Raw genomic sequence first — 51,398 nt, forward strand, 5'->3', positions numbered from 1 at the left:
CCACCCCACACGCGGTGGTCGACTCTGGCCCTGCACCTTCCTTTCACCTGGGGGTTTCTGGGAAGCCTGGCGCCCAGATCGGCCCCCTGACCAAGTGTGTCTCCACGGACTCACGTCTTCCCGGGACCTCAGAACGTGGCTGTACCGGGAAAAGGAATCTTTGCACGGAGTCAGTTAAGCTGACACCACACTGGTGCGTGTGAGGGCAAGGACAGGAGTGATGCAGCCACCAGCCAAGGGGCGCCAGTCACCGGCAAACTGCTGACGCAGGAAAAGGCCACAGACTCCCCCCACGTGGAGGCCTCTGGAGGCAGCGTGGCCCCACCAGCACCGACCCGAAAGAATACACTTCTGGTGCTCGAAGTCCCCCGTCTGGTGGTCCGCTACCCAGGAAATAAACAGGAGGGTGCCTCAGGCAGGAGCCCAGCCTGGCCCAGAGCCCTGGGGAAAACATGACTGCATGCCCGGGGAATGCGTGTTACTCAGCGATTGCGGCAGCTGATAACTGATACACGCATCCACCAAAAGAATGGGGCAGCATGTGCAGCAACGGGAGGGGAGGGGGGCGTTAGGAGGGGAGGCAGATGCAGGGGGTCATGGGAGGGAAAAGGGGGACTTGCAGATTTCTGGCTGCAGGCCAGGGGAGGTAACGGTCCCGTGGCCTCCTTACCAGGAGACCTTCAGAGGTGAGCCTGGGGGGAGGGCAGGCAGGGCCCACAGGGAAAATGGACAGTCGGGGGCTCAGAGACGGGCCCTCGGACTCAGGCAGGGCCCAGGCCTGCAGCGGGCTCGCCGTGCCTGCAGCCGCAGGTTCTGTCCCCTCCCCACACTGGTGCTGCGCGCCTCGACAACGGGCCCTGGAGTAGGGACGCCGCCCGCTCTGTGGGGCCCGCGGTGCGCCAGAGGGGGGCGTGCGCAGGCCTGGGGCTCCCGTTTCCAACCCCACGAGCCCAGGTCATCTGAGCAGAGGCCAACTTTGGGGTCCCGTACTCTGCTCTGGGGGTGATGTCCCTGCACGTCTGAGGTTTCTCAGCCCATTTCCCAGGGGGAGTTCTGAGGCCCACGGACAGGGCAGCACATGGATGTCACCTCCTCACAAGGAGCCCAGCCTCCCTCTGGCCTCTCCCTTACCCGCAGCACGTGCTCTGACCGGCCCCANGGGGGGTAGGGGAGGAGGGGGTGAGCACCCCCAGCTGTGGTCAGACCAGACTTGCTACAGGGCCAGGACGGACATTTTCTCTTTAGGTAACACATCATCAAACTCCAGACAATCGGGAAAACGTGAGGGGGAAACGCCAGGCGTCGCCCAATCTTCCGGGGGCAGCCAGGGCCGCACTCTGTTTTTCCCAGCACTTATTTTATTGCAAAAACGAGTCTGTCACAAACACCACTTTGTAGGCAACTCATCTCACCTACACAGCAGCGGGCTCTGTGCTGAGAACAAGAGCGCACCCTCCGTCCCAGAGGGCCGGGCGGTCCCGGGGAGGTGGCAGTGCTGACCTCTGGCTAGGGGACTCGGACTCCCGCGTGCAGCCCCTGTGGTCTCATCTGTCCCTTTCTGTGTCCCGTCCCTGCAATGTGTCCACACCGTGTGCTCCCATGCAGAGAAGGGCCCAGGATCCCATTCCATTCAGCCACCCATTCCTGGGCAGACTTGCTGGACGCCGCTCAGGCATCTGTGAATCGTGAGGCCGGGGACATATCTGGGGTTCATGCTGGCTCAGCCTCAAAGCCCAGAATGCCTGGCGCCCAGACGCACTGAGGCGGCACCCCAAGGCTGCTGCCCACCCCCCATAGCACAGCCCGTGAGGGGCACGGGTATCCAGGCCCTGCCCTGGGCGCAGAGCTGCCTCCGCGGGTGTCCAGCACCGCTGAGCCCGCAGGCCGTGGCCACGAAGGCCCCGCACAGCCCACTCCCCGGACGAGCTCAGGGCCTCTGGCTGGGAAAAGCGCTCCTTCCACATCCTCCCATCCGGGGTTTACGTCCAAGTTCCCACAGTCTGGCCTCCAAAGCCTGGGCTTCTAGCAATAAACACCCATCGTGCTCCCGGGTCAGCCATGCGGACGGCAGTGGCCCTGTGCCCCGTACCGCACGAGCAGGTGGAGGGGACCAACCTGGGCTCAGGGCCAAAGGGGGACACGGTGGGGACAGGGCCAGGAGAGCGGCAGGCAGGAGAGGTTCCAGCTGAGCCCTGGCAACCAGGAGGAGTGACGTGGCCACGTCTCGGGCTGTAGAGCCGCTCGGGGTCCTCGCGCCTGCGGCTCGGGGTCCTCACGCCTGCTGGGTGCTCGGTCGAGCTGAGGGCCCGCAGGCCCGCTGCCAGAGAGCATGCCACGATCGTCCGCACGGTGGGGCCCGCCTGCCAGGCCCAGGGCGGCGACGCAGGGGCGGACCCTCGGGGCTCATGGCACGCCTCCGGGCCGGGTCACAGCTGGCCGCCGCCATCCGGCCCCATCTGCCGGGCCAGCTGCTGTCCGATGACCAGCAGGGGGCTGGCCCTATAGGACGGATTGGCCAGCAGCTCCCGAAACCGGGCCTCTTCTTCCTCCCTGGAAGAATGGAGATCAGAGCAGGTCAGCAAACTGCCCCCCACGCCTCAGGTGTCAGCACCGCCTCCCCTCAGCCACCCCACACCCAGGCGCCTCGGGGAGCGGGAAGGGCTGGACACTGGGGTGGGTAGGCCAGGCCCGGGGTGACGGGACAGAGCACCTGGGGCCTACGGGTCACCACGGGGAGGTGGGCAGGGGAGCGGCAGTATGAGGGGTGGCACGCACCCACGGGCTTGGGACACCGGCCCCTCCCCCAGGAGAGGCCTCTGGGCCCCCATCCCAGCCACAGATGTGGGGAGCGGAGCCGCCTCACAGAAGAGGGGCCCTGCCCCTCCCTCCAGCCCTGCACAACCAGACCTCCGAGTCCCGCCGCCCGAGACCGGCCCTTCTCTCACGGGCGCTGTGGCGGGAGGCAGGATGGGAGACAGGAAGGCTTCCTCCAGGGGGAGGTCCTAAGCCCCCAGAGTCCACAGTGCTGGCCAGTCCTGAGCCCAGCCAGCCCCTCTCAGACGCGCCAGGGCCAGCTCGAGTCTGCTGGGCGCCCCTGGGGATGACACCTCTGCACGGAAACTCGGGACCAGGTCTGCAGCCTCAGGATGGCAGTTCCAGAGGCAGCCTGGGCAGGGCGGAGGCAGGGCGGGCAAGGCCCCACCTCGAGGTGCCCGCCTGGCTGTCCACAGGGAGACCCAACCCACTGGGCCCACTGCCCGAGCAGGTACCTGCTCCCAAGATGCCTGGGATGGCCGGGGGCTTTGGACCCCAAGGGGGACCCCTGACAGCGGGTAGCGCTGGTCTGGAAACTTCCACTCCCCCTGCTGCCCGCAGAGGGGGGCTCTCCCACCCAGCTAGGAACAGGCTGCCGCACGCCCATGAGAGGAGCTGCGGCCAAGCTGCCCACGACACCCGAGGGGACCAGGCTTGGGGTCACATGGCGGGACGCTGGATAGCACCGGGGGCGTGACGAGAGGAGATGGGGTGGAGGCGGGGGAGCCCCATTCTGGAGGTGGGCCCTACTCACAGCAGCTGCAGCCTCTGCGTGGCGCTCATGCGGCTCAACTCGGCGGGCCGGGGCCTGCTGCTCACCCTCACCCTGCTGGGGACACAGAGAGGTCAGCACGGGGCCCCGCACCCCCCCACCGTGGGAGTCCCCGCAGGACCCAGCACAGCCCACCTCCCTGGGGAGCCGGCACCGAGAGCCAGGTCTACACGGCCAGCAGCAGGAAGGGCGAGAAAACCAGAGCTCTGAGCCAACACCTAAATTTAGTCTCCAGACCAGGAGGCCTCATCCTTTATTCATGTTTTCAGATAAAATATGAATGAAAGACCCGTCTCCTGGGCCCAAGTCAGCACCTGCGCCCGCCTCTCCTCACCTGCTTGCTGACTTGGGTGCCCACCCTCAGGCAAGCCTGCCAAGGTGGCCACGTGCGTCCTGACTCCGAGTCCCCCTCAGCCCCAGGCCACCGCGGCTCTGCTCCTCTCGCTGCTCACCGTGTCCACCCGGGCGCCTGCAGGCATCCCAGGCGGTGGGCGCCACCCCCCAGCAACCCCCTCCCCTACCGTCCAGAAAATGGTGAAATCCACTGAGGTCTGCACACCCTCCCCCTGTCAGTGTAGACACATCTGGGAGGCCCCCACCTGTCAGGGTGGGAGGCCAGGATGGTCGCCAGGCCTCCGGGCATGGCGGGANGGGGGGGGCAGCGGGTGCCGTGGCCAAGGCCAGCAGGACCACACAGCGGTTGGTCTCACCCCTATGTCCGCTGGCCTGGTGGCTCAACTGCATGGGGCCCCCCATCCCGGTTCCTCACAAAGGAAAACACGGCCTCTGTTTGCCTAACAGTCGTGCCCAGAGGACCGACTTCTAGAGAAGCTAACTGTCCCCCAATGAGCAGCACGACTGTCGGCGTGCCGGCTCATGTCCGGAGCCCTGTGCCGTGCCCAGGCGGACAGAGGCGGGGGACACAGCACGTGCAGCTGTGCGCCAACAGCCCAGGGCCCTGGGCTCCCTGCCGCCATCACCATGAAGCTACGTCACGGATGTGGAACAAGCTCCCAGTGGCCCAGGGCCGTGGTCAGGGTGTCCCGGTGGGTGCCTGGGGAGCCCTGCATTCAGGTCTGGGTGCCCAGGGCCCCAAGGCCATCCCACACACAACAGCAGTCCCGGACCATCTGCGCCGTCCACTCGCTCTGGGGTGGGGGGTGGGGGTTGGGTCCTATCCCCAGCAGCTCAGCCTCCTCCCTGGCTCCGAGGAAGCCGGCCCCGGGGAAGGCGGGGAAGCTCAACGCTGAAGGGCTGGCCCGCCCTTGGAGGGATGGGGCTGGGGGCTCCTGGGCGGGCACAGCGGGTGGGAAGCGGGTACAGGGACCCAAGGCGATGCTCACAGCCACCGGGGGTGGGGCGCACACTGTGGTGAGTGTCGTCACCTGCACCCTGGGTGGTGCCCTCCTCCCGCCCCCTCGGGAGAGGCGCATAGAACCCTCCTGAGCCCTGACCCCCGCGTCTCCCTTGGCTGATCTCAGCCTTTCGCCATGACAAGCCAGGAACAGGGACCCAACAGCCTTCGGGGAGCTCTGAGCCCCAGGGAATTACTGAGCCTAAGAGTGGTCCCGGGCCCCCCCACCGACTTGGAGCCAGAGTTAGGAGTGAGGATGGCCTCAGGGTGCCTGGCTGGCTCAGGCGTGGAGTGTACAACCCTTGATCTTGGGGGTATGGGTTCAAGCCCCAAGATGCACGTGGAGATTAAGAAACAAAAAGAAAGTCTATCAACTGTCCCCATAACTTCACAGGAACACACTGAGGCGTGCACAGCAAGACGGACTGAGGTCCCTGTAGAAAGGTGATTATAGGGCAGGGCAAGAAACGCCTGGGTGAGCCTGAAGCACGTGGGGACCCAGACGGGAAGGACGGGCTCCCAGGGGCACCCAGTTCCTCAGTCGGTTCAGTACCTGACTTCAGCTTGGATCATGGTCTCATGGTTCGTAGGTTCATGAGTTCAAGCCCCGCATGAGGCTCTCTGCTGTCTGTGCAGAGCCTGCTTTGGATCCTCTGTCTCCCTCTCTCTCTGCCCCCCGCCCCCCCCGCTCATTCTCTCCTTCTTTTTCTCTCTCTCAAAATTAAACATTAAAAAAAGAACATAAAAAATAAAGAGGAAGGGCTCCTTTCTAGACTCGGGCAGGAAACGCCCAGGTGAGCATGGAGCACGCGGGGACCCAGACGGGAAGGACTGGCTCACACACAGCACAACGCCTCCCTGATGGGCACATCAGAGGGACCCAGGGGCCACCTGAGGGCACGCCCAGTGGCCAGAGCTGGATCAGCCCCGGCAAGGGGAAGTCGTATTGGATTCTAGCCGGTGTAAAATAAAGACGCGCGCGTCCAGACTGACATCCGTAAATGATCCGGGGGCACCGACACGTAAGCTGTATTTACTCTCCTCCGAAGGAGAAGCCCACATTGTCTACACGGCTGCTCCGTCCTTGGGGGGCCGAGCCCACCTCTCCACTCCTCAGGTGTGGGCTCTGCACGGCGACCCCCTTCCACAGGGGACGGTGCGGGGAGGGGAAGGGGTCACGTAGGGGGGGCACCTGGCAGACACACCTCCACCAGGTGACCAGGGCCAGCACCAGCGGTGACAGGCCACGCTGACGGCACCCACCCGGGCCGCATGGGAGAGACGGGCATGTCCCCCACCCACCGAGCCGGGACCCCAGTCCAGCCATGAGAAGCCATCAGGCTACTCCCACCGGGGGACACCCCCAGGTACCCGACTCGCCCTCCTCAACGCTGCCAGGGCCATGGGGGAAACTCACAGCCCAGAGGAGACGCAGAGGGATGGGATCAAGGTCACATGGTGTCCTGGACGGGGGCCAGGGCGGAAGAAGGACATCAGGGGAAACTGAGGAAACCTGAACGTAAAGTATGGGGTTTATTCCATGACTACTTTAAATGCATCATTTATGTATCAATATTGGCTCCGAGGCACCGGGGAAGAAGCTATAAAGCAGAACGCTGGGTGTGAGGGGCGTGGGAAGTCTCTGCATCTCCTCTTACCGCTATTCGGCAATTCCAAACTGTTTCAAAATAACATCTATTCAAACAAACACACAATTCCCTGGGGCCAAGACCCACGTGAGGAGGGACAGTGACCCCAGGCCAGCTGGGGACCTTCCCACACCCAGAGAGCGGGAACGGTCGGCCACAGCGGCCCAGGCGGCTCCCGCCCGGGGCGAGCACACGCTTCAGGTGAGACAAGTGCACGCAGGGGAAGGGCACGTGCCGGGGAAGAACCGGGGTGGAGTCTGCGGCCCAGGCCGTGGCTGTGACGACCACTCCCGGCTCCGTGCCAGACCAGATGTTCGAGGTGCTTCCCCCAGGGGCTGGCCGGGGGTCTTCCAGCTCCACAGCCGAGTGGCCCTGAGCACCGGCCTGACGCCCCCACCCCCAAGCCCCCGAGGGGGAGGGGATGGCAGAGGGACTGGCTTCTCCAAAGTGCGCGCAGCAGGCACAGAGCAGGATGCGTGTCCGGGACGGGGTGCCAGGCTGCGTCCCAGGGAGCGCAGCAGTGGGCACACAGGAACGGAGCCCGGCGGCGCCACCGTAAGGACCTCCACGCAGCAGCCCTCCTGGCGACATGGCGCCCGAGGGAGGCCCCACCGCCTGCCGACCCCGCGGCTCGGTCCCGGGAAGCGAGTCTGCTGCACCGACAGCGGGGCCAGGCACCTCTGCGGCCCTGCCTGCCTGCGCCTCCTCCGCCGTCTCTTCTCCCGCTCTGGCCCCGGCCTGACTCCCAGCCCCGAGGTCCCGAGGCCGCCACACACGACACTCACCCAGCGGATCGCGGCGGCCGTCCGCAGGCCTCCAGCTCCAGCAGCTCGGGGAGGGCGTCCTTCAGGGGCTGCAGGTCCCCCACCACCACCGTGGCCCTCCGCCTCCGCTCTGCCTTGCGCTTCTGCTCCGCCAGCTTTATGGCCTCGATCTCTGCGGAAGGGGGGACAGGGTGAGCGAGACCAGCAGGGCACGAAGCGCCCTGGGCGCTGGGGCAGGCGGCACCCCGCCACGGAGGCGCACTTCCTAAAGGCAGAGCGACGAGACCGAGCCACAGGCACGGAGGTGTTCAAAAGGGACCCTAGCGCGGTGGCCGCTGCGCACGGGGGGCAGGGGCAGGGCGCACAGTGAGAAGTGGGCAAACGGACGAGGATTTAAACAGCGAGTCACCTAGGTCTCCCGCGCTCCCCAAGTGCCTCCTGGGACCAGGAGGGAGGGTCCCCATGTAGCGGAGTTGGTAGCGTGAGGTCGGAGAAGGCCCCGCGGGAGGAGTTGGCAGAAGCTGCGAGCCCTCGGCTACCTGGGAGAAGCCCCGAGGGAGGCCCCAGAGACAGGAGCCCGGCGCTAGGGCAGCACGCCCACCCAGGCCCCTCGGCTGCCCAGGGCCGGCTCTGAAGAGCCCAACCCGCCTCCTCCAACGTCAGAGACACACAAGCTGCCCCAACCAGGTCCCGGAGGCCCCAGGGGACAAGGACGGCTCCACCTGCAGACCCCGTCGTGCACCGAGCCGCCCTCAATGCCCCGGACCGTAGGGGTTCACAGGAGGCCACGTCAGGGCTCCTCATGCTGCCCAGGAGAGGGTACCAGGCGCCTCTTCCCCGAGAGGGGAGCGTCCCAGGACAGCGGGCGGGGACCGAGGGCTCCAGGGGGACCCCTGCACACAGCCTCACACGTGTTGGCCAATCCAAGCTGGAAGCGCTCTAAGTGAGTAACACGTGCTATGTAGCTGGAGTGTGTCCGAGGCACCCAAGGACAGTGCATCACAGGGACATCTGTCAGGGCTGCAGGGGTCTGGGTCCACAGAAAGGCCACCATCACAAGAAACTCCACAAGGAGGTGAGAGAATTTACTACGCGGAGCCTCCTGGGGGCTCAGTTTGTTAAGCGTCCGACTTCAGCTCAGGTCATGATCTCATGGTTCGTGGGTTCAAGCCCCGCGTCAGGCTCTGTGCTGACAGCTCAGAGCCTAAAGCTGCTTCCAATTCTGTGAATGAGGTCTTCAGCTTTCTCCCTGTTCCCTGAACAGTTCTGGAACTTTTCTAAGTGGGACTGAAACATTACCTATCCTCAGATCTGAGCGCCCGTTCATTACAGCCTGGGGGCACAGGGGGTAAGAAAGGTGAATTTAAGGGGGTGTCAGTTCTGTGCCAACGGGCTCGGCACAGGCACCCCAGGGAGACAGCTCTCGGCGGGGTGACTTCACCACCATCGCCACGGTCCCCACCCAGCCGGCTCTCCCCCGATTCTGCACTGAGCCCCAGAGCCGCTCATGCCTCAGAGCTGGAGATGGGCGCAGAGGGAGGGGGGCAGAGGTGCCTGCTTGGAGTGTCCCCCGAGGTCCGGACCCTGCCACACCCTCTTCTGGCACTGAAGGCCCCCTCTTCCCTGCAGGCCAGGTAGGTAGGGGCCTCCCCTCCACTCACAGGCTCCCCCACCATCTTTGTTCCAAGTAAACCCTGTGCTGGGACCTCACAGACCACACACAGCGCTTGTCCCCAGGGGCGATCTCACGGCCAGCCCGCTTGTAAGCAAAGACGGACAAGGAAAGGTCCATTCTACCAACTGTGTGGTCTAGAGCAGCAAGTTCTGAGTGCTTCTGGGGGGAGGGGGGAGCTCCTCCTGCCCCTCCCCCTCCCCCTTGGCTGGGGGCTCTGGAAGGTTCCCGGAGACTAACATGCCTTCATCCTAAATGGTTTAATTTAAAACTAGCCTGATGAGGCGCCTGGGCGGCTCAGTCAGTTGAGCATCTGACTCTTGATTTTGGCTCGGGTCACGACCCCAGGGTCGTGGGACTGAGCTTCGCACTGAGTGTGGGGCCTGCTTGAGATTCTCTCTCTCTGCCCCTCGTGTATATGCTATCTCTCTAAAATAAATTTTTTTTTTTACTTGGGGCGCCTGGGTGGCTCAGTCAGTTAAGTATCTGACTCGGGTCTCACGGTTCGTGGGTTTGAGCAATGTGGAGCCTGTCTGGGATTCATTCTCTCTCTCTCCCTGCCCCTTCCCAACTTGTGCTGTCTCTCTCTCTCTCTCTCTCTCTCTCGAAATAAATCAACAAACTTAAATTGTTAAGAAAATGAATAGGAAAGTCACAGTCTGGAAGAAAATCTGCGACACGTGCACTTGACCCAGGGCTGGAGCTCAGGAACAGAAGGCACAGGGCCTCACGAAACCACACGACTGGAGACGCTGTGGAAGCCGGGGGTGGCCTGTGGTAATGAGAGCCCGGAGACGCAGGCCACTGTGCGCCGGCAGGGGTGTGGTGTGGCCAGTGAGGGTGTAATGGCCCAGCCACTCGGGAGAAACGTCTGGCAGTTGCTTATAAGGCTAAGCATACACCCGCCCCGTGACCCTGCGTCCCATTCCCAACTACTCATCCCAGAGAAGTGCAAACACACTCCACAAAGAGGCCTGTGGAGAATGTTCACAGCCTTTTTCACAGCAGCTAAAAAGAGAAAAAAAGACCAGCTGCTCATCAGCAGGGAAGTGGGTAGCAAACGGCACGTCCAGATAAAGAAATCCTTCTCCGCGACAGAAGGGCGCGGCCACAGCTACGCGCGGCAGGGAGGACGTGCAACACCACGTGAAGCAGAGAAACCCAGACGCGAAGAGTTCATCGAACAAGATTCCACTTGTGCGACGGCCCGAGCGGTACAATCTAGGGAGGTTCGAGAGAGACAGTGGTCACCTGCGGGCAGTCGACAGTGGGGGACGAGGGGACTGCGTGGGAAGGCGCGTGGGTCTTAAAGGGACCCCGGTTACACACGTGTGTGCACCGGTCACAAATCCCCGACTGGCGCTTCGTGCCCAACGTCACCTCAAAACAAAAATGAAAAACAACCGTCAACAGATGCTGCGCCGCAGCGGAACCGTCCGGGAGAAAACGTCAGACAAAGGCGGCGGACAGACAGACAGTGTGCATGTCAGGTCCAGGTGGGTGGCATCAGATCTCCCGGGACACCCCCGGCTCATGAGAGAACACTAACCCCGGCCAGCACGGCCCCCGTTCCTACACACGACTGTAACACACACGAGCTCAGTAACCCAAACCCTGAGAAAGCAAAAACAGTGTGTTCAAACAACAGAAACAAAGAAGTTCGGACACGGAAAAGCAGAAGCAGCAGGTGGACACGGCCGGGACGGAGGCTGAAGGCGGGGGTGCAAGCGCAGAGGTGTGGCGAGGAGAGGCCGGCAGCCCTCTGCAGCGAGGGCAGAGAGCTGGTAAGAGCGGGCTTTACGGGAAAGTACGCGTGGCCAAGACAGACTCAAGCAGCGAGACAAAGAGAGCAGCCAGCACGGGAAGAACATCTTAAACGTCCTCTAAACGCTGTAGCCCAGACCCGTGCGGCGCCCCGGGGCACCGTCTGCCAGCTTTCCAAACCTAGCCCACAGAGTGTCCGTCTCCATGCCAGGGGCTGTGACAAACAGTATCAATGACTGAAACACTTCCTTAAGAACATCTGCAAAGTGACAAAAAATAATCAGAAACTGACAAGTTTCTCTAGAAAATTTAAAATGTACATTTTCTTTAAAGTCTTCAAGGAGGGCGCCTTAGTGGCTCAGTCTGTTGAGCGTCCAACTCTTGATTTTGGCCCAGGTCATGACCCCAGGGTCAGCGGTTCAAGGCCCACTTCAGGATCGCACTGACAGCACAGAGCCTGCTTGGGACTCTCTCTGCCCCTCCCCCGCACGTGTGCGCGCAGCTGTGCTCTCGTGCGCGCTCTCTCTCTCTCCCGCTCAAAATAAACAAAAAATACCTTCGAGGAAAAAAATAGTTTTAACCGTGAGAAAATATACAGAATGTTACAAGTTATTTTTAAAAGTCAACCAGAATCACACTAAAATGCGAATAAAAAAAATTACACAACAATCCTCACAAGAAACTCTTCAGAAAACCATCAGCGAGTTTCCAGCATCATAAGAACCCCGTTTTCCAAAGAAGACCGCAGGGAAGAGGGGCACCGGGCGTGGCGCGGCGGCCGGCGGGGGCCTCGGACAGAAGGACTGCGCCGTCCCGGCCCAGAGAAGGGTCCGGAGGGCACCGCCAGCAGGAAGGTGACCTCATGGACACGCTGAGCGGTTCTGCAGTGACACACTCATGACAAGCAGGGTCACGTGCGTGCTGACACGCCGACCCCNCACGCCTCAGCTTCAATTTCTCCTTCTTGGGCAAAATGGCCCGGGCGTCCGCACCTGGGAACAGAGCACAGGGGTGGGTGAGTGGAGCCCTGCACCCGTGCCCCTCAAGGCCCCTGGGCGGGCCTCCCCAGCAAGTCCTCCCGCCCCAACTCCAGGGCGGCCTCCGGGAGGGTCCCAGGGAGGCCACACAGCTCACGAGGAGACGTGCGCTTTCCGGCCGGGCAGAAGCACGGGCCCCGCCGGCCGCCATTTGCACAGGTGCTGCCCAAAGCCAAGGGGTCTCGGGGGAACTGGGTCTAAGCGAGAGGTGGTCCTGCATCTTATCACCAAATCCATCCGCCGTAGTGAGGAAAACCCGCTTCTCTTCACACAGCGCCTCCTCTGGGGGCTGGCTGTCCCCTCCTGTCCCCGCTGCTGTCCCCTCCCGTCCCCTCTCCTGCTCCCCCAGCAACGGGCCCGCCCGCTGTCCCACCACATGGTGACGCCTCCCGGCCTGGGCAGCGGGTGGCCTCGCCGTCGTGCCCCATGGGGCCTGCACCTCCCCGTTCTGCGGACTACGGTGGCCCCAAATGCACGGGCTCAACTCCTCACCCCAGGACCTCAGAGCACACCTGTATTTGAAGACACGTCTTTTAACGAGGTGACTGAGGTAGAAGTAGGGTGGCCCTCGCCCAACGTGACTGGTGTCCCCCTGAGAGATCAGGACACAGCCGGCGCAGGGACGAGAGGGCTCGGGGAAGGTGGCCGTCTGTGTGCCCAGGACCAGGGCCCCAGGGGGTGCCCCCCGCCATGATCCCAACCTCTGCACCACGAGGGAATAAACGCTCGGGATCCGGGCGGCCCGGGTGTGGTGTCTGCTCCGGCCCCCCAGCCACCTGCACGGCCTCCTTCCCGGGAGCAACGCAGAGCGCCGCGCTGCCGCCCCCAGCCAGGCGGGAAGCTCGCCTGCCCACGGCCCCGGAGCTGCAGAGCCAGCCGGAGTCACCGGGGCCCACGACGGAAGGGGACAGGGCCGTGACCCTATTCACTGACTACCTGGACAACCCTGCTGGTGTTCAGGGCACGTCCCTGGCGGGGACCCTACGAACCAGCCCTGTTTCACAGAGCAGAGAACCCGGGCTCAGAGGAACTGCTCACGGGAACTATGAGCGGAACCAGAAGGCAGCGGCACAGCTGAGCCCACCAGGCCAGCACCCCAGGGACCACCGTCCTGGAGGGTCCCGGAGACACAGGACCGGGACAGCGCTGAAGCCTCACAGAGCCCAGAAGTCACACGCGGCCCTGGCTGCAGGACCCGGGGCTTCCTGGGTCTGGCTTGCTGACCCCAGCGAGGCCCCCTCCTCCGTGCCAGGCGGACGGGACGGGGGCAAGACAGAGGAGCCCCTGCCCTCAAAGGTGCATGAGGGGAGGCCAAAGCTGCCGCCACCGGGGCCTGTGCCACACTGACCAGACACGGGCTCCCAGCTGGACAGAGGCAGCCGCCCGTGTCGGCAGAAGCCCCTGTGGCCCCGAGGATGGGCATGCTGGCATGTCAGGCGGTGCCGGGACCCCCTCTCCAGCCCTTCCTTCTCCAAGGGCAGGACGTGGGGACCGGGCCGGGGCACGCCCGGGCGGCAGGACGCCCACCAGAGGAGGCCCTCTCACCTTCCTCCAGTGGACGGGGTAGGTGGGGGGGGCAGGGTAACCGGCATGATCTGTACATTTACGACACAAAGCCCGAGAGATCATGGCCACCCTTCTGGAAGTCTCCTGACCAGGGGAAGGGCAGAGCTGCCGTGGGCGTATCGCACCGGAGCCCGGCCCGACCTGGGGGCTGTGGCGAGCACCGCTGCCAGGCTCCAGGGCAGAGCCGAGCCCGCCTCCGGCCCACGTCAGGGCTGCGGCGCGTGGGAACACGGGCCGGGAGGGCGCCGGGCCAGCAGACTCCGAGCGCTGCCGACAGGCTCCCTGCCTCCCCCTGCTCTGAAAAGAGAGCAGCCCCCGGGCCGGCTCCACCGCCTTGGCCTTAACTGGCCTCCCCAGGGCCCCGGCGGTGGGAGCCCAGGGCCTACTCCACTCAGGGCGCGTGTCCCGCTCTGTCTCCACCTCACACAGGCTCTGCTGCTGTTAGTACACATCCCGACACAGGCCCGTCTGAAGGAGGGGGCCTGTGAAACCAGACTGTCGTCTCAGGGACGGGCACCAAACCCGTTTTCAAGCCCAAGACTCCGGGGAGGTTCGATCCCTCCCCGAGACTAAGAGCCTGCCCGTGGCCTCGCGTCCCAGCTGCCGGACGTGCCGGCGCTGACCTACTTTTCCCTCCACCGCCCGGCCCCTCCCTCCGTCCCCAGGGAGCCGAGGCCTTGTGACTTCCCAGTCACCCTCAGCTCGGAATGGGGGGGGCGAGAGGGGGGACAGAAGGGGCCAACCACCCCAGCCACGCTGCCCCAGCGGAGGCCCCCCTGGAGGGCTTCTCTCGGGAGCGCCCAGGTGCTGGCAGGGGAGGGGGACCTGGCTCCGTGCAGACTTTGTGACGCATCCTCAAACACAGGGGAGGGACACCGTGAAGAAGTGGAGTGCCTCCAGCTGCCCCCCCTCCGACCCCGGTCACTTACAGCAAACCTCACCCTCTCCGGCAGCCGCCGTGACCCCTGCGCCCAGGCCTGGGGACTGCTGTCTGCCCACCAGAGTGCCCCCAGGTCCTGAGCCAACGGAAACACTGTGAAAGGGGACCCCCCTGAACACTAGCACCACAGTCCGTGGGGGACACACCCCAGGAGAACGGGCGGAGATGGGTCAGAGGATGCCCAGGGGGACAGAGGTGGCCGGTCCTGTCCACTACCCCGGAAGCCCTCACTCCTCTCCAGTCCGAGCACCAAGCCCCTATCACGGCCCCACATCGGGACCCCCTGGGCTCAACACAGGACAGGCCACCCGCTTCCCTCTGAGCGAGGACGCCTCTCCCAGGTGGACGGGAATCCCGGTCAGGCCGTGGCCCCATGGCACTGCCAGGCTGGTTCTACACAGGGACACACCCACAGGGTCCAGCGACCCGGGGCACCACTTCACGCCCCATCTAGGAGCGCCCGCTTCAGATACAGCCCCGGAGCGTCGCCAAGTTCTGCCCTGGCGCATGGTTACCCCCACCCCACCCGTCAGCCTCCTGTGCAGGCGGTGGTTAGACGTGAAGCCCTGCCGACGGCTGCGCCATTTCACTGAGGGACACGCTGAGGCCCAGAGGCGGAGCCTGCCTTGAACCCCGCGGAGAGCACGACGACACGTGCCGTGCCAAGGCCGACGGGCCCGAGAGTGCTGTGGGCGCGGGCGGCCCCCACTCTGATGCTCAGGACGAAGTAAGCGGATGGGATCTCCAGTCACCTCCGTGACCCACGATGGCAGAAACACCAGGCTCAGAACGCAGGGCTGGGCGCCACAGCGCCGGCCTCCCCGCCGTCCAGCAGGGGTTAAAGTACTGCGTGCAAATCTGGGCCCCAGTCTCTTTCAGGGCCATGGTTCTGGGCATGCCTGACCTTCACTCCCCCACCCCCCAGTCAGCCAGCTCCCAGGGGAGTGGGGGGAGGTGTCCAGCTGCCCTGGGGGGGTGGGGGAGGTGTCCAGCAGCATCTCTGACGTGTGACAAAGGGGCAGCACTGCTCACTGGAGCAGGTGCGGAACGCCAAGGCTTGGGAGGCCTGGCCAGCCCAGGGTGTCCGGGACCCAGCAAACAGCTCACGCTCATCCGAAGGATCGGGGCAACTCTCCAGAACCGAAACACAATACTTACGACCCCCAANACAGCTGCAGGCGTCCTGGGGAGGAGGTGCGGGCGCACACGCAGGGAGGGGCTGCTCCGATGGGAAGGGCTGCGGGCAAGACGCGGCTTCCCCGGGCCAGACGTGGGTGTGCGGCGGGAGGAACGCTGCTGCGGCGCACCGGCCTTTGGGGGGCCAAGCACAAAGCAAGCAGAGCTGGGCGAGGGCGCGTGTGGCCGGCCCAGCGGCCCGCCTCTGCCGCAGCCTGCTGTCCGTGTGTGACGTGGGCCCCCAGCGTGGAGTCCAGGGAGGACATGGTTACCGCATGTCACACACTGTCTGTTGTCGCGGAACGGGCAGAAGAGTCAATACAATTAGTTTTCTGTAAATCACGAAGCTGCTTTTGCGGCACCAACAAACGTGTACAAACACTAGGCACGCGGCCGCAGGTGTCAGAACTGCTCCCAAGGGGCCTGGGGACACGAAGCCCGCGGACAAGGCCTCTCAGGACACCGAGGCTCCCGCCACACCTAAGACACACATTTGGGGGAGATAAAGTGGGAATCGGTCCCGTCCCTCTGGACATCAAAATAAGATCCCAGTGAATTAAATATATAAATAAAATACAAAACCATAAAATACTGCAAAAAACACAAATGAGTCAAAAGACACAAAGAAAACAGCAGCTTAACTACATACAAGCTGAAACCTTCTAGAAGCGAGTTCTGTGAACTCAGAAGGCACGACTGACAGCGGCACCTACACACAACAGGCCGTTTCCTTCCTATGGAAAGAGCTTTTCTGAATCCATAAAAGAGACGAACAGCCTAAAGGAATAACAGTGCAGAAACGGGGTGCGTATGTGGAAGCGCGGCTGATGGAACTCAAGGAAGTGCAGTTTACAAACCGGCCCCCACGGCTCACCCTGCAGGTGAGCAGAGACTGAAGTCAGCGTCGGCTGGCTGGGGCGGGAGCTCCCCAAGGCGGCGTCTCTAGAAGCCCGTTAGGCGACATCTATTGACGTTCGCGGTTTTACAGGCTCCTGTGTCGGGTCCCCAGGCACCCCGGGCAGGGGCACCAATACCCAGGGCCACAGGCAGGGGCTGGGGATGCGGGCCGGGGGCCCAGGGGCCATTCGACTCCCAAAACCGTCTACTGGCTTTTAAACGTCTGTGCACCTGACTCGGCGACGCCACCACTACGTGTCCGTCTACAGACATTTACCAGCACAAGGATGGCGGACACGACGGCCCTCACACGGCAGGCCCGACGGCCTCACGGAGAAGCAAGGTGCCTGGTGCTGATGGGCAGCCACGCCCAGCACTCAGGGACACGAGGGGCCGGGGACGGCCACGCCAGAGTCCCAACACGGAGTCTCCCTGCTAGTGTGTGACACGCTCCCAACCCACACCCACTAGGGAGGGCAGCGGCATGACCCCTACCCCAGGAAGGGAGCCGTCAGTGGGCGAGCCGCGGGCCCTCCGGGAGAGGGGTGACTGGCCCGCACCAGGTGGCCGGAGACACAGCCACACACAGAAGGCGTGTGCTCCCCGCACAGCAGGGCTGGGACGGGAGGCCACCTACAGACGGTGCAGCTGGACTCCCTTCCCTTGGTCTCTCCGTTTTCCTCAGGACCCACTGCGCCCATAGGGAGACAGCCTCCAGAAACACGCGGCAAAGATATAAATAAGCTGGGGGACAACCTGCCCTAATCAGACACAAAGTCTGGGAAGAAGAGCATCAAGGTTATCAACCAGAGAGGCCACCTCAACATATCTCCAAACACACACCCAGCAAGGCTCACTGCCAAAGCCGCCTTTCTGTTGGTGAAGACCTGTCCCCAGACGACGCCCCGAACCGTGGCGCACGTCAGGAGGGAGGACTCAACACCCTGAGCACCCAGTGCTAACGTTAAAACGCAGGATAAGCCGGCCGGCCTGCTCTCAGGGCTGAAGACGGATGGGCAAGCGGTGGCTTCGGTTCTGCAGCCGCAGAGGGGCCCGCGCCAGACCCTCGGGCGGGCCCAGGACCGGCACCCGCGGGAAGTGCTCCCTCCGCCGTGCTCCCTCGGAGCAGACCGTCCTGCCGGCGCCAGGCCCCCCACCCCAGCGCGACCGGGCTCACCTCCTGTCTGCTCCTCCCAGACCCCTCCCCCCCGCCGAGCTGGCGCATCTCCGTCACCGTCTCCAGGCCGCCAGCAGGCGGCAGCGGGCGGGGGAGCCCTCCAGGTAATGGAGCCAGAGGGCCGGCGAGCAGCACCCGAGGCTAACGGCTCATCGCCACGGGCCCCTCCTCCCAGGGAAGGAGGCCCGCAGACAGCACCCCTGCAGCCCAACCTGCGTCAGGCGGCGCCTCCGCCCTGGGATGCTCGGGCCGAGGCCGGTCTCCCTCGGGCAGGGGCTGGAGGAAGGGGGCAGCGGGTGAGCCGCCCCGAGGGCGCCCCGAGCACTGTGCACACGGCACGCTCTGGCCTCCCCTGCCCGTGTACCGGGCACCGGCACGGTCCCGCAGCAGGGCAAGGACAGGCCCTGCTCGGGGCGCCTCGCCGAGACCACACGTGCCCTCCCCGAAGACGGCCGCTGCAGAGCCCGCACGGCGGGCGGGAAAGTCACGGGCAGACAGGCAAGCGCAGGCCCTGCTCAGGTCCAGCCGTCACCCGTTTGTGTGACGTGCCTCCCTCTGAGCGCAGGGACGTGAGGACCCACCAAGCGGGAAGAGGCCAGGAGCCCCCGCCTCAGGCTCCGCTGGGCACCCTGCTGGGGGCCGCGGAAAGCAGCCGACGGGAGCACAGGCGCCGGAAGGGAGGCAGCTGCCGGGCCCGCGGGCACTAAGTGCCGATGGTGCAGGATCCAGTGGAGGACCGACCGGCCGCCTCGCAGTCGCCCATGACACAAGCGACAGCAGACTAGACGGGGGCTCCCTGCGCAGCAGGAAGGTGCCGAGCACCTGAAACAGCTCCTCACCCCGCACCCAGAGGACCAGGTGTAGAAGCAGCAGCCCGCGTGTCCAGCAGCCCCCGACACCGCCGTGCCCTGGGGGGAGCAGCACCCGCTGCGACCGAATGACCCCCACGGCCGTATAACCCCACACGCCCAATCGGGCCCAAAGAGCACTGCTGGTAGACGGCACTGTAAAGACAGCGGCCCCCTTGGGAGGAAGGTTCTGGAGTGGGGGGAGAGGAGAGAAGGCTCTCAGGGGCACCCGCGGACCCGCCTGCGACCAGGCCCAACTCTGCCAACGGAAGAGCCCGGGACACAATTCCAGAAACCCCCGTGCCCACGGCAGACGGCCCTGAGGAGCACCGTCCCTCCTCACAGGCCGGCCACGTCTCGCCGCTGCCAGGAAGGCCACCGGCGTGGGCGTCCCACCAGCCTCCCAGGAGGCACCTGGGACGATCCCCAGGCACACGTCCCCCAGGAGGCCTGCCCCGCAAGGCGGGAACCCTGTCCCAACAAAGGGCAGCGACACAAGCTGGGCCGAGGGGCCCGCTGGCCATTCCTGAAAGGGACCAGGTGACATCAGCCTGACCAGGTGTGTCTGTGTGCACAGGGAGGTCACAGATACAGCACGCCACACAGGGACAGAGGGACAGCGGTCCCTGGTGGCAGAAGCAGGCTTTAGTCTTTCCTGTAACACACCATCTTCTCCAATCCTGAAGAGCCACCTTTCACAAAGGCAGTTTCGGGGGAGGCCAGCCGCACCTCCCAAGTCTCTGCCAGGGCTCAGCACGGAAGGCTCTGCACGGAGGGCACTCGGGGCGCCCGTTCATGCACCAGCCCCGCCACCACGGAGCCAGCAGCTCGGCCAGAACAGAAGAGCACCGTTCACAGCCCGGCCCCCCGTGCCCCCCAGACTCCAGAGCAGGCCCCCAGCTCTCGGTGCCCCTCCAGTGGGTGGAAACGTCAGCTGCAGCAAGACGCCGGCCCTCGAACAGCTGCCCCCACCCCGCCCACACCTGATCCTCACCACACGTGTCTAAGTCAGTCCTAAGGAGCTTCAATCCAGCCAGCTGCTTCAGTCTGATGAACACTCAGCCCGTTGTGCTGCCCACAGGGGTTGCCAGCACGTGCTCCAGGATAGAGCAGGAGAGGGGGCCAAAACGGGCCTCCCTGTCACCTGTGGGGGCCACGCTCTGCAATCTGAGGTCTCCAAGGATGAACTCACGGGCCCCCAGCAGCCCCTCCTGCAGATGAAGGAGCCAATCACAGACGGCCTCGGGCAGAAAAGGGGGCAGGACGAGAGGCAGCGGCTGGGTCCTGACCACCCGCCCAGAGCGCAGCGCGCGTTTCTGAAGCACATGCTGCCTGGGCCGGCGCTCCAGTCGGCTCACTCCTCACTCGATGAAGGAAACCACCCCCCCAGTGCCAGCGGGAGGCCTTGCGGAAACTCCAGGGCAGGCCCGCCCCGCAGCACATTGCCCGCAAGAATGCCAGGCTGAGAGGACGGAAAGTCATGGCTCCCTGAGTAGAAGAGCTCGACCCCCAGGCCCCCAGACCCCCAGGGACACAACGGAGCATCCAACACGGCGGGTCCTCCCCCAGCCCTGCTCGCTGCCACAGGAGCCGCTCGGGCGCAGGTCGGGATGGGACGGGTACAGAGCTACCAAGGGTCACAGGCAAGCGCAGGCACCGTGCGTGAGCAACCCCAGGGCTTGCACCTGACCCAGACCTAGACCTGGGCCCTCAGCCAACAGGCACCCCGAGGCCCTCCAGCGTGGCTCCCGTGGCCTGTGGTCCTGGTCCTCTTTCCCACGGACCTCAGTCCTGCGGGGTGCCGCCCGGCTCACCACAGCCATCCCCCTGCACTGTGCCGGGGGTGCACACAGGTGCACACAGACTCACCTGAGTCCACCCTGAGCCAAGCCAGAGACCCTTCATGGGAGGATGGAGGGGCTCCTGGCTCAGAGGGGCCATGAGCATCCCTGCGGCCCTGGACCAGGTGCGAGTCGTGACGGGTGGGGCCTACACCCTGCTGTGGCTCACACTGAGCCCAGGCCTTCCGGGTTTGTCCCCTGTGGGCTGGGCAGCACTGCTGGCGTTTGGGTCACCCGTGCTGGGCCACACCGGGAGGAGGGGCTCGGCTATGGCTCTGAGACGGGACCCAGAGAGAGAGAGCCTGGAGCCGGGCAGGAGGGACACCCAGGGTCTGGCCGGGGCCTGCCCGCTGCTCACTCTGAGCCCAGGCCAGGCGGGCCTCGATGTTCAGCAGGCGCTCACCACACTACGCCTACCTGGCTCTGGCCGGGCACAGACACCTCCTCAGGCACCAGACCCCCCACCAGCCACAGATTTCGGCCCCCTCGCTGCTCAGGAAGGACGGGCGCAGGAGCGGGATGGGCAGAGGGCGAGCCGCAGGCCCTCCGGGGCGCTGCCATGCCCCCAGCCTCCCGGGCTCCTCGTCCGTCAGCACGGACTGCACACACACGTCCTCATGCGGCCAGGCCGCCGCGCCCACGGGCACCACCAGGTCCTCCCACGGCTGGCCCCCCATGCAGAGCCGTCCAGACTCTGGCTGAAGGTGCGAGAGCAGAGAGGAAGGACACAGTACGTCCCCATGCCTCCTCCGAACCCCGACCACAGAGGGAGTGGGAACCAGGCCCGTGCCCCCCAGCCTCGCACCCAGGCAGTATCTGGACCATCGCCACAGGGCCCTCCCCGGCTCCCTGCTGTGAAAATAATGGGCTGGAGGCAGACCGAGGCGAGAGCGGCACCGGACCTTTCCTGCCACACCGCGGACACTGTGGGCCAGCCGCCCTCCAGCGGCCCCCAGGCCCAGACAGAAGAGCTTTCCTCCCAGGGCTGGGCCTGCGAGTCGGGGTGCCCCGGGATGGGACACAGCAGGTGCGCTCCCAGGGGCTGGGTGGGGGCGCTCCTGCCCAGGGCCCACACCCACAGCAAGGAGCCAAAGAGGGGCCCAGGTGTCAGCAGGGAGCTCACAGCCAGCAGCCTGCAGCCACCTACAAGGGGTGGGCAGCACGGCCCACTGAAGGCCTCCGGGGCACCCCTGCAGCGGGCACAAAGGCCCACGAGGAAACCCCCTCAGCCAAAGCTGTCCCCAGGCAGCCACCAGCAAGGCCCCTGTGTTCCTGGCCTGGGCCTGGGCCCAAAGAGCAAGAACCCCCTCTCCTGTGAGTTTCCCATTCGAGGTGGTGTGGGGAGGGCTAACGAAACCCTCTGGAGGGGACACCCCTCCTTCACGCTGGAGGAGGAAAAGGCCTTGAAGGGGGAGCTTTACAAATTCCCTGAAGACAACACCCAGAACTACGGGGAGAGGAGCTCCTCTCCCGGCGGCAGGGCCAGCCTCCCGAGCCCGGGGTTGGCCTAAGAGGAGACGCAGCTCTGCCGCCCTCTGCTGGACAGCCTCCACGCCTGCACCTGCTCCCAAGCGAAAGCCAAGGTCACAGCAACTGCAGCCACGGACCCAGGAGATCAAGAGAAGAGGCACACACTGCTCTGCTCCAGGGTCCCTGCAGCAAGGTCCCTCCCACTACAGCCTGGGGCTGCCCCAGTGCACTCACCAGCACCTCCCCCCTACCCTCTCCCACCACAGCCCTGTCAGCCCCCAGCACCTCCGGGCAGCCTCCACGCCCTCCAGCGTGCTCTGTGGGGGTGCTGACGTTCTTCCCTCCCAGCCTTCCGCTCCCACACCCCTAACCAGGCCGGTCCTCCTCCAGGCCTGCCCCGGCCTGCCTGCCTCTGTGCGCTTGAGTCCTGGGGCCAGCACTGCCCAGGCCGCAGGACGGAGTCCTGGCCCGAGTACGGGTGCCCGTGTGACAACGGACTGTGCTGTTTTCCTGCGACTCTGAGGCACAGAGGGCGACGCAGCCAGAAACAGGACAGGCTCAGGGTATCCCGGGCAAGGAAGGACACAGGAGCCGGCCACTCACCCCGGACCTGCCCTGGGCCTGCAAAGATGGACGCAGAGGAGCTTCGAAGCCACTTCACACCCAGACCCACAAGCCCACAGGCTCTGGCCCCCAGGGCAGAGCCGGGTTCTGCCGGGGGTGGGGAGCTGCCTGCAGCAGGAACTGGGGTGGCCTCTGCCTCTACACCACATCCTCCTGCCCCCACATGGTGCCCCAGGAGCCCACAGGCCACCACAGAGAGTCCAGTGGGTCCCCCACAAGGGAGCTCAGCACCCCTGCCTGGAATGGAAAGTGGGCCCAAGGAGGGACAGACTCGGCTCCCGGGCCAGCAGGGCTCCCAAGGCTCTATGTACAAACAGGAAAGAGGCCACCAACCAAGCGCCCAGGGTCAAACAGGCCCCCGTGCGCAAGCACAAGTCCACAGGAGGGGAGGGGGGGCACGTGTGCGCGTCGGGGTAGGGGCCCAGGCGTGCACATGCTGGGGACATACAGCCGGCACTTGTCCACGCCAGGGGATGGACCCCAGGCAGGCTTGGCCTCCTCCGGAACACACCCGTCGCACAGCGTGGCCCCCGGCTGGAGGCAGGCAGCAGTTCTATTTGTGGCTCGGCCCAGCGTGAGGGCTGTGGGAGAGACACGTCCGCGCTAAGCCAGGCCGACAGACGCCCTCGGCCTCGTGGCCCAGCAGGTGACCGAGCAGCAGCTGAGTCCTCAGATGCCACCTTCTCCAGGGCCTGCGCCTACCCCAGGCCACCAGCCCCTGCTCGCACCCAGGGAAACACATGGCCCATCGTCTCCGCGTGGGACCCAGGACCGCTGAGCAGAGACGCGGGAGCGCAGGGTCCCATGTCTGCGGGCAGGTCAGCTGACGCACCAAGGCGCCTCCGCTGCAGGCACTCCCACAGAGGCAGCCACGGGACTGCAGGGGCTGCTAGGACCCAGTCGGGAACCGCAGGGACCTGGCCGTGCAGAGCCAGGAGCTGGGAGGACCAGTCTGGGGTCCAGGATCTTCAAGAGGAGACCAGAAAAGACGGGAGGGGCTCCTGAGCTCCTGTGGCCCCAAGCAGGAGCCGCCAGGCTAGTGGCCAGTACCTTTNCAGAGGGCACAGGAGAGTGAAGAAAACCGGGCTCAGCAGGGCTGGGTGGGGTCCTGGCTGCGGATACCGCAAGGTGGGAGCTCGGTCTCAGCCACTTCCCCAACCGTGTGCAGGAAAGGCAGGGAGGAGAGGAGACAACTGTNAGGGACTGGACAGTGAGTGGGAACCCAGCCGGCAGTGCCAGAGAGAGCATGCGGCCATTCCCAGGTGGGGCCTGTGACTCTGAACCCAGCCAAGGGGAGTTCAGCCCCTACGCTGTCACCCCTGCCACCACACACCATCCATGAAGGGGACAAGGTGCGCCAGCCCCCCCCGGCCAGCGTGGTTCGCAGAGCCAGCCGACCGAGGCAGGCCACGGGGCACACCTGCCCGGCAGATGCCACGCTAAGCAGACGCTCCAGAGTCCAGCAGCCAACGACATGGATCAGCAGGGTCCAGTGCAGGTCTCCACCTGCACAAACGCCCTGTCCCCTGCACTCCCCCCAGACTGTCAGAGACGCCGGCACGCACAGGGCTTCTCCCACGCTCTGCCCGGGGTCTTCGCCCGGAGCCGGCCCCTCACAGAGACCCTGCCACGGAAGGCCAGAGGCCAGCGCAGGACTCGGGGCCCCAGCGCCCACGGATGGCCTGGCTGACCTCACCCCTGCAGTGCCCCCTCTCAGGAGCATGGGAATCTGGGTGCCCTGCACCTCAGTGGATGCGGCTCCCACTGAGATGTCTGCCAGCTGCCACAGGAACAAAAGCCACACACTCGAGGCTGCTCCCACTGCGACCCCAGCGGGGACGATGTCTAAGGGCCACAGCAAGTGGCAAGAGCCCAGGGCTCATCATCAGACAACAGGTCAGGCTGGGCTCGGTCACCCCAGGCTGAGCCCCTGCGACCTTGGGCTGTAGGCTTCCAGCTGTGCAGCCACAAACACGACACTCACCATGGGGACAAACAAGAAGGTGAGAGCGCGAGCCAAGCACCCTGTCTCCCGCCTGACCACTCCCCCGCCCCCACTCCACAGAGCGCTCGGCCTGCGCAGGGAGAGACAGGTGTCCCAAGAGGCAGGCGGCACGCTGGCCCAGACCAATTGGACCAACCAGGCAGAGCCCATCCTAAGGGACAGAAGACCAACAGCCTCACAACCACAGGGGGAGGTGGGACGGGGTGGCGGAGAGGCCACAGGTGGCACGCAGGGGGAGACACGTCTGCTCTGGGGGAGGAACTGCAATTTAAGAAACTCCTGAGGACGGGGCATGGGGCTGGCTCAGTCCGTCAGGCATGATCTCGGCTCAAATCAGGATCTCACAATGGTGAGTTAGAGCCCCGAGTAGGGCTCTGTGCTGACAGAGGAGCCTGCTTGAGATTCTCTCTCCCTCTCTCTCTGTGCCTCCCCTGCTCGCTTGCTCTCACTTGCTCTCTCTCAAATAAACAAACTTTGAAAAGAAAAAACGATTTTATAAGTGAAACACTGTTTGCTACAAAATAATCCAGTGTGTGTTGAAATAGGGCGATGGGTACATGAGTTCTTTTTACCGTTCTTTCTACTTTAGTACTTTACATTTTTCCATTAATAAAAAGCCTTCTTACAGTGTACAGGTTAACCTGAAGTTTGCCCCGGCCCACACGTGAGCGCTACAGACAGCCGGCCCAGGGCGCACACTCCTACCTCTCCTGACGGACGCGACGCTCCTCGTGTCTGGGTCCAGCTTCTGCACCAAGGCGCTGGGGTCTATTGTGGTTCCGGCAAAAACATCAGTGTTCACGAAAGCCCATTCCTAAGAAGGAAAGGAGAAGATGTCAGACTTCTCCGTGGCTCCGGAATGCAGACACAAGGCTGGACACAAAGCAGGGAGAGCCCTCGGGGCCTCTGGGTGAGCGAGGCTGGGCCAGCCCCTGCTCGGAGGGCCTGGGGGAGGCAACCTTCAACCCCCGGGGCTGAGCCCAGCCGGTGGGAGCCCAGACCCTGGGGCTCTCCGCGGCACTTCTTCCCACCTGCCTCCAACCACCAAGAGGGCTCTGCTCCCGGCGTGGGGACGTCTTAGACCAGACTCGGGGCTGGCAGGGACTGTGAAGTACGAGCTCCCCGTTCAGGAGCACTGTGACAGGAGCCGGGTTCCTTCCGAACCTGCACCATCTCACTCTTCCCTTCCCTGTTTCACAGCCACAGCTCCGCCTCAACCGTCTCTCCCCAGGTCAGTTTCCGGCCCACGTTCTCCCCGCGGGGAGACTTCAGAGCCCTCCCAGTCACGCTCTGCTGAGCCCACCCCAGGCCCACCCGGCTCGTTCCAGGTCCCAGCTCCAGGGCAGGGACCCCAGAGCGACCGACCGGAGCACTGACCCCCAGGGAGTCACAGACGAGACAGGAGCGGGGGTGGGGGGGAGGTAGCCCAGGGCGCGGGGCTGGCAGCCCCGAGCTCCCACAGGCAGCCCAGCAGGGCCCTCCTGCCACTGAGGAGCCACGGGAGAGGAGCGCAGGGTGCAGGCCCGGCCGCCCACGCGGGGGCGCGCACACCCATCCGCGCTCCTTCCGCACGGTCGGGCCCAGTCCACGGTGGCGCCGCACCTCTCACCGCTTCAGGGCTTGGGAACGGACTGGGACAGGTACCGACGCCGCGGCGTCCAAATGTCTGTGGAGGGTCACAAGGTCGCCGGGGCCCGCCCGCTCCCCGTCCGCGCTCTTCTTCTCTACAAGGGCCACCTGCTGCCTGTCCTTCTCGCCTGCTCAGTGTCCCCGAGGTTTCCTTCCCCCACTCCTCCTACTGCTACACCTGAAACAGGCTCCGCCTGATGAGTCCACTTTCTGCCCTCACAGCATCTCATTCCGATGCCGACCCACACTCACGGTGGGCGGTTCCTTCCACCTTTGGCTGGAGCCCTGAGTTCGGGAGGGTTCTGCCCACCATGGGAATCCCGGCCGGCACAGGAAACCTCCGGCAGGTGGGCAGGGAGAGGGGTGCGGCACACTGTCTCCCAGCAACCATTTAACTGAAGAAAATTAAAGACCTCATCAAGAACAGAAAGAATCTACTGGGGTGCCTGGGGGGGCTCAGTTAGGCACCCCACTCTTGGTTTCAGCTCAGGTCAGGAACTCAGGGTCGTGGGATCGAGCCCCATGTTGGGCTCCGTGTTGAGCGTGCAGCCTGCTTGAGATTCTCTCCCTCCCTCTCTCTACCCCTCCTCCCCCCAAATCCCCCATCCTGCTCGCTCTCTCTCAAAGTAAATAAACAAACATTAAAAGGAAAAAAACAAACCACAGAACAGAATCTACGGCTTAGGAGCTAAGCCCTGCTCTCCGCCCCCACCTTACAGGGAAACTCCCTGGGAGCTCTGCTCCGGTTCCCCAGCTCCCAGCTGCTGACCACCCCCCACCTTGTGTCACAGGCTCTCTGGTCCAAGAAGGTGAGCCAGGCGGTGGGGTCCCTTCTCCCGCCCCCGCCCCCACTGCTCGACCGAAGCACCACCTGAGGCCGGGAAGGCTGAGGACAGCAATTCTCACCCCCCACCCCAGCTTCTATGGGCCGTAACAAGCCGAGAAGACGACGAGGGGCCACCCCCCGCGCCCACTTGTAGAGGGGGTGTCAACAGGGAGAAGCTGAGGCTGTCCCTGCCCCCGTCCTCGTGTGGGCACAGAAGTCCTGCATGGAACGTGGGGACTCGAGCCTCAGGTGCTGTTGAAAACAGGGCATCCAGGCAGACAGTGGGGGTGCTTGTGGCTCAGTAACACCAGCAGCAACAAGGTAAGAACTGAGAGAGTGGAAGCTTCACAGAGACCACATCAGAAAGAGAGCCAAGCGCCCTGTAGGTAATGGTCAACCGTGGAGGTCTCGGCTGCCCCCGAGGGCAATCGGAGCTGGACGGGGCACACGAGAAAGCGCTCCCCGAACCAAACATAACATGGGGCAGAAGGCCGACGGCACAGGGGCCTAAGCACAGCCTCTGGGCAAACACTGGCTCAACAGTAAGCTGGTGTGGCCCAGGGCAACTCCCGGCAGCGGCATCTCTGTGAAGGTCAAGGCTGTGCAGGGCCAGGAATGGCAGAGGGAATCTCCAAGCTGCTAGTCCCTGGATGAAAGTGGATCAAAATGTAAAACGCCCTGAAACTGTGACAACAGGCTCTGAGCCACACACACATATCCAGTGTGAAAAGCAAAAACCTAATGGGACAAGTGGGCTCAAGCACAATCTTTGACCAAAAAGTGGCTCAGACCTACCCAGGCAGTCGGCTTGAAGGATAAAAACAAAAGAACATGAGCAGGGAGATGAGAGGCTGCATGCAGACTTCACATAGTTCAGAGCCAGGCCAACGAACAAGTACAGTGACCAGGCAGACACCCCCGCACCCCCACCCAATTGCCACAGTACATCACCATGAAGATTAATAAAGAGAGTCCAGGCGCCAGCAGGGGGAGCTGCAGCCCCACTACTCAAGGTCAACTACAGGTCCAAAGGGAAGAGACAGACTTGACCTTAGACCTTGCAGGTGGATAGACTTTCCAATCCCTTACCCCACCCCGCCCCCACCACAGCTCAGCCAACAAGAAGTTGAAGGAAAAAGAGAAAAAGAACAGAGCCCTACAAAAGAACATAAGAAAAAACAGGTCTTAGAGAAAAATGAACAGAAACAGCCTCACAGACAGCCCTTCAGGAAATGAACTCAGAGCACCAGACATGTGCCTGCGGGTGAGCCTAGGAAGTACCAGACAGACAGACAGACAGAGGCAGGAAAAGTATTCAAAGAAATAATCACTGAAAACTCACCAAATTTGAGGAAAACGCTAACCGACACACACGGAGCTCAAAGACTCCAGGTAGGATAAGAAGCTCCACGTGGAGTAAGTAGGAGAGCTACATGGAGACATAGCAGAGCCCCGTTTACTGGCAAAGAAAAAGAACACCCTAGAAGCAGTTCGATGCATGGCTGACCTCACATACGGGGAGCCCCAAACGACACACAGCTGGCCCCCCACGTATGGGGAACCCCGGAACCACGCATGGCTGACCTCACATATGGGGAGCCCCGGAACCATGCACAGCTGAGCTCACGTACGGGGGACCCTGGAACGGTCCACAGCTGACCTCACACACGATGGAGACCAGCAGGCAAAGGGACTACATTTCAGTGTGGAAAGACTAAAGCAGCCAAGAATCTTATACCCAGCAAAACTATCTTTCAAAAAATGAACATAAAATAAAGAGAATCCCTCATAAACCAAAGCAGAGATAACCTGCTGCTAGCCAACCTGCCTTCTAAAAATACTAAGGAAGTGTTTTTAAGCTGAAAGAGAACGTTACTAAACAATAATCCAAAACAAAACAAGAAGCCTGTTAAAAGTAAACACATAGCTAATTACAAAAGATAAGTGTAAGAATCTAAGGTTGGGCTGTAACACCAACAGACACAGCCTGCAGAAGAGTTAACAGCAGGACCAGGGGAGGGGCTCACGTAGCGCGAAGGTTCTACCTTCCTCTGAACCCAAGAGGGAAACACTGACCTGCATCATAAGCCCCACATCAACTGCTAAAGGACGTGAATTGACAACGATTCTCTTCACGACCAAACCCTGCTTAATCTCCCCCAGGGCCCATGCGATCTGGTCTGCGGTGCCCCTTGAGCCCCTCAGCTGACTTTTCACAATACCAAAAGCACAAGCAACCAAATAAAGTAACATAAACTGGACCTCATAAAAAATGAAAACTTGTGCTTCCAAGAATAATATCAAAAAAGAAAAAAGACAACAAAAAACTCACAGAACTGGGAAAAAATATATGCAAACCACATATATCTGGTAATGGTTTAGTATCCAGAATATATAAACAACTCTTACAACTCAACAACAACAAAACGCACAATTTCAAAATGGGCAAAGGACTTGAGGAGACATTCTCCAAAAAAGATCTATAAATAGCCAACAAGCCCATGAAAAGATAATTAACATTATTAGCCTTCAGGGAAATGCAAATCAAAACCACGAACTCCCTCCTCGAGTCCACTAGAATGGCCATAATCAAAAACATAGCCAGTAACAAGCTGGTAAGGACGCAGACGCTGGAACCCTCACGTATTAGCGCCGGGAACGCGAATCTGTGCAGCCGCTGTGGAAAGCACAGAGTCCACACAACCCAGCAGCCGCGTGCTCCCAGTGTCCACAGGGGTATCATTCACGGTGGCCCAAGGCAGAAACCACCTTCCCATCAGGGCGTGAACGGATGAAGAAAACGTTGGGCAGCACAGCGGCAGCCATTCGGGGGAGTGCCTTCACCCAGAAAATGAACGAAGACATAAACACCGCTGCTCTACAAGTTAGGACGAACCTCAGAAACATCTTGAAAGAGCCCAGACACACAGGCCACACTCAGCGCTACCCCATTTATACGGAGTCCACGTGGTCAGACATACGGACATCAGACCCCACCCACAAGGGCCTGCTCAGGAGCCCAGACTCGGCCAGGGTGGCAGCCACACTCTAGCATCCCCACACTGGCCCTGGGTGCCAGCACTCATGTGTCAACCCCGCCCAGGAGCCCAGGGAACACCACCTACACAAAATAGTGTTCTGGACACGAACAGCAAGCCACAGGCAGATAGAAAGTGGACCCGTGGTGGCCAGACTGACTGATAGTAAGTTTAGGGTTTCGAGGGGTGCCTGGTGGCTCCATCCGTCAAACCTGAGACTCTGGCTCAGGTCCATGATGTCACAGTTCTCGATTTGGAGCCCCATGCGCTCTCCTGGGCCGCTGTCCCGCTGAGAGAGGCCCTCCTGGCCCTGGGCCAGCGTTTGTTCCCGCCGTGACGTCAGAACCGGGTGTGGTGGCAGCAGCACAGAGGGTCTGTCCCTGATCGTCCCTGCGCCCGCCAGGCTTCCCATCGTGTCAGTGACCCGGAACCAGCTCCCAGGGTCCATGCACGTGGTTCACCCGTCTTTGCCTTTCCTTAAAGGAGTGAGCTTTTAACGGAGTAAATATCTGTTAAAAAAATGCAACTTCTGGGGCGCCTGGGGGCTCAGTCAGTTAGGCCTCCGACTTCGGCTCGGCTCAGATCATGATCTCACGGTTTGTGGGTTCCAGCCCCACATCAGGCTCTGTGCTGACAGCTCGGGCCGGGAGCCTGGAGCCTGCTTGGGATTCTGTGTCTCCCTCTCTCTGCCCGTCGCCCACTTGCCCTTTCTCTATCAGAAATAAATCAACATCTGGGACTCCTGGGTGGCTGGGTCGGTTAAGTGTCCCACTGCGGCTCAGGCCATGATCTCACAGCTCCGGAGTTCGGGCCCCACACTGGGTTCTGTGCTGACAGTGCGGAGCCCGCTTGAGATGCTCTCTCCACCCCTCACCCACCTGCACTTTTTCTCTCAAAAATAAATAAAATAATCAGGAAACAAACAAACAGTAAGAAAATATGTATAGGGTTTCTTTTTGGGGTGGTGAAAATGTTCTCAAGACTGCCCATTGAAATGGACACTTCACATGCGTGACTTCTAGGACACGTGAATTACACGGTGTTATTCCAACACGGGGGTTACAAGAGCCTGCCCGTGTGTTCGAACGGCTCCGAGCTCAGCAGCTGAGCGTCCCCGGTCCTGGACCGGCGCCGCCGGCTGGGGCAGGGCCGTGCGCAAGGGTACACGAGGCGGTCGGCGGTCGCAGTCCCGCCCGAGNGATGATGGGTACAGCCGGGCGGGGGAAGCTGTGTAAAGTGGCGGAACTGAGAGGGAATATGCTTGAATCTAAGGGAATCCCAACAACCCTTGATTGAGCTAGGCCATTTGTCTTAATTAACCTACTTAACTTTGATTAATTAACTTAATTAGGTTAATTAACTCTAATTGAACATTTATTTCGTGTCCACTTTTTTTTACAGTTTCATTTACTCGCGGACGAGTCCTTGAAACTGGAAGGACTCGACCGTTAAATGGTGAAGCGGCGCGAGACCGCGGGCTGGGAAGCTCTGGGAGCAGGACCCAGTGAGCCCTGCCCTCCGACAGGCGCCCTTCGCTCTCTGGGGTCAGGGGCTCCCGCGCGTCCAACCCGGACGGTGCGCTCAGGAAAACACACTCGGGGCGCGTGTGATTCCCATCCTCAAGGAGCCCATTGTGCTGTGGGAAACACAGACGAATCTGGAACAAACCAGGCTATGGTTTTGGCCACACAGGAGTCCAGACTCAGCCAGGGCGGTGGCCACACTCTATCCCCCTGACCCTGGGGAGGCCCTGGGCGCCAGCGCTCACTGCTCAACCCTGTCCGAGCCGGGGGGAAATCCACCCACACGAAATGGATTTTGAGAGGAATAGTTAGCTGTAGGCAAAGCTAGGTGCCATTTCTCAGGGAGGACACAGAGGTGCTCGCCCAGCGGGGACTGGACAGATGACACATCGGCCGCTGAAGGTCAAGGTGACGGGATCTGTGACTTACTCGAGGCCACATAACCAGCTGCAATTTGTGTCCGCTCATCTATTCCAGGCTTTACTGAGGATACGATATTCTAGAAAAGGCAAAACTGTGGCAAGTGGACACATCCTACTTGGGTTGATGGCGGGTCCGTTCAGGGTGGTCTCTGGCCGGCTGTGCAGGAGCCAACCTGTCCAGTTCCAGAATGTCCCCACAGCGAATGAGGCCATTCGTAGATGAAGAAGGCACCTCAGAGACGTCAGACCAGAACACACAGCGGTGACTTCACAGCATGGATCCAGACTGAAGCCACAGAGAAATGTGTCCCTGGAAGAAAGCCCAGAAGCCCTTGTCCGGCTCGGCATTCCCTGCTCCGTAAGAGCCGTCCTCTTACCTGCCCGGTGGGCGGCCTGCATGTCTGACCAGCATCTGCCAGTCCAGGCTGGTCAAAAGGAGAACCCAGCTTCCTTTGGCTAGAGCTCTTGCCCGGCCGTGAGCAGCACCCGTACTTCTGGATGCGGTGGGTGCCAGTCAGCTCGGCAGATGGCTTTCTGGAATGTGGAGAAGGCGGTGCCCCCCAGCCCAGTCTGCACCCGGCCAGCAGCACCTATGACTTCTTTCAGAAGGTGTCAGAGAGAAGCCTTGTTCTCTGGTTCTGTGCCACAGCGCAGGTCCACAGCTGTGCCGTGAGCTAACAGAATGAGACTGCGGAGGTGATTGCTGAGGTCCTGAGAATGCAGAGAGGAGCTCATTGATAAGGGTGCATGGCACAGATGAAACTCAGCCAGCCCTGAGGCTTGCGCCCCTGGGCGCTCCCCGCGGATTGGCCCCTGGGCGCTCTGTGCGGGGAGGGAGCTCTGCGGCAGCACCTCTGTTCTAAGGGTCCAGGCAGTTATGACCTAATCATTAACCTGCTCTATCCTCTGCATCACCCGCCTCCTCTCGCCTCCTCTGAGCCGTGGCGAGGCAGGGAGGCCCAGGTTTGGCTCCCGGCCCCAGGGACACAGGCCCTTGTCTAACTCAGTGGGGATGTCCGCACGCGGCCGGCTCAAGGCCTGCTGGACAGCTTCAATTTTAGGGTTTGCTCTTTGCCTCTTCTGTGCAATGCAAGCTTTCTCAATACAGGGAAAACCACGTCCAACAAAACGAATCCGTTGGGAGTTTTTGCAAGTCCTGGGGCCCCTTCTCTCTCCATCTGTCCCATGGTCCCTCTGGATGCCCCCGTATTCGTGCTTTCCAGACCCTATCCCGCTATCCTGACGCTTCCATCTGCACCTGAAAATTTAGCGAAAATCTCAAAACGGAATTCTTGGTTCTGATCCCAATCTGTCACTGCCCCAGCAGTATATCTGCCTGCCAACGAGGGCTACTCACGCAGCTGCCCCAGCCAAGAAGCGGGGCGTCCTCTGGGCTGGCTGCCCCCTCCCTGTCGCATTCAACCCAACAGCCCCCTTATCTCTCCCCCTTATCTCAAGTCCCCCACCCTGACGCGCCGCCGGGGCCGCTGGGGCTCCTGCCTCTGGCTCTGCACCCCTATCTCCCCAGAGAGGGCCCCCCAGGCCGTGACCGCCTGGAAAAGTCTAGCCTGGCCCCCTCTCCTGGCTCCGCCCCTCCCAGCTCTCACGCCCCCTCCCTGCCGACCCCGGAGTCTGCTTTTTCTCGGACTTTTGTCCCCTGAGGGCGCTCTCGGGGCGGCGGGGTTTCCGGGCAGAGCTGGGCTGGCAGCCGGGTGCACACGGGGCCCGGGAGACGTGCCGCCCCGGGACCCGGAGCCCCTTCGGCCGCCGCCCGCGCAGAGCCGTCTCAAGACCTCGGGGCACCAGGGTCTGGGGTCCCACTCCCCCACCCTCCGCTGTCCCCCGGGCCTCGCTGAGGGACTTCCTGTTGAAGCATCAGGTGTCCCTGACCCCACGAAGCTGCGCTGAGAGCGACCGGACACGGGCACAGTCACAGTCCTGGGACGTGGACCCCAACCCTGCCCTCGCCACGTGCCCAGGGTCAGCACGTCCTTTCCTGGGGTGGTCAAGGGGGTGGCTACCAGCCTCCCGGGGGCAGGGCCCGGCCGATCTCCCTGCACACTCGCTCCCTCCAGCCCCTGCCCGGCCGAGTCTGGGTCTTTGGATGCGGAGGCCTCACTTGGGGAAGGGGGTCCCTGTTCACACGCACCCAGGAGGTGGCCAGACTTTGAGTGATTTAGGCAAGGGAGGCACTGATGTGGAGAGCAACGGCTAAAGAAGAGAATTAAACTTGCTCGTAACTTACAGCCACGGCGGGTACTTGGGACGGCAGAGTGACCTTCCGCAGGGAGCTTCGATGCCTCTGTGCGTGTTCTTTGCTGGAGCCAAAACGGGACCTGAGTCTGACATTAGCCCGACCTCCAGGACCCTGTAAAAATCCCTTGGAAACTTCCTTTATCCTTCACACACACACACACACACACACACACACACACACACACACCCTCCGCCAAAGATCAGGTAGGCCACCATCCTCCAAGCACATGCCCCCCCCCGCCCCCATATACACGGGAGGGGTCTCCTGAGTGAGGTTTTACTAGACAGCAGTAAATGACCTTTTCCTAACAGCGGGGAGCCCCTCAAGGTCCTGAAACCTTGCTTCCAAATTCCTTAGAGACTGTCCCTTCCCTGACCCCCTCCCGACCCCAGTGCAGCTCTTCCTGCCCGCGGGCCTGTCCCCGCACTTTCATAAAAACACCTTTTCTGGGGCGCCTGGGTGGCTTAGTCGGTTAAGCATCCGACTTTCGCTTAGGTCATGATCTCGCGGTTCGTGGGTTCGAGCCCCGCATCGGGCTCTGTGCTGACTGCCAGCTCAGAGCCTGGAGCCTGTTTCAGTCTGTGACTCCCTCTCTCTCTGACCCTCCCCTGCTCACGCTGTCTCTCTCTCTCTCCTAGAAATAAATAAAACATAAAAAAAAATTTTAAAAAAACAAAAAAACAAACAAAAAAAAAACACCTTTTTTGCACCAAAGATACCTCAATTCTTCCTTGCCCATTTGCTCCTGAACCCCAACATTTTCTCTTTTTTTGTTTTATTTTTGAGAGGCAGAGAGCTTGGGCACATGAGTGGGGGAGGGGCAGAGAGAGGGGAACGAGGGTCCGAGGCGGGCTCTGCGCTGACAGCAGGGAGCCCGACGCGGGGCTCCAACTCACAAACCGTGAGCTCGCGACCTGGGCCGAAGTCAGACGCTTAACCAACTGAGCCCCGCAGGCGCCCCTCAACATTTTCTCATCAGGAACTTCCGAGCCTGTTTCCCCATCTCTACCGCGGGGCTGCCAGCCTGGGGTGCTTGAGGGGACAGGCAGGGCCCCAGGAAACACCTGCCGGCGGCGCACTCTGCGGATCCCAGTGGCCCATAAAAGATACCGCCATGCGTCCTGGTTCTCAGCTCAGGCTGGGGGCTGGGGACTCTGGTGTCAGGGGTGGGCTGGGCGGGGGCAAAATCCTGAGCCTGAGCCCAGCCCTTCCTGCCCCGGCCCGGTGCTCCGTGACAGGCTGGGAGGGCGGCTTCCTTCCCCCTCCTCCATCTTCGGGACCCTTCCTAGCAACAGGGACCAAGTGACCCCGGGAAGGGGACGCCCTGCTGCAGGGCGGGTGGCTGAGACGAGCCCCACTCTGCACGCAGTGGATTCCGTCCACCAGCCACAGACTGGGAGACTGAGGCAGGCTCCGAGTCCCGCCGTCCTCTGCCTGGCCTGGTCCTGGGAGGGCCCCTTCTCAGACACCCAGAGGGCAGAGGCCGGAGGGCAGCTGCGACCAGGCGAGGGGGTCGCGTGGGCACTTCTGTGCAGCTGCCCCCTCGGTCATACTGCCCCAGAGAGGTGACTGGGTCCTGGTGACCCGGCCCCAGGCAGGGGGGAGCCTGACACACAGAGCTGAGAGCAGGGAGCAGGTGCGTGCTCACCTCCACCCTCCCCCTCATGACCTTTGGCTTTGGTCCAGGGACTTCTGGGGTTAACAATGGCCTGTTTGAATCTCTGTTGGGGGGGGAGGTGGGGTGCATCTGTCGTCTGAGCATCTCCATAACCAGATGAATTTCCGGGAGCCTCCTCTTTGGCTCCTGGACCCTGCGATGCAAACGAGCTGGGGCCAGTGGAGTTCCCGAATTTGGAAACTCTTTGGGCAAAAATGTGTCCGACTCACTGCATGATGTCAGGGCGAGTGGAGGAAGTGGTGAGGGAGGGGGCGGGAGGAAGAGGCCCAGGGAAGTCGTTTAGAAGGCACAGGCAAGCTCTGCTCTGCCCCATGGAGGGCNTAGGTAGCCACTGGGTCCCTTTGCCTTTGTTTCATGGTCTGAGTAACTTAATTTATGGTTAATATTCTTTTCTGATTGTAAAATTAATATGTGGCTTATCATAAACTATTTGTGAAATTTAGAAAACTATCTTTTTTTAATATTGTTTACATTTACTTATTTTTGAGAGACAGAGTACAACTGGCTGAGGGGCAGAGAGAGAGGGAGACACAGAATCGGAAGCAGCTCCAGGCTCCGAGCTGTCAGCACAGAGCCCAACGCGGGGCTCGAACCCACGAACTGTGAGATCATGACTTGAGCTGAAGTTGGACGCTTAACCGACGGAGCCGCCCAGGCACCCCTCCTCACAAAACTATTTTAAACAGTTAAAATCATTTTGATTCCCCTGCCCAGAGGTGCCGGGCAATGAACAGCCAGTTCCTTCCAGCGCCTTCTGCCCTCTCTCTGGATCTCACAGCTTCTTTTGACTTGGAATTTTCATTGTTGCTCAAATGTGAAGGGGTTGGGTCTCCCTGGTGCCCGCTCAGCGCACAGGCCTGGGGCTCCACCCAACCCAGCCCTCAGCCCACGTGACCTTCCGCGGGGATCTCCCTCCTGGACGGGGTCACACCCGCGTTGGGGCCAATGTTCCCTCCTCCTGCTCAGCCTCGCTGTCACCCTGCCCAGCCAGCTCCTGGGCTCCTGGCCATCCCGTTCTGAGATCTTCCCTCTCTCCTACCCCTCTGTTACTCACCAGCCCTAGTGGGCTGGGTCCTGGGCACTTGGCCCTGACCGCCCCTGCCCCGCCCCATCTTTCCAGGCTCTTCGGAGAGCTTCAGATATTTCAACTCAGCGTCCTGAGAGGCGGACCCTTCACCCCCACTGTACAGATAGAAAAGACACCTTTCAGGAACTGGGTGGCGGCCATGCAGCCACCAGCCCAGCGGGTGCCGGGGACTGCGTCCAGGCTTCCCAGGGCCCAGGCACGTGGGCCACCGCTGCTCACCTGCCCGGCTTCCTCCGCAAGTAAGACTGACCCGTGGGGCCCCACGAGGGAAAGGGCTGCTGTCCCCTTGAGAGACAGAACGGGACGGAGAAAGACAGAACCCTGCCCTCTGGCCTGCAAGGGCCCCCCAGGTGAAGGAGGGGGAGATCTTTCCGGATAGGTTCTTCTGGGCTATCGACAGGGTCCAGAGCTGAAGGGGAGGGACGGGAAGCAGGTGGGCAGAGATGGAGCACTTCCGGGGAGACTGGGAAGGAGGCCCGTGGCCCCTGCTGGATGTCCGCAGGGTGATGTGGATCCAGGGGGGGCAGGCGCCGAACGCCACCTCTGGGGTGTGGGGGAGCTGGGGAGCCTGAGACGCCCCCCTCTCCCTAGTGCAGGAGGAGGAAACTTGAAACCTGGGGGAGAGGCCAGGGGCGAGGGTGTCAGGAGGAAAAGGGCCCCAGGGTCCGCTGCAGCTTCCTGTGCTCCGGGTCTATACCCCCTCGCCCCCCAACCGGACGAGGCTCTGATGTCCTCCCCAAACTCCTCCCAGCACCAAGTGCCCCCTGCGTGCAGGCCTGGGGGGGCCTGAGGCGCAGAGTCTGGCCTGGGCTGTGCCCCTGCTGATGACCAGACCGCCAGGGAGACACGCAGGCCCCGCCCCAGGTCAGGACCCGCATCCAGCGGCTGGGCGCGGACCAGGGGTCTGCATTCCTCACCGGTGCCTGGCCGAGCACCTAGGCCTGGATTTCCAGGTGCTGAGTGTAGTCCCTCCTCTCCCACACGCTGTCCTCTGTCCCCAGAGAGTCGCTGGTCTAGAGCAGGGCCCTGGCTGGTTCAGGGCACAGCTCAGCTCATGTACACGTGGATGGTCTGTGGCTGCTCAGGTGCCACAGAGGCCCAACTGCAGCCCTGTGACCCGCAAAGCCAAGAACATGCATGACCTGCCCCTCAGGCTCTTTCTCCGGCTGGGCGCTGTTCTGGGTCCCCACGGGCCGTAACCCCACCCAGTGAGTAAGGACAGTGATCACCGACCATCCTCACTGGCCGGCAAGGAGACTGAGGCCAGAAGGGGCTGCTTGTCACCGAGCCACACAGCTGGGGAGTCTGGGTCTTTGTCCCTCACCTCTGTACAACTGACATCACACATTTGTGTGTGAAGTGTCATCCTGAGGCCAGAAGATGGGCTGGCTCCTTACCAGTTAGAAGCACAGCGGGGAGGCCCGTGGGGAGACAGCATTTAGGTCGGACCCTTTAGGATGGGAAGTGCAGGGGCAGGTAGGGAGGGCTTCAGAACTGACCATTCAGGAGAGACAACACAGGTGAGTTCAGGGACGAGACAGGTGATTAGATCTGGCTGAGGCGTGGAGTGCCGGTGGTGGAGGGAAATTGAAAGTATACTTTCTGGGGCGCCTGGTGCCTGGGGGGCCCAGTCGGTTGAGCCTTCATCTGGCTCAGGTCATGATCTCGTGGTTCATAAGTTCAAGCCCCGTGTTGGGCTTGAAAGTAACAGTGGGGAGCCTGCTTGGGATTCCTTCTCTCTCGCTCGCTCTCTCTCTCTCTCTGTGCCTCCCCCCAAATAAATAAATAAGCTTTGAAAAAAATAATGAAAGAAAGTGAGCCTGCTGGAGACCTTCCCAGGGATCCTGGTTGGGAAGATAAAGTTCCTCACATATTCCTCCAAAATCTCAACCTGGCTCGAAAGCGGCCTTCTGGGGCAGGCCAGGAGCAGGTACCGCCGTGTCAAGTGGCCCAGGGGGCCTGGGTGGCCGCGCCTTCCTCTGTATCTTTCTTTCATGCTGTCAGCATTCAGGGAGGCCGGGTTCTCATGTGCGCTGCACTTCCAGGAGGAAAGGGAGGAAAGAATTTAATTCCTAGCTATTACATGCAAAGAAACCAATGCAGAAAAAGCAAATTGTTCCCCCCTCCCAGGTTCAGAAGTTAAAAGATAGAAGTAGAAAATTCAACAAGAAAAAATTTCAGATATAGACACTCCCCTCAAAAAAAAAAAAAACTTGCTCTAATTGTATTGAAAGCTCCGTATCGTTTTGTCTCTGTCATCTTTTTATGATTTGCTACTTTACATTTATTGGGCACCTGTTGCGTGTGCTTGGCTCTTTGTGGGATGCTTTCACCTATCTTCATTTGTCCTCACAATAAAGGCAAGGGGTGAGGGAAACAGGCCCAGAGAAGGAAAGGAATTGAGTGTCTAGACACTACTACCACTGCCAGTGGCTTGTCTGTTGGAGCCCAAGTGCAAACTTCTCTCCTAGCTCAGCATCCATATCCTGAAACTAGGCCCCTGGAGCAAGAGGAGCTTAGAAGGCAATCATGAAAACTTAGTCAATTAAAGTAGGGTTGGAAGGTGCAAAGTTGCTTTCACAAAGGCAGTCCAGACTTTCAGTGGGCACGCATTCCTAAAGATGTCCACAAGTGGCTCATTTGGCATTGGCAGAAACCACACACTGAACAGGAAATGCCAATTTGATAAGCATCATAAGGAAAGGAATGACCCTGGGACCTGAGTTAGAGTTAGGTGGCCCTCCTGACCTACTGGAGCCCCATAGGCCAGCCTGGTATTCATAGTGAAAGGAGAAATTAGATTCTAGGGGTCGGGTAAGGCATTATGGCCTGTTGTGGTAATGAGGATATTAGGTTCTCACACCCCCGCCCATCCCTCACATTTCTGTAGAACTATAAACAGTTTCATTTTTTATCCAGGCTCAGTGCTTTTATTATTCTAACCATGTAAATGTGTACTACTGAGCCAAGTGGACATTCTACAATTACATTTTCTTCTTTATGCAACTTTCTGGTTTTCTCCTAGAGTTGATCATTGCTTACCTTTTTCTGGCTCAATCTCCTTTGAATTTAGAGCCAAACTCTTCTGCCCTACAACAGGTTCTCCATGTCAAGCCTGTTGGTTAATCTTTCTGTTCTGATTGATGAGTGTTAAGCAGCCCCTTCAGGGTCCTTCCTTTAGGTGAGTTAGGGAACCAGAAATACTTTTCCATGGGGGAAAGCTTGACATGAAGGTGGTAGTTGAGTGGTAAGCGGGGATGAGGGTACCTAGGCCAGCATTCAGGACAGTAGGTGGCTAGAAATGACCCTAACCTCTCAAATATCTTCCCTACATTCTATGCTTACCTGGCTGCCCCAGCACCTATGTGGCCTGGATGTGTAAGGATCTCCATTGCCCTGGCAGAGTGACTTTTTGCCTATTTGTATGGAATTGTTGGAGATCCAGTGAGAGAACTATCTGGAGCAATTACCAGGGCAAACACTGTTTTCTGCTCTGTTCTGCCCACCACCACTGGAGCGTGCCTGCCTCCTGCCACTACTGCAGCTGCCTCTGCTGGCTCCTCCACCCCTGCCTCCCGAACAAAAGGACCAACAGCTGAATCAACATTGCAGAAGGAAGTTGCTGGTAGGAAGAAATCAAAAAGAAAACAAAAGCAAGGATGGGGGAAAGGTCAGGAAAAGGCGAGAGTTGGGCCAGAAGGAAGTTTCCAAAGGAATGCAAGATAAGAGGGTGTGAGCTGCGAAAGCGCCATCACAATCTTGCTGTTGAGCCGAGTGCCATCATGACACCCTCTCAAGGGCCATGCTTGCTTTCTACCATTTGAGTACTGGGTTGTTCTTTCCCTGGTGCTTCCTCTGATGGGTGGGCCCCAGTTCTCATGTCTCATGCTCACACAGCATCGTGGGCTGTGGTGCCTGACTCTCCAACCTTCTCCCAGCATCAGCTAACATCCTGCAGCCCTGCCCGGGATTCTCTATAAAGGGAGCCTGGAACACTTTGCCTCACATTCTCCATTATTAAAATATTTCTTAATCTTCAAACTCTCACAGAGGAACCGCCCTGGGCCTCTTGGTGCTGTGTATGGTGGGGACGTGGCCGGGTGGGAAGTGGGGCTGGGGGGCCCCGGCCAGCATTCAGGGCCCCAAGGAGATGGAAACACCCTGCCTGTCACCTCTCTCCCTCCTTTCTGCATCACCTGACTGTCCCCTGCCCCCAACCCCATGCCGGGAACATTTTGGCAGATCCCCACTCATTCTGCCTTATATCACTGTGACATGCGTGTCCCTGAACTGGGCCATGTCATTCTGGAGAGAACAGGTGGTGTGCTCTCTGGGCACCCAGCTCAGTGTTAGGCCAAGTACCATGTCCTCAAAAGCACCTGAGGAAATAAAGTTGATTGACTTACTGGAAGGTCCTGTGAAAGTTTCTGCTGAATGGAGAAACTCCTTCACGTGAACCCAGGACTCCGCACGTTCTACCTTCCCGCCAGAGTCACTGACACCAGGCCTGCCCTCAGATGCTCTGTGGTGCTGGAGACTGGACGTGCATGGTTCATGCATGGTAGCCATTTCCCTGTCACTAGATTTTTTACACTAATTTATTACATTTTATACCAATAGTGCCCCGATAAAGACACAAACACGTGTAGTCCTGGCTGTGGCTGTCGGGGAAGGGTACTGCTGAGACAGGTGAATGGTGTGCAAGTTGTACATTTAAATACGTGATGCCAGTTGTCCCTCATTACCTCACTGCCTTTAATTAGTCTTCCCAAATTTGCCCTTGTGGGAAACAGCATCTCATTATCTTCCCAATGTCCACTGAGTCTGTTTTGCTGGCTTTCTGTATTTCCGCCTGGCTTTCTTCACTTGACATAATGCTTGGGATTCATTCATGTCATTGAATTTCTTTCTTTAATTTTTAATTTGAGAGAGAGAAAGAGAGGGCATGAATGGGGTTAAGGAACAGAGAGAGAGAGAGAGAGAGAGAGAGAGAGACTCTTGAGCAGGCTCCGCACCCAGTGAAGAGCCCCATTCAGGGCCTGATCTCACAAAGCTGGGATCATTCCCTGAGCCAAAATCAAGAGTTGATCACTCAACTGACTGCACCACCCAGGCATCCCTTGTTATTGATTTTCTAATATGTGCATTTAATGCCATAAATTGCCCTCAAGGCACTGCTTTACCTACATACCGTAGATACAATATATAATATTTCATTTGATTCCACTCAAAATATTTTCTAATTTACCTTGAGGGCTTCCATTTCACCCACAGATTATTCAGGAGTCTGTTGTTTCTGGGCACCTGGGTGGCTCAGTGGGGTAAGCACCGAACTCTTGATTTCAGCTCAGGTCATGATCACAGGGTCATGGGCTCGAGCCCTGTGTTGGGCTCCATGCTCAGCATGGAGCCTGCTTGGGATTCTCTCTCTCCCTCTGCCCCTCTCCCCCACTTGTGCTCTCTCTTAAAAAGGAAAGAAAAAGAAGCGTGTTGTTTCTTTGGAGATTTCTCTAAATCTTTCTGTTGCTTATTTTCTGGTCTAATCCCAGTATAGCTAAAGAACATACTGGGCGTGACCACGATTCCCCTCGGTGTGCTCGCTTCTGTCTTCCAGCCCAGGACACAGCTCTCCTCGGTGACTGTGACACGTATGCGCCGCGGCCGCTGGCTGGAACGTCCTTGGTGACTGTGACACGGACGGGCCGCGGCCGCTGGCTGGATTGCTGCACTTGTCTGCCTTTTTTTTTTTTTTTTTTAAAGTAGGCTTCACACCCAGCGTGGAGCCCAAGCAGGGCTTGAACTCACAACCCTAAAATCAAGACCTGAGCTGAGATCAAGTGCTGGATGCTTCACTGACTGAGCCACCCAGGCGCCCCTGTCTCAGCCCGAGCGCTGAGAGGAGCACTGAGGCTCCAGCTGTAAGTGTGCGTTCACCCCTTTCCTCTCAGCTCTATAATGTTTCTTTGTCTTATGAGCCTTCGTGTTAGACGTGTGCTTGTTTACAATCCTTACATCTCGCTGAGCTGACCCTTTAAGTAAAGAGTGAAGTTAAGTAAAGTCCTGCTGCACGACTGGTGGTTTTCACTGCTGTGCCGCTTGACAGGCACATAGTCATTCCTGTTTTCTTCTGACTCGCATTTCCATGGTACATCTCGCCCTCCCTTCTTCTTTCTCTACCTACACGGTCACACTCAAAGTGCGTTTCTCACAAGCAGCAGAGCTGGGACGTGTTTCAGAAACCCTACCTGCTGATATTGGTCTTGCAGTCAGTATATTTAGACCATTTACACTTAATGTAATTATGGGAATGGTTGGATTTGGGTCTATTGTTTAAATTTTTGTTTTCTGTTTGTTCTCTTTGTTTTCCATTTTCAGTTCCCTCTTCTGCTTTCTTTTGGATTGTGTGAGTGTGTCTAGTGTTGCATTTTAACTTATCAGCCAGCTTCCTGACTAAGTGCTCCACCGGCTGCCCTAGAGCTCACAATATATGCACGATACGCTGCATTATCTACTTAAAATTGGCATTTTTACCACATCTGGTGGAATGCGATGGAACCTAAAAACCGTGTGGATTCCTTTACTATCAACCTTTTGCTGGTGTGTCACATATCCTATATCTTACATGCATGGAACCCTCACCTGACAGTGTTATTCAGCTGGCAGTTGAATAACACGAGTGTGAACGGTGTGAGTTGATTTATGTGCAGATTTTAAGAATAAATACAGTACAGCACTGTAAATGTATTTTCCCTTCCTGATAATTTTCTTAATAACATTTTCTTTTTCTCTGGCTTACTCTATTGTAAGGATACAGTAAATGAAACATAGACAAATATGTGTTCTTGAAATATTGATGTTATCACTAAGACTTCCAAGTCACTAGTAGGCTATTAGCAGTCAAGTTTGGGGGGAGTCAAAAGTCATACATGGATTTTTACTTTTGGAGGGGCAGTCAGCACCTCTAGCCCTTGCATTGTTGAGGAATCAACTATAATTTTTTTTTTTAAGAGAAAGAGGAAGACATAGAATCCAAAGTAGCCACCAGGCTCTGAGCTGTCTGCACAGAGCCTGACACAAACCTCGAACCCACAAACTGCAAGATCATGACCCAAGCCGAAGTCACATGCTTAACTGACTGAGCCACCCAGGAGCCCCAAGGAGTCAACTGTAATTTTTACCAACATATTTTAAAGACCCTAAGAGGGGAAAAATAGCCTCTAAATACAAAAATTGTATTTAAGCAGATATTTCCCATTTCTGTTGCTCTGTCTTTGTTCCTAAGTATCCACATTTCCAGTATCAGTTCCCTCTGAAATCTTAAGATTGTTGGGGCACCTGGGTGGCTCAGTCAGTTAAGCATCCAACCCCGGCTCAGGTCACGATCTCACAGTTCGTGGATTTGAGCCCCGCGTCGGGTTCTGTGCTGACAGCTCAGAGCCTGGAGCTGCTTCAGATTCTGTCTCCCTCTCTCTCTGACCCTCCCCTGCTCATGCTGTCTTTCTCTCTCAGAAATAAATAAAACATTAAAAAAAATTTTTTTTTAAAGATTGCTTTTAGAGCTTATCTGCTGAGAACTAATTTTCTTACTTTGCCTCTGGATGAGAATGTCCTTACTTCTCCCTCATTCGTGGGGAATCATTGCGCCGCCGTGGAATCCAAGGCTGACAGCCCTTTGCCTTGAGCGCTGTGCCGCTGGCTTCTGCCTCTGTGGTCTCTGGTGAGAAATTTACAGCTACTCAACGCTTGTTCCTCTGCGTAGAATGTGTCATTTTTCTCTGCTTGGTTTCAAGAATTTTCTCTTTATCTTTGGTTTTCAGCAGTTTGAGTGTGATGTGTTCAGGCTGATTCTCCTTGAGTTTATCCTGTGTAAGGGTCACTGAGCTTCTTGAGTCTGCAAACATATTTTTCAGCAAATTTGGGAAGTTTTGAGCCATTATTTCCTCAAATGGTCTTTCTGTGACCCTTTCCCCCCTGCCCTCTGGACTCTGACAATGCAGATGTTGGAACACTCAGTGTCATGTTGCGGGTGTCTGGCCTCTGTCTTTGCCAGTCTCTTTTTTTCTCTTTGTCATTCATACTGGTCTTCATGTTCACTCTCCTTCTTCTGTGTGTACTGTTATCCTATTAAGCTCATTCAGGGAAATTTTTATTTCTGTGACTGTATTTTTTAATTTAAATACCCATTTTATTCTTCTTCATGGCTTTTAAATCTCTGCTGAAAATGTTTACCTTTGTTTTTGTTTCCAGAGCCTTTTCCATACTTAATGGAGCATATTTATGACAAGTGACTTAAATGCTTTATTTGGTCATTTCAACATTGGGGTCATCTCAAAATAGGCATGGTTTATTATTTTTTCTCTTACAGGTTCTTGCAATTTTCTCCAGTATTATTGTTGTTTGAGTACTTTCAGATTGTATTTTACACATTTACAAAATTGCTTAATTCTGGATGCTGTCAAAATCTCCCTCAACACGGCTCATGGTGTTTTCCTGGCAGGTTGGCTTGAGTAGGGGCAGAGCACAGGTTCAGACCCACTTCCTGTGGGCTCCACTTCCCACATGAGTTCAATGCTCAGGCTTCGTAGTGCTATTCGGACCCATCTCACACCTGCATGCCCCTGGGTCCAGTCTTTGACCTTGGGAGTGGTCCACACCATGACTCAATTCTCAAAGCCTTTCCACACATGTCCACCCGAGAGCTGAGTCTGGAAGCTGATACAAAGCTTTGTGGGATCTCTTTCTTGACCTCCTTCTTATCCCCTGAACTCTCTGGTTTCCAGAGGCCTCCTCCCTGCTCCCCTGGCTGTCAAGCAGGAGTTGTGGGCCTCACCCCCTGCCGAGTAGGTGCTGTGCCTGCATCATTCTGTGCCACCGTGAGGACGGCAGTAGCTTCTGCTGCTAAAGCTGATGCTCCCACCACCCCGGGAGGCCGGCTTTGGGGCAGGAGTTTGCCTCTGGGGCAAGACCAGGATGAAGAAAATGACGCAGGACATTGTCCCCTCTCTCTGCACCCATCAAGACATTGCTTTCCCAGCGCAGGGGCCAGACAGTAGGGCTTCTCTTGGCCGCCCTCACCCTGCTGTTCTGGGGTGTAGGCTGCCTTGAACTAAGCCAGGGGTCCGGGGAGGGGGAGGGCGGGACACTCCCCTCGGTCAGCCTTTCATCAGGTCTTGCCTTCTCACCCCAGTCTGTCGGAAAATGGCTCTACTTTATTCTGCGAGACAGTTTAGTTGTGACAAGTGGAAGAGATGGGGCGGAGCCTGCCTTGTCTCAGCGGGGCTGGAAGCTGCTGGTGGCTTTTCTCTCCTGAATACTTCCCATCTTGTTTTATTTCCTATAGCTTCGTTGAGGTAGACTTTACATGCCAATATTCACTCCTCGTAAGTGCACACTGTAATGATTTTAGCAAATTTGCAGGGTTGTGAAATCATCACCACAGCCCAATTTTAGCACATTTCCATTACCCCACACGCTCCTCTGGCTCATGTGTAACCACTCCCTGTCAGTTCCTTTTTTAAAGTAAAATATCTCAAGACTGCACAGAAGTGTGAAGAGCAGCATCACCAACCCCCAGTCCACGCCATCTGAGACTGTCAGATCTTAACATTCGGCCTGCCTTTGCCCAGGATTTTTCTTCTTAAAAATATAAAACTGGGGCGCCTGTGGGGCTCAGTCGGTTAAGCGTCCGACTTCAGCTCAGGTCATGATCTCATGGTCTGAGGGTTCGAGCCCCGCGTCGGGCTCTGTGCTGACAGGTCGGAGCCTGGAGCTGCTTTGGATTCTGTGTCTTCTTCTCTCTCTGCCCCTCCCCTGCTCGCATTCTGTCTGTCTGTCTCTCTCTCTCCAAAAATAAATAAATATTAAAAAATTAAAAACAAAAAAACCTATATAAAACGGAAAGCCTCTGCACTCCCGTTCCAGGACGGCTGTCCCCCGGGCCCTCGGAGGGGCTCGCGAGCACCTGGTGTCTTCTCTGCACCCGCAGAGGGTCCCACTGCACCGCCTGCTGCAACCCGTGTGTTAAAGGACCTCAGTGTCAAGGATTTGAATGGTGTCCTGCAGATAACATCCAGCTCCGGGTCAGTACTTAGCTCGCTGCTTCCTGTCTCAGGGTGAAGGCGCGCCGCCTCCATGCCAGGTTTGCCCCTGGTTTCTCAGGGTGCGTGACTTTCTTCCGATGGCGTTCTTTGATGAACATCTAATTTTCTTTATCTTTTTTTTAATTTTTTAAAATGTTTTATTGATTTCTGAGAGCGAGACAGAGAAAGAGAGAGTGTGTGAGCAGGGGAGGGGCAGAGAGAAAGGGAGACACAAAATCGGAAGCAGCTCCAGGCTCTGAGCTGTCAGCACAGAGCCCGACGTGGGGCTCGATCCCATGAACTGTGAGATCATGACCTGAGCTGAAGTTGGACACTCAATGGACTGAGCCCCCCAGGCGCCCCAAATTTTCTTACACCGTGTCCATGAATGTGGCCTCCTGTGACTTTTGTGCTTGAGAACATGTTGAGATTTGGGGCACGCAGCGGGCTCCCTCAGTTAAGTGTCCGACTCTTGGCTTCCACTCAGGTCGTGATCTTGTGGTTCGTGGGTTCGAGCCCTGCATCTGGCTCTGTGCTGCTGGTGCAGAGCCTGCTTGGGATTCTCTCTCTCCCTCTCTCTCTGCCCCTCCCCTGCTCTCTCTCTCTCTCAAAAAAAAAAAAAAAAGTTGACATTTCCTTTGTGGCTTATTACATGATATATTTGGCAGTTAGAGAGAAGGGCTTCTGTCCCTCAAATCCTCCATGGGCCCCCCGTGCATTTCTATTGCATCTGCTCATTTCTGAGACAGGTATGTTCCAGATGTCGCTGTGTCTGTCTGCTTCCCTATCTGTCAGGCTCCTTCCATGTACTTTGTAGCTATTTTGTTCAGTGCAGGAAGCCCCATGACTGCTCTCTGTGTGGATTACAAGCTCGAGGTCCCCATCATTGTTCAGGCACCGAATGCTTTTTTGCCTTGAGTTGTATCTTTTGATATCATTTCTTTTTTTTAACATTTGTTTATTTTTGAGAGACAGAGTGTGGCGGGGGAGGGGGAGGGGCAGAGAGAGAGGGAGACACAGAACCCGAAGCAGCTCCAGGCTCCGAGCTGTCAGCACAGAGCCTGACGCGGGGCTCAAACCCACGAACCGTGAGATCATGAGCTGAGCCGAAGTCAGACGCTTAACCGACTGGGCCCCCCAGGCAACCCTATCTCTTAATATCATTTTTATATAATTATTAGTATTTCCCAGCACACAATGTGTCCATTTTCTAGCCCTTTATTTTCAGCCTTCACTGTCTGTTTTTAACATTTTATCTGATGGTATTTTTTTTGTACTTTTTCCCTTTTCACTGTGGTAGAAAACACGTAACATAAATTTCACCGTCTTTTCCGTTTATCGAGGGCGTAATCCAGTAGTGTTATATGTGTCCACAATGTGTGCAGACAATCCTCAGAACTTTCCCACTTTGCAAAACTGAAACTAACCCCTTTAAGGAACTTTCCACTTCTTTTTAAAGTTAAAAAAAAAAAAATGGGCGCCTGGGTGGGTCAGTCAGTGGAGCATCTGACCCCTGATCTCAGGGTTGTGTGTTCGAGCCCCACACGTTGAGTGTGGAGCCTATTAAAAAGAAAAAGTTAAAATTTTTTCCTACAAAAAATTTTACCCAGCCACACAAGTAAACAGAATAGTTTTTGTGGATCCGTACGTCCGTGTCCGCGACATTGGCTGCAACAATTTTCAACTCCTGGCGGCCAATCTTGTTTTATTTATACCCTTACCCACTGTCAATGCAAAACCAGCTAAAGGTTTCGAATCTTCTGAAGAGAAAGGAAAAGAGTTGTTCTGGAGGCTGAAGGAGGGTGGTGCCGGGCTCCACAGTCCTCACAGGGAAGGAGCGTTTGGTGCAGAGTTACATATGCACTCGCATAGTAACCGGTCATCATGACGTGACGAAGAACACTCCAGAAAGCTACAGGCTTTCTCTTCTGTTCTGTGTGTGTGTGAGGCCATATGACTTTAACCTTATGGGAGCCAGGTGAGGTGTGTTTTGTTTTTCTTTCTGCCTGGAATGCTCCTTTTCAGTTATCTTATAAATAAGCACGTGCACAGTGTGTGCCCAGGGCAGACACAGCCCCGAGGTCTGGCCGCGTCCGGCAGACCTGGGGTAAATGTGGAGGCGTGGCTTCCCCTGAGCACAGGGGCAGGGCCCGCCAGCCTCAGAAGTTGAGGATTTTCTTTATTTTACCCCATACGCTTCCCACATCCCACCCCACCCCCCATCATTTGGCAACAAATCCAAAATATCATATCACGTTATCCTTAGATATGTCAACATGTTAACTCTCAAAGGTGACGACTTGCTAATATAATCACACAGTCTTTATCACACCTCAAAACATTTTTTTAAGTTTTTTTTTTAATGTTTTAGTTATTTCTAGGAGAGAGAGAGAGAGACAGCGTGAGCAGGGGAGGGTCAGAGAGAGAGGGAGACAGAATTGGAAACAGGCTCCAGGCTCCGAGCTGGCAGTCAGCACAGAGCCCGACGCGGGGCTCGAACCCACGAACCGCGAGATCATGACCTAAGCGAAAGTCGGACGCTTAACCGACTAAGCCACCCAGGCACCCCCACACCTAAAAACATTAACACTAATTTATTTTTATATTTGTTTATATTTATTTTTTTAGAGAGAGAGAGAAAGCATGAGCAGGGGAGAGGGGCAGAGAGAGAGAGAGAGAGAGAGAGAGAGAGAATCTTAAGCAGGCTGCACACTCAGCATGGAGCCAGACACGGGTCTCAATCCCATGACCCTGGGATCATGACCTGAGCCGATTTCAAGAGTCAGATGCTCGGGGCACCTGGGTGGCTCAGTCGGTTAAGCATCTGACTTAGGCTCAGGACATGATCTTGCTGGTTGATGAGTTTGAGCCCCACATCGGGCTTTCTGCTGTCAGCATGGAGCCCACTTTGGTTCCTCTGTCTTCCTTCCTCTGTGTCCCTCCCCCGCTCATGCCCACCCTCACTCCCCCCCTCCCTCTCTCTCTCAAAAACAAATATTTTAAAAATTTAAAAAAGAAAGAATTGGATGCTCAACCAAGTGAGCCACCCAGGCAGCCCCATTCCTGATATCTTATTGTATGTTTTTAATTTATAATTCTATTTGTTCTATTTCTCTTACCTTTTTAAAACAAGATTTGTCCTATTTTCTTTTTTTTCAGATGTATGCATCATATTTATATTCATTTTTTCTTTTTTGTTGTTGTTAAGGAAAGCATTCCTTTTTCAATTTTTTTTATTTTTGTTAATTTTTTTTCTGAGAGAGAGAGAGAGAGACAATGTGAGCAGGGGAGGGTCAGAGAGAGAGGGACACAGAATCTGAAGCAGCTCCCGGCTCTGATCCGTCAGCACAGAGCCTGACGCGGGGCTCGAACCCACAGACAGAGATCATGACCTGAGCCGAAGCTGGACACTCTGACTGAGCCCCTCAGGTGCCCCTTGAGAAGGCCTTTTGAGCACTTTTACATATAATATTAAACATTTCTTATCAGATTGTCCATTGACGAGTGTGAGAAACGGCAATGGGCTCCCCTGGTCTCCTGTTTGGTCCTGTAGGATTTTTGTTTCAGATTGTTAATCCTGTTACCACTGTTTATAAAACCAATAGTTACACAGGCTTAATCGTTTCTGCGTATTTCCTTGCTCACCTGTGTGAGCCCGCACGCACGCCTGCTGGGTTTGTCTGTCCTTCCTCCTGTCTCTGGAGAGCATCTTCCGCACACGGTGCAGGCCGCTAGGTGTCTGAGTCCGGGCTCGTTGAAGCTGCCTGGGTTTGTGTCTTTGTGAACCTGATCCTCTCGGGACCGAAGCTTCACCCCTGCCGCTGACATCTGCCCCTGTCTGTCCACAGGCCGCGGCTCCTGGGCTCTGGGGGCCCAGCGGGGGTGGGCATCGGCACCGCGTGTGCCTTGCCTCTTCCCGCGTCTGTGCCTCGCGGTCCTGCGCCGCCCACCAGCGGGGTGGCAGCGTGTGGCTCTGCTCCCCAGCCCCTGTCGTGCTTTGCATTTCCATGACCAAAGCCGGGGTCCCCAGCACCTCTGCTTCTCGCCTCTCCTGCCTCTCCTGTGCGCACTGTCTGCAGGCCAGGCCCCCGCCCCAGGGCGCCGGTCCATGGTCCCCGGTCCCTGCAGGGCACGGCCATGGCCTCACCCGGGTCCGGGCCCTCAGGGCCACCACACCGGTCCACAGAGCATCCCACTTTCCGCGCTGCTCTGCTCACCGGCACGGGCGCGTGCGCAGGGAAGGGCGAGTGCACCTTGCGGTCTCGGNGAAGCACTGAGCCCTCGCCGTCGGGGCTCACGGCCGTCCTCTCAGTGCAGCCGCCCAGCCTGGGAAAGAGCGGAGCCCCCTCCCTGCCCAGCCCGGACACCCCACTGAGGTCGCCAGGCCATCATCGAGGTGAGGGGACCGGGGTGCTCTGTGCCTGGGGTTGCTTTTCTAAAGGGAAGTGGCTGGGCCCTGCAGCTCTTCCCGGGGCGCTGCCCAGCCCCG

At 58.8% G+C, this 51,398-nt stretch overlaps 2 protein-coding genes across 2 annotated transcripts in view; one reads left to right on the plus strand and one right to left on the minus strand.

The window, feature by feature from the left end:
• Positions 1-1,338: 1,338 nt before the first annotated feature.
• On the minus strand, positions 1,339-30,275 carry SLX9 (SLX9 ribosome biogenesis factor). Its single transcript, XM_077755359.1, has 9 exons — positions 30,076-30,275; positions 25,402-25,474; positions 25,076-25,184; positions 11,551-11,781; positions 10,277-10,308; positions 8,653-8,686; positions 7,375-7,525; positions 3,569-3,640; positions 1,339-2,550 (listed from the first exon to the last, which is right to left on the minus strand). Exons 1-9 carry the CDS (start codon positions 30,273-30,275, stop codon positions 2,427-2,429), a joined length of 1,026 nt encoding a protein of 341 aa, XP_077611485.1. The 3' UTR covers positions 1,339-2,426.
• Positions 30,276-51,182: 20,907 nt separating this feature from the next.
• The window catches only part of ITGB2 (integrin subunit beta 2), a 26,890-nt gene continuing 26,674 nt past the window's right edge, over positions 51,183-51,398 (plus strand). The window contains exon 1 of the mRNA XM_077755409.1: positions 51,183-51,305. The gene's annotated coding sequence lies outside the window, so the exon portion shown is untranslated. The remainder of the gene's footprint in view (positions 51,306-51,398) is intronic.

This window comes from Crocuta crocuta, unplaced genomic scaffold, assembly GCF_008692635.1.
Source record: "Crocuta crocuta isolate KB4526 unplaced genomic scaffold, BGI_CrCroc_1.0 scaffold675, whole genome shotgun sequence".
Classification (NCBI taxonomy): Eukaryota; Metazoa; Chordata; class Mammalia; order Carnivora; family Hyaenidae; genus Crocuta; species Crocuta crocuta.